Source organism: Eurytemora carolleeae, unplaced genomic scaffold (assembly GCF_000591075.1).
Source record: "Eurytemora carolleeae unplaced genomic scaffold, Eaff_2.0 scaffold213, whole genome shotgun sequence".
Taxonomy (NCBI): domain Eukaryota; kingdom Metazoa; phylum Arthropoda; class Copepoda; order Calanoida; family Temoridae; genus Eurytemora; species Eurytemora carolleeae.
The window spans coordinates 296,565-367,404 of record NW_019396118.1 but is presented as its reverse complement, the minus strand read 5'-3'; the positions used below and the strand labels follow the sequence as shown (position 1 = coordinate 367,404).

The 70,840-nt window shown below is 32.4% G+C and overlaps 6 protein-coding genes and 1 long non-coding RNA gene across 22 annotated transcripts in view; 5 read left to right on the top strand and 2 right to left on the bottom strand.

Moving 5' to 3' along the window:
• The first annotated feature begins 2,699 nt into the window (after nt 1–2,699).
• Nucleotides 2,700–9,030, top strand: LOC111695460 (uncharacterized). 2 transcript variants are annotated; one of them, XM_023464791.1, is made up of 6 exons: nt 2,700–2,816; nt 3,400–3,471; nt 5,493–5,524; nt 5,592–5,770; nt 7,205–7,311; nt 7,830–9,030. In XM_023464791.1, the coding sequence occupies exons 1-6, from the start codon at nt 2,783–2,785 to the stop codon at nt 8,969–8,971; spliced, it is 1,566 nt and encodes a 521-aa protein (XP_023320559.1). In that variant the 5' UTR covers nt 2,700–2,782; the 3' UTR covers nt 8,972–9,030. The 2 variants fall into 2 exon arrangements, with proteins under 2 accessions (XP_023320559.1, XP_023320560.1); XM_023464792.1 differs by lacking the exons at nt 7,205–7,311; nt 7,830–9,030 and having other exon boundaries at nt 5,592–5,975.
• Nucleotides 9,031–9,202: 172 nt separating this feature from the next.
• Nucleotides 9,203–10,891, top strand: LOC111695462 (uncharacterized). The gene is made up of 4 exons (XM_023464794.1): nt 9,203–9,581; nt 9,839–9,912; nt 9,961–10,608; nt 10,780–10,891. Exons 1-4 carry the CDS (start codon nt 9,396–9,398, stop codon nt 10,889–10,891), a joined length of 1,020 nt encoding a protein of 339 aa, XP_023320562.1. The 5' UTR covers nt 9,203–9,395.
• Nucleotides 10,892–20,836: 9,945 nt separating this feature from the next.
• On the top strand, nt 20,837–30,461 carry LOC111695465 (group 3 secretory phospholipase A2). Of its 5 annotated transcripts, XM_023464807.1 has the most exons (10): nt 20,865–20,938; nt 21,434–21,530; nt 21,917–22,258; nt 23,566–23,661; nt 24,140–24,203; nt 25,130–25,210; nt 26,518–26,595; nt 27,004–27,039; nt 28,976–29,081; nt 29,772–30,461. In XM_023464807.1, exons 3-10 carry the CDS (start codon nt 22,198–22,200, stop codon nt 29,856–29,858), a joined length of 609 nt encoding a protein of 202 aa, XP_023320575.1. In that variant the 5' UTR covers nt 20,865–20,938; nt 21,434–21,530; nt 21,917–22,197; the 3' UTR covers nt 29,859–30,461. The 5 variants fall into 5 exon arrangements, with proteins under 5 accessions (XP_023320578.1, XP_023320577.1, XP_023320574.1 ...); XM_023464806.1 differs by lacking the exon at nt 21,434–21,530 and having other exon boundaries at nt 20,838–20,938; XM_023464808.1 differs by lacking the exon at nt 21,434–21,530 and having other exon boundaries at nt 20,856–20,942.
• Nucleotides 30,462–32,604: 2,143 nt separating this feature from the next.
• Nucleotides 32,605–35,065, bottom strand: LOC111695466 (dormancy-associated protein 2). 2 transcript variants are annotated; one of them, XM_023464812.1, is made up of 3 exons: nt 34,960–35,065; nt 33,600–33,868; nt 32,605–32,800 (listed from the first exon to the last, which is right to left on the bottom strand). In XM_023464812.1, exons 1-3 carry the CDS (start codon nt 34,998–35,000, stop codon nt 32,721–32,723), a joined length of 390 nt encoding a protein of 129 aa, XP_023320580.1. In that variant the 5' UTR covers nt 35,001–35,065; the 3' UTR covers nt 32,605–32,720. The 2 variants fall into 2 exon arrangements, with proteins under 2 accessions (XP_023320580.1, XP_023320579.1); XM_023464811.1 differs by having other exon boundaries at nt 32,605–32,798; nt 33,612–33,868.
• Nucleotides 35,066–48,447: 13,382 nt separating this feature from the next.
• LOC111695463 (peptidylglycine alpha-hydroxylating monooxygenase) lies at nt 48,448–62,550 on the bottom strand. 6 transcript variants are annotated; one of them, XM_023464795.1, is made up of 16 exons: nt 62,457–62,550; nt 60,519–60,564; nt 59,386–59,433; nt 59,294–59,331; nt 58,903–58,939; nt 58,222–58,306; nt 57,476–57,563; nt 56,782–56,904; nt 55,693–55,757; nt 55,194–55,280; nt 54,150–54,216; nt 53,356–53,406; nt 51,166–51,202; nt 50,486–50,525; nt 49,584–49,661; nt 48,448–48,991 (listed from the first exon to the last, which is right to left on the bottom strand). In XM_023464795.1, exons 1-16 carry the CDS (start codon nt 62,512–62,514, stop codon nt 48,884–48,886), a joined length of 1,056 nt encoding a protein of 351 aa, XP_023320563.1. In that variant the 5' UTR covers nt 62,515–62,550; the 3' UTR covers nt 48,448–48,883. The 6 variants fall into 6 exon arrangements, with proteins under 6 accessions (XP_023320563.1, XP_023320567.1, XP_023320565.1 ...); XM_023464799.1 differs by having other exon boundaries at nt 60,533–60,564; nt 62,457–62,513; XM_023464797.1 differs by lacking the exon at nt 62,457–62,550 and adding an exon at nt 61,387–61,422.
• On the top strand, nt 59,445–64,374 carry LOC111695469 (uncharacterized). Its single transcript, XR_002763878.1, has 2 exons — nt 59,445–59,579; nt 64,270–64,374. It is a non-coding gene; the product is annotated as an uncharacterized LOC111695469 (long non-coding RNA).
• Nucleotides 64,375–65,658: 1,284 nt separating this feature from the next.
• LOC111695464 (dehydrogenase/reductase SDR family member on chromosome X) overlaps nt 65,659–70,840 on the top strand; it is an 8,406-nt gene continuing 3,224 nt past the window's right edge. For 2 of the 5 annotated variants that reach the window (XR_002763876.1, XM_023464802.1), the window contains exons 1-6: nt 65,659–65,759; nt 66,299–66,347; nt 66,895–66,982; nt 68,419–68,517; nt 69,758–69,816; nt 70,541–70,589. Coding sequence is in view for 4 of the 5 variants with exons in the window: in XM_023464802.1 (XP_023320570.1) it covers nt 66,324–66,347; nt 66,895–66,982; nt 68,419–68,517; nt 69,758–69,816; nt 70,541–70,589 (319 nt within the window). In the remaining variant the exon portion in view is untranslated. The remainder of the gene's footprint in view (nt 65,760–66,298; nt 66,348–66,894; nt 66,983–68,418; nt 68,518–69,757; nt 69,817–70,540; nt 70,590–70,840) is intronic. The other 3 variants (XM_023464805.1, XM_023464804.1, XM_023464803.1) reach the window with 2 other exon arrangements.

Sequence of the window (70,840 nt, the reverse complement as noted above, 5' to 3'; positions counted from 1 at the left end):
TTAGACAAAATAAGGCATTTAGGCAGTATGCCTGAGGGCATACTGCCTAGCTCAAATACTTTTTGAGTTATCACAAAAAACAATGGGGGAGGGGTGGTCAAATTGACCTTTCCCTCCTCCCCGAATATGGGGAAAACACAGAATTCAAAAACTTTTAAATCTGAAATTTCTATCAAAAATCTAACAAATTAAAATCAAACTTTATAAAGTGTCCAAGCGAGAGATAATGTTCAGTTGGCGGTTACTTTACTGCATTTCGGTCTTAAACAAATTGAAAAATATCTAGATATATTAAATAGCTTCGTTTAAATTCTAAATGACAAATTTTTACAAAGTTTTTGCATGTGCAAGGTATAGAAGTTAATTTATATTATGTTTTTTAATTCTTCGAAAAGAAGACGACATTTGAGATGAAATTAGTTTTTTTTTTACAAATTTTCTAGTATTGCTACATTTAGAAACTAATTTAACAGTATATATGTTTACATTCAGTAAATGTTTATCAACGCATCCATAATTTGAGGGAAAAGTGTCTCAGGGCATTTTCTCACACGCAGACACTTTTTAATGTCTCACCGGTTTTAAAAAGATATTTGTCGGAGTTAATAGCTGTTTTGATATTAAATCTAGCCTTTTTTGAGTTTCAGAAACACACAAGAATGGAATTTATTTATTTCAAAAAATTATCATTGCAATTAATAATAGAATCAATTATTTCTTAATCATTATTATCTTAAATGTCTTATTCTTTATAAAGGAATTGAGCCATTGCCACAAACTCAATTTTTCTGATCTCTTTATCTTTGCAACCTGATGATGTAATCCTTTCAGATTTTAAACTTTGTTTGTTTGATCTAACAGAATTTATAGTTTGAAATGTCAATGGTCTACCACAGTGGGTTGCAAAGACATTGGGATTAGAAAATCAGTGTTTGTGGCAAAAAATAAATTCCTTTGTAGATCGATTAGTTAAAATTTTTTTAAATGCTGCATAAGTTTTTTTAAATTATATTTTTAAGTACGCCTACAGTCCCATAAATCTTAAAAAAAATAATTCTAGCCAACACATATGTAAATAAAATAATTGGGTAATTTATTCAAAAAAAATTCAAAAAATTCAATAAAAAGGGGGTGGGGTAGATTTTTACATTATACTGAAATTCGTTTTTTTATTCTGAAAATATGTTTATGATTTCAACATTTTTAAATCTATTTTTTCTACAAATTTGAAACATAACTTTTTTTGCTTGACATTTGAAAATTAACGGAAGGGTCTTTAACAAAAAGAAAAACTAACAATTTTGAAATTGTTAACTAATAATTAACAGGTTATAAGAAAAAGGGAATGTTTTTTTACAATAACGGCTTCTTTAGTGGTTTGTTTTTGAATGTTTCTTGCTATTTTTATATGGAATAATTGGCTAACACTGTTCACTTTCTAAATTATCTTTATTTAATAAATGGAAACTTTGAATAAGAACGGAAAAAACATTAACGAACAAACCAGAAAAGTTTTTTTTGGCCAATTTTAATGAACCTTTAACAAACGGCTTGTAAAAGTCAGAACGTGCCAGAACCCTACTTAAATTAGTGAATTAATATAACTATGCATGAATTTATTGATTTATTGAGGCTTAAAGTTGTTATAAAATTTATACAAAGTTAAACTATACAGAGGGATGTATATATTTTCAAAATTATTCCTCTTTCCTCAAAACAATTAACAAACTTTACGAGTATGTAGAAGAGGAGGGAATAAATAATTTGTCAGGAAATTTTTCCCCCTGAAAAATAATGAATGAAGACCTGCCCATTTAAACAAACATTTATTAACACAAAAAATTACAGTTCCATAACTTTTTTACAAATTGAATGTATTAATATGAAAATGACAAAAAAGAACAAATACAAGAGCCCGGGGCTACATGAGCTAAACAAGGAAATCAACTCTAATTTTCATATCAGATTTGCCACAGAAAGTGATGTTAAAGGGACTGTAAGTATATTTTAAAGTGATCCAATGTTAAAAGATGTCAATGTCTGATTAACAAGAGTACAATAGTGAATTAGGCATTACCATCTTCGCATTTAAAGACACTAGAAATTATGCTTATGGTTAAAATAAATAAAATAAATAGAGTTAAGTTTTCGTTGGTTTATATAAAAAAATCTAATTAAACAATGCTGTTTTTCACCATAAAAAGCAACTTTAAAATGAAAGTTAAACTAATCAATGTCTTTTTTAGTGTGATTTGGTTTGTCTTAAAGGAATTGAGTCTTTGTAACAAAATCAAATATTTAACCCCCAATATGTTTAGAACCCGATGTTGTAAACCTTTGATATTTCAAACTCTGATTATTTGATTTAACAGAATTTATAGTTTGAAATATCTAAGGTCTACAACATTTGGTTCCAAAGATATAGTGATTAGAAAATCAGAGTTTGTGACAAAGACTCAATTCCTTTGCATACAGAAACTACAAATATTTTATAATTTTGTCATTTGTTTGTTATTTTTAAAATGTTAGTTTTAGGTATAACTAATAAATTTACTTTAATTAAAGACATTTTCTTACAATAATTTCTTATGAATCTGAATTAAAAATTACCTTTAGAATAAAATATTCATCGATTAGATTAATAAAAATGAAATTCATAAGATTTTCCACTTTAAAAACTAGTTGTTTTGATTAGATTGTCAGGATTTTGTTTACCATTGTCTGTATTGGAATAACCTGTAGGCAAGGTTATAATACAGCAATCAAATATGCTGGAACACCCATGACAACTCAAGATGAGGAGATATCTCTGCAAGGTTAAAAGAATTTAAGCAGTCTTTTTCATCAAATAGTAATACTTATCAATTATAATTTTATTTATTCAATTACTTAAATAAAACTTAGGGGGTTTTCATCTAATGTAATTTTATTTTGACCTTTTCTTATAACTGTTTTGAGTAAGTTTTATTATTATTTTATTTTTTTGGGCATGTTTGATAATAATACACAACTTTTGTGCATAATTTGACGTCAGCAATTTTCCAATTACTTCTAAACTAAAGGTAAAAAACATCTTGTTGCAATTAAAAAATGAAACAATACAGGGTCTTTTTGTTTGCTAAGAAAGAACAATGAACAGTGTAGCCTAGTAAGCAAAAATGATTTGAAGCTTTGATTTTATCTTGAAATAGTTATAGGATAAAAGTCTCTTAAAATAACACAGTGAGGAAGCAGATTAACTTTTATTTCACATTGGCTTAAAGTGACTAAAGTACTTTCCAAAATGTAGTTTAAATATATCTTTAGATTGAAAACTTCTTAACGGGAAGTGTGTCAAATTATCTTTATAAATAAACTCTTAACACAAACATAATACTATAATTTGTTTTATTCATTTAGTGGCTGTACCAGATCTACAGTTCTCTATCTGCAAAAGGTTGAACTTGGTTAACCTTTTGGAAAATTTACCAGGAAATCAAATTGAATTATTGAACTTTAAAGAATTGTCAATGTATTATCAAGTGGTATTTAAAATAACATATTATAGAGGACGTGAGTCCAACTCTAATGAAAACGCATAAATAACTTCCAGTGTATATATTTCTTATAACTTATTACTAGAGGGTTCAGAATAATAGCTTATATCAAGATCACATGTGTAGATGTTTTATCAGTACTATGCCCCGTATCTGTTCTATCTCATTCTGTTGAATCTTGTGGAACTTGATTAACGCGGCCAGGCATCGTCTTCCACATTACCCCCCCCCCGCGGAGAGGCCGGAGGATGAGGCCGGAGGTTGAAGGCGGAGAATGAAGGCGGAGGCTAGCGATAAAAACTCTTTTAACGTTGAGGCCTTTGGTGTAAAATCTTTGGTTTTAGGTTAAAAGTTACTCTTTTCCTCCTTGGCGGAGCAACGGCGGAGGCTTCTGCAACAGCTCTACGTCTAGGGGGATCAGGAGGAGCTGGAGGAGGTTGGCGTGGGGGTCGTCCTCTACGTCTAGGGGGATCTGGAGGGACTGGAGGTGGGAACGGCGGGAACCAAACTGTAGAGGAATCAATCTGGAACCCCAAGCTTTAGTTGGTCGTCCATCAGCCATTAGGAGGCGGGGGCCTGTCAGTGTAGCTGAGGAACGATGAGGAAACACAGATCTTCACGCTCCAGTGTCAACTAAATAATCATGGTTTGACAGGGCATCTTGAAGGTACACAAGATAACCGCCGACGGGAAGGCTGTTTAATCTTTCCTCCTCCCGTCGGCTCTGGCGTTTCCCTGGAAACTGCCCTGACAGTTGTTGGCTGCAGGACCAAAACATTTATGGAAATAACACTCTGAGTTGGATGGACCTGGGGTTTGACTACGGCGGTTCGGTGATGGGCTTCTGTGGTCCTGAGTTCTACCACGTGATGGGGGGGAAGATGATGAGGTCGACGCTGCGGCTAGGAGGTGGTCGGTAGGAATAGCCTTCCTGGCGTCCCACAAACTATCAGCGTATAACGCCATTTCACTAGGGTTTTTGAATTCCCTGGAGATTAGATGGTCCCTCATCTTGACGGGTAACCTCTCCAGAAATAAACCCTAGAACAGGCAACCTGGTTTCTCGTCCTCTGGGAGAAGGGCCAACATGGCGTCCATGAGAGCAGTAGGGCGTCGGTCTCCCAGCCCAGGGTGATGAATTAGTTTGGAAACCTTCTGCCAGCGTGATAGAGTATATGAGGAGACAAGCTTGGCCTTTAAATCCTCGTAAGGGGTTTCTGAGGAGGCAGCAGAACCCATGATCAGGCCGCGTACCGAGACCATAATCTTCTGGGGAAGTTTCTGTACGATGTGGTCGAATTTAGTTTTTGACTCTGTGATTTGGGCGTTTCTGAAGGCCGCTTCTGCATGAAGGAACCACAGGTCGGGGTCCTCTGTGCAGAAATCCGGGAGCTTGACGGTTGGAGTTTCTTTTCGGTCGGTCATGATGCTCGGATGTATCACTTAATGTTCAAAGTTCAAGAAACTGGATAGCGTTTAACTGTATGTTCAAAGTCGGGGGTCACCAATATAGAGGACATGAGTCAGACTCTAATGAAAACGCATAAATAACTTCCAGTGTATATATTTCTTATAACTTATTACTAGAGGGTTCAGAATAATAAATTATATCGAGATCACAATATATAAATATAAAAATGGAGTTTTTTGAATATTGTCTGGAGAGCCCGTAAACTAACTGAATACTGTTAATTTTCAAATTGTTAATTAGCCGTTGTTCCAAAAAAATAATGTATAAAAAAAGAAACAAATAAAATTGTTAAAATAACTAAAATATCTGTTGTTAACACTGCAAATAGAAATTAAAAAATTTAAACAGTTTTAACCAACGTTAATGAACAGCTAGTAAACGTCAGAACGGGCCCAGCCCTACACTTGTACAAATTTTTTAAATAAGTTTTAAAAAAGTTTTCCAAACACAATAATTTGCCTAATAATTGTTGACTTTATTTACAGGTGGTTGTCTGAACAGTTCCAAGACATTTAAGGTAACTTCAAACCTATAATTCTACAACTAAAACTAAAATGAATTATCAACCTTAGAATATATTAAAGGAGGCAACTTACAGTGAACTGTTTGAGGACCAAATGGAGTCATATCTAGATGAGTTCCTAATACAGACAAAAGAAAGATTTCGGATACCTGATCTCATACATAGATTTGACACAGTACTTTTCAATAGAACAGAGTGGACATCTCAAGTCTTGGATTCATCCTCAGAGCTGTACTTTAGGTTAACTGGAGTGTTCATGACAAATGAAAAGGGTTATAGGCTGAATCTGAATCAAACTTGAATTCAAGTGCTACTAATACTCATTCTACCTATGGCGTGTAAAGGGTACAAAATCACTAAGTTGCATTGTACCACCAAATTGTAAATATTTAATTTAAAGAGGTGGTGATTCTCTAGACACTTCCTAGACTGTATTTGTACTCAATCCGCAAGTTTGGTACAGAAATATATTCAAGAGGTTCAAAGAAACAATTAACATTTTTCAAATTAATATATTTTTGTATAAAACAAGATTTTCACATTAAACAAAAATATAATAATTGCAATCATTAAGAATTTACCCTTGTAATCATTTATATTATAATAAGAAGAAGAACTTTTAAGCTAAAGGAAGTAAATTGACATGACAAATTATAAACTTTTTCAAATGATATCTCATCAATATTTCATGTATGTTTTATATCGAATATAATCTCTTTACTGGGACGACTTTAATACCAGTTTTACATATATTTGCCCGATTCTCCCATCTAAAATGAGATAATATATTAGCGCAGGAAATATTTTTGTAATTACAAAACTTCTCTTATTTCTTTATTTTTTTTTAAATAAACAAAAGAAATATGTTTTAAATGTAATAATAAGCATTTAGGTTTTTGAAAACTCTGGAATGGTTATTTCAAAAAAACTTTTAAGTGCTTATTTGACAACCCTTGCATGCTACTTGTACTTCTAATCCAAATGAAAGTTTTTTTTTAATGTACAACTACAGTCAAGGAAATTGATTTTCTTTTAAATGTACACAGTATATCAATTTATCTCCTCCTTTCAAGCTGATTTCAAAAATATTTTGAAATTTATTTAGGTCATTTTAAATGTAATAAATATAAAAATATTTTTTATCCTAATCGTAAAATTATTATAGAATATTCATTCCAATTTTCTGAATTTTTAAAAACAAAGAAGACATTTTTATTTAATTGATTGATCCCCTTAACTCATCCCTTGAGGAAAACTGACTAAGAATGCCAAACATTAATCATACTATTATGAAATGAGGTATGAGTTTTATTGCACTTGTTAGACATTGTGTCCTTATAAACGCTTAAAGTTACCTATTCTTTCATTTATATTGAACACTCCCTTTATGACTTTTCCAGTTACCTCTAATTTTTTCTGGCCCAAAATGGTTTGTAATTTATCAATATCAGATTTTTGGAACAAAAATTTGAAAAATTTCGCATAATTTGAACAAATTTCACAAACATTTTTGTTATGGTAAAAACTTTTTTTTTGTTCCTAATTTGGTTGGCTGAAGGAAAAATTACTAAAAGAAATTGAACAAAAATTTGGAAACCCTATGTTATAAGAATCAAGCGGAAAGTTTGAACACTTTAATTTCATTCAAAGTTTGAATAAAATATTGTGTTTTAGAATGAAACTGTACCCATATGTTGACAATTACACCCTACTCTGTCATACATGGCGCAATGATATCTCAAAGTTCTCAAGGCTAAGGATAAACCCTAGCACAGATGAAGGTTCACCTTTCAAAATTTATTTGTTGACTAGATAGGTTTTTCTTATCTTTTCTTGGTGTGTTACTGAATTACAAAGTTAAATAATTACAAAATTTAATTTTCAAAATAGTTTTGCTAAAATTTAAAAAAAGATTTAAAATATGAAACAATATACAATATTCATATTAATTATTATATACAACATGCCTTTGAATTTAAATTAACACATCTTTAATTAGACTTAGTTTAATGTAACACCAAGTCATCATTATTTTATCATTTTTAACTCAATTATAGATGCATTTTTTACAGATTGATACTTTCATAAATCCAAATTTTTTTCTTGTCTTTTCTATAGCAGTCTAAAAAATAGCCCAATGTAGACTCCTCATAAACCCTATTCACTTTATAAGGATTCACTGCAAAATATATGCGTAGGTTAAATACATTTCATGTATTTCATCCAAGGAAGAGACATGAAACAATGTATAAATTTACAAATACAAAATTATCTGAAGTAATCATATTTATACGTTTAGAAGAAGTTTATGTGTATGTTCACAAGAGAGGACATTTTCTGTTAACTGATCTAAGAAATGAACTGATAGAACTTAAAAACATAAACCACATTGTTAAAATAGATTTAGAAGTTATTGTAAAAAAAATGATTTCTATGCCTACCACAGAATGTACAGAAGACACTCAAACTTTTGAACATCAACTTATGGATCATTATCATATTTCCTTTAGAAGAGAACTAAGTAATAGCTTATTTTGCAATGACTCTACACTGTCTACAGGGCTTTTTAAAGCAATGAATGAATTTCAAACCAGTTCAAAAAACTGTTTTCCTCCTTGCTCCCAAGTGAAAGTAAAAATGGTACTTAATCCTGTGAACTGGCTAAATGTATTGACAAATCCAATAACATTCAACAATCTATTTATCCCAGGTTATGTCATTCAAATTCCATCATCCGTTCTTTCTTCAGAAACAGATAAAAGTTATACTTTGATTTCTTTTATTGCTGAATTTGGAGGATGGGTTGGACTTTTTCTTGGTGTCTCAATACTTGAAGGCTTTGAATTTGCAGTGAGCCAGATTAGTAGTTCTATGACTAATAGATTTACAAAAGAAGTTTTATCAAAAAGTGGTTTCATTATAAAAATGGCATGTTCACTCGGCGTCCTTATTATAGTTATTCTATGTGGATTCAAACTCCTGAGAACTAAAAAATCAATGGATATAAATATGGTGGAGAATTATAATAATGTAAGCATATCCCTATGTTCTTTTGAGAATATCTATCAAACAGGCTCCAATGATACCAATCATTATTATGTTGGTAACTCTTCATCATTTTGGAATAATATTACAAAGCTCAGTAACACATTTAAAAGTATAAAGTTAGTATTGGAAAATGGGAATTCTGTCACTATCTATGATTCTTCATGGAATCAAGGTTCTAAATATATTCTATATTCCATCAACACACTGCAGTTTGATACATTTATTGAGACTTGTCATACACTGGATCTGAAAAACTGGAATAGAATCAAGAAAATGGAAGTAGAAGCAAAGAAAGAATTAACAATATATGTTCATATAACAGGCCAGCTTCTTAGATCAGGAAGACAGGGATTTAGTTTTATGAACAAAGATACCTTCACTTTATATCCGTAAGATACCATTTTGTTATGTCAGACATTAAAATTAAATCAAGATCATTAAAAAACTATGAATATTTTTGCCTTTATCTACTAAAAGATATTTTTAATTTGTTATTTGTTTAACCTTTTTGTATATGTAGTCGTATGGTTAGCTAAAAAAAAAAAAATCATGGAAGTTTTTCTTCCAATTGAAAAAAGTTTTTAATGTTTAATACTACTACTTAACTATTTTTAGGAAAAGATCTGGTTATGTTATCTATTCATCTCACTTGTTTCATCTTAATATTTTAAATCAAAGAAGGATTTTTGAAGACGGATATGATGAATATTACTCCTATGATGACTGTATTCTAGACAAAGTTGCAAATAATTCCCAAATAAAGAATATTTTGAAAACTGAGGAATCCAAGACAATTTCCAATGGGATTGATGAATCAATGTTTAAAAGTGTTTTTATTCAGATGGAAAATATTATAAAACTTGGTGAATGCAATAAACCAAATATAAAGCTTCAGACAACCTTTACCCTTACCAGCCTGACTGATTCAAATTTTGCTTGGATTGGTTATAGTAGACCTTTTCAATTTGATCTGGAATTTCCCCAATCAATAGTGGTAAAGGAGGTAAACAATACTTACAAATGCATTCAAAGTTAGGACTGTCAAGTGTTAAAGGCTACGTAATCACCAAGTTTTCTTACAGCAATTTTTGTCAAAAAATTAAATTTTTCAATATGCTGAACTTTTCTTTGCAGAGCCACCTCAAAGCTGTAATAAATCATTTACCTTATTTTTTGTTTAAGGAAAATGATATGGCGGGTATTTTCTTGGGTTTAAACAATATAAATTATATCATAATAACAGTATGAAATCTCTATTAGGTTTTTTCATCATATGATATGATTTCTCTTATTGGAGAAGTAGGAGGATGGACAGGGCTACTGCTAGGATACAGGTCTATTAATTTTTTTTTTCTTTTCTGAAAACTAAATCTTGTGTTCAGTGTGTTAGGTTTTGGATATGTTATCAGAGGAAAACTTGGCCAAAAAATTAGACTTAAGATATTCCTTTGTATTGTTATTGGACTATCTGCTGCTATACTCTACCAACTAACACTCTCAACACAGAAGCTGCAGAGTAGCCTGACAGGAACTAAAATAGAATACATGAAAACAGATCCTAATCTTAATATTTCAATATCAATCTGTAACACACAGATTCACTGGCCTATGGAAAATATTTCAGAACTTCAAAATTTCGACTCAATATTTCAAAGAAGTAAAGAAGATGCTGAATGGATTGAATATAAAGATGCCTTGTCAAAAATATTTATATGGGAAGAAGAACGATTCTTGGTTTACTTATGTAAAACAATGCCTTTCACTGGAGAAGAGTTGAAAATTGTTCATAGTCTTTATTCAGAAGAAGCTATATTTCTCCATGATCCTGGCTTTATTACGGGGGAAACTTCTTTGAAGCTTACAGGAGAAAAGCTACAGAAGAGCTCAACTCTTCTTTTAAATGCTAAACAGATTCAAAATATTGAAGAAGATAATGTCTGTTTGAACTTAATAGATTATGATTCATGCAGAGATGATTATATATCGCAAGAATTTAACAATACACACGGATGCATCTTGTTTAACATAAAGTAAGCAAACAATATGAAATTTATATTTGTGCCTTTGTCCATTTGTCCAGTTTAGTTATTTTACATTTAGAACTTAAGGAATTATAAGTAATAAAATCAATAAATTTTTGCGCTAAATGAGAATTTAGCCAATTCGTTTCCTGAACTGTACTGAGAATTTTGTAAATTAAGGAATCCAGGAAACAAATTTGAAAAATGTATTCTACCATCATCAGATCAGCTAACAGGAATATTGACAGTAATTCAAATAAAAAGAATTTTTAAAAAATCAAATGCCATGTAATTACTTAAAATTCATTCAATATAAGATAACAGAAAAACTTTGCAAAAATGGTTAATATATTTCAAACTTGTATTAACTGTCTTTAAAAGTGTCTGTAACTTTAAATGAAATGACAGAGCTATCCGCAAACTTTAAACTTGGTTTAAGTAAATGTTTGCAACCATGCAGGAAAAGTATACTGGATGTTGAACTGTTCTACAGAAATAAAACGGTTTGTTTATTATTTAGAAAAATAGTTGCTGTTTCATTGATTGTTTTCTTCTAGGAATCTGAAAAGAAGAATCTAATAATCAGGAAGCCCAGGAATATCCAGGTTCTTAAAAGTGAGTACATCTACACATTCTGGGAGTTTGCTGCAGAGTTCGGAGGCTGGGTTGGAATACTCTTTGGATTCTGCTTTCTGGATGTTTTTAATGCTCTCTTAAAAAGTGTTATTCATATTGTGGGAAAATATTACTAACATGCACAAGTTTTAGCCTTTCACCTTTAAATCTCTAAAATTAGGAACGACTAACATTTATATGACAATTCTGTATGTTTTTGTAAAATAAAAATGGTTTTATGAACAACACCTAGGTTTAATGGAAAATTTTCGCACTTTGAGACAAAATTTGAAATCCTTTTTGCAAATGTTCTCCAGGTTTTGTTAACATAATGCATTACTTTTAACGTAATATATAGATTAATCCAAAAGTTTTAAAAAAACCTTTAAATATATCATATTGGTTACCAAAACATTTTTCTTCAAATTATAATGAATTCACAGTAAAATAAAATTTTTCAAGATTTTAATTAATTAAAATCTTTAAAAATCTGTTAAAAATTAATCATGCTGTAATTAGAGATTGGCCCGTTCTGCTTTTGATCATTTTGTTTGTTCATGGTTTCTGATCGACTGCATTTTGTTGTTTTCTTTTTTGTTAAAAAATTTCAAAAGAAATTGATTTCATTGATAAATATCGTTATTTTTCCATCTATTTAGTTAGTTTTCTCACTGAACAATCTTTCAGTAAAATTGTTTTTTTCACTGAAATCATTTTTTTTGCTCTTTTTTTAAAAAATTACTGTTTTTAACTTTTCTTAACAATCCAATTCGTTTGTTGAATGATACCATAGTTCACAAATTTAGTTTGATTTTGAAATATTTTATAATTGTTCACAAAAACGATGCTGATTAATGGAGCACGATTGCAGGGAGAGTGGTTTGGTGGAGGTAGCAGGGATGTANTACAAGGTATGGGGAATAAGAAAATAGCCTCCCTGCAAAATTTTGTTTTAAAAATGAGTCATTTCATAGACGTTTTGATGATGTTTTACATTTAAATCATTTTATCATTATGCTTGATGCTTTGAAAAACTAAATTCATAGACATTTTGGGTAGCATTGTTAAATCCTTAAATGCAGAAACAAAAGAATAAAATGAATAGTAAAACAGACATGTCCTCCTCAAATTTAATCTGATAAAATTTTAAAGAGTGTCCTTGGGAATCATTTAAACAACCAAGCTTATATTTGCTTGATTCACTTCTAAAAAAGATATTTATTAGCCATCTGAAGATGTTTTGGTTTACAATGAAATATATATTCTGGCAAACAAGACAGATGTTTAAAATCTAGAGTGATATGTTAGAGTTGGAGAGAGTACAATCATGAATAGGGCTGGGCAAAGTTCTGTTAACAAAATGGAGGTTTTTGAAAATCAAAAGAAGAGTCTATTAACCAATGGCAAAAACCCTTATTTTTTAGATCAGTAACAAAATGGATTAGGGGTTTATGAAAAAAATTATCAAGTTGGTTAAAAACGGAAACAAAAAAGCTATAAACAGTTAATTTCGATTTTTTCTGTGATTAAAATTGCAGAAAACTTCAAAATCAAATTTTAAAATGTTATGTGCTTTTTTTTTGCTGTACTGTGGTTCATTATTAAAGAAGGGAAACAGATCGGTTTCTTAAAATACAAACAAATAAATTTATGATTTTTAGTTTTAATTTAAAATTAAAAATTATAAATAAGTTTTTATTAATGCAATTTATAATCTAAAATCATAATTTAAAATAAAGAATTATAAATTATTGAAATTTTTTTTTCAAAAAGTACTATTTTCTTTAATTTGAGAAAAATTAAACCTTTACACATAATATTGTTAACCCTAAACAATGGATACTCCATTGTAAAGTCATCTTTGACCAAGAATTCTACGACAGCCAAACCAAAAATGTTCACACCCCCCCCCCCATCTCTAACAAAAATATGAACAAACTTCATGTGTAGTAATAAAATTTCAAAAAGTTAAACAAAAGAATAATATTCATAAAAAAATAGTGATTTACATTGATAATCAATTGTCATTTTATTTTAGAAGTTTAAATGTTATTTTATTCTTGATAACCAGACGCCTCAATTCACCCCACCATCCTCAACTAGTAAGGATGTTTGATAATATAATAAAAACATTGTTGTTAACCATACTTATTTATAGAATTGAAATATACCTACTGCATGTATTATCTTCTTTGGATTTGTGGTGAATTTGAGAAGACCTCTGGAACTATTGCCCATTATTGCCAACTATTGTCATCCATTGCCAACTATTGCCAACTCTTGTCTTCTATTGCCTATTATTGCCAACTATTGCCAACTATTGCCTCCTATTGCCAGTTATAGACGCTATTGCCAACTATTGCCTCCTATTGCCAGTTATAGACGCTATTGCCAACTATTGCCAACATTCTATTGCCAACTTGAGACCTTAAATTGTCCAGGACCATAGTTTGGAAAATATATACCCCTCCTTGAACTCAACAAATATTCATTACAAAAACTTGATATTATGCCAATTTTCTCCCCTTTTTTCCTTCTTTCTTTCATTTTCGTTTTCTTTTTTTCATTTTTTCATTTGTCTCAGTGCCCCCCTTTTGGAGGTAAAAAGGGGGGCACGTTTCCCTGTCCCTACCTCCATATTTGAGGGACTGAATTACAAGGAATTGAGTCTTTGCAACACACTTTGAATTTTTCTGATCTTAATATCTTTGCAAGTTTGAAATATTAACTCTGTTAGGTTCTCCGGGTATCTTTACATCGAATACAATATTGAATGTGCTAAACAATATTTTTTGATTATTAACACTGCACCAAGTGCCACAGCCCAGGATCTGGACTCGGTCATGACTGCAGACTGCAGAGGGTGTGAAAGGTCAACTATGGAATATGGGTTTTTCTGCTTAATTTTTTAGACATCCCATCCCTATGCATTATGGTGTTTATAAAAAAAAAGTTAACTATAATTGCTGTTATATTGCATGTCTTGTTTTTATACGGGTTGAGGATTTTTAAGAAGAATAGATAACTGATCTCTTAAAAATTCTGAAAACATATCCACCCAAAAGTACGATTTTGAATGTCGACTATGCGCTCAAACTCAGGATTTACAGATCTTTAACAAGTTTAATATGTCTCAAATGAATCCTAAAGAATTAAAACCTGTGTATGGCTTGTATAGTAATACAGTCGTCGTCGTATACATCAATACAATTTAATTTTGAATTTTTAACTGGATACATATTACAATGGAAACAAGGCGATGCTGTAAAATTAACAGTGTCTCTGTGTTTACTTGTAAACTTTGGAAATTCTTGTTATTAATCAAAACTTAAATAGAAAAGTCGTCATCATAGTATTGATAAAAAGGCCGACAACTGAATGAAAATATTTTTGTTTAAGTTTATGCGTATAGCATCATTACTTCATACACTTAATGTAGATTTTCATTTACAGACTAACTTGGAAAGCCAACTTTCTCTGCAAAAGTCAACCCAATCAACAATTATCAATCAACCCAATCAACTTAGAACTTTTAAACCAAGATTAGAAACAACATCAAACGCACTTCAGAACTGTTAATAACGAAGTCAATATTCTACAGTGTAAATAAAAAAATACTATAGCTGACGCGGACGGAAAGTGGTTCAATTTTTTCTGTTCATTTATACATATTCTACAGTAATAACAAGAACCAAGAAGACGACATTTAAACAAACTTAAATGAATTTGATGTAACCAAAGATAATATATATATAGATACGCTGGCAGGTAGAAACCTCCTTCCTAAATTGCTTGTAGCAGACAACTAATTTTTGTCCCTCTGAGATAATGTGCAAGGAGAGACATCTATAGCAAATTGATTACTTTCTATATTCATTTCTCCCCCTGCTGCCATCTGTAGAAAATACGCATTTGTGTTATATAAACATACAGTACGCGTATTGCATCCTGTATAGTTCAAGTGTTGCTATCTGGACCTGTTTGACCAATAAAATTAAATTTCTAGGTAACACAAACATACAGTACGCGTTTTGATTATGTTATGCAGTAAGAGAGAAAAAGATCTAAATGTTTTAGACAAGTTGAACTTTGAAGACACCTTTTTCTAAAAATGTAGATGGCTTTCAGGCTCAAATTTTTATTTTCAACAGTCCAATGAACATAAAATACAGAAAATTTGCAGTGTAGTAAATTTTTATATTTTAATTCTGAATTAAGTTTTTAAAAGCCTTTGCCTCGGCAAATTTATATATGCAAAAATATTTGCAGAATTTCTTCGCAAAAGTTGTGCAATCGGCTTTCTTTTGTTAAAGGCTTTCCAAAGAGTTGTAAGAAGTCGAAATCCAATGACCGGAGGTAGGTCTAAATATAGATTTAGTCGGGTAAAGGTAAGAAAAGGCATTCAGGCAATATGCCAAAAGACTCAGGCAGTAGGTATAAAATCCCCACTTTGCGCCAAAAGTGATGGGCATGTGTTAGTTAGAAAACTCAAAAAGTTTGAAGAGCCTCAGACCAATACTTTTATAGTCTCCAAAAATGTCAGGGGGAGGGGGGTAACCAGAGACCCCCCCCCCCCAGCCGGAATGGGGCTAACTTTATTGCACAATAACAAAGAAAAGATTAACAGTTCCTTCCTGCATTTGTCTGCAGAATTTTCCTATGCTTTTGGAAAGTTTAAAAAAACAGAGGTTTAAAGGGGCTGTTTTCTTATTTGGGTAATTTCATGGCACATTTGAATTATTTTAAAAAATTAAACTAAGGCTATCAAAGGGGATAATGGACTGGGGCTGGCTCATTTCTTTTTTATATACCAATCCAATTGAAGTTTTGAGCGCACCAAACCTGGATGATCATTTTAGGAAAGTAATGGAGTTTTTTTTGAGATTTTGGGGTGAAGGGGGTGATGAGCCAGTTGTGAGCCATGAAGAGCCAGGAGCAACCGACCATAGTAATGTTGAATGGGATGTATTGTTCGACCGGATCCTGTCCGCTATTAGGACTTTGTCCTAGATTCGCATTCGATGTACTTTTTAGTCATAATTTTTATTTAAATTGCGTTAATTTTCGTATGCCATTCAGTACGACTTGCACATTTAAACCATGTCTAGTCAAATTCCTACCTCAGTTTTATTTGCATTGATTAATTTGTTTCATTAAGTACAATATGCAGTATACATTGTTGATACTATAGTACGCATTTAGTGTTATCACGCATAAACACATTGATAAATTAGCAACAATCCAGAGGATAAAATGCCATGCGTACGACAGAGATGGTGCTGATTGCACCTTTTCTCAAGACCTCAAATTTCTACCCGCCAGCGTATCTATATCAACGATAATATATATATAGATATGCAGACAGGTATAAATTTAGAGGTCTTGAGATAATGTGCACACAGCATCATCTTTGTCGTACGCATGGCATTTTATCCTCTGGATTGTTGCTAATTTATCACTTTGTTTATGCGTGATAACACTAAATGCGTACTATAGTATCAACAATGTATACTGCATATTGTACTTAATGAAACAAATTAATCAATGCAAATAAAACTGAGGTAGGAATTTGACTAGACATGGTTTAAATGTGCAAGTCGTACTGAATGGCATACGTAAATTAACGCAATTTAAATAAAAATTATGACTATAAAAGTACATCGAGTCTAGGACAAATTACAACTGATCTGATCATAACATAAACAAAACGCGTACTGTATGTTTGTGTTACCTAGAAATTTAATTTTATTGGTCAAACAGGTCCAGATAGCAACACTTGAACTATACAGGATGCAATACGCGTACTGTATGTTTATATAACACAAATGCGTATTTCCTACAGATAGCAGAAAGGGGAGAAAGGCATATAGAAAGTAATCAATTTGCTATAGATGTCTCTTTGTGCACATTTTTTCAGAGGTTCAAAAATTAGTTGTCTGCTACAGGCAATTTAGGAAGGAGGTTTCTACCTGCCTGCATATCTATATATATATTATCGTTGATCTATATATATATATTATCTTTGGATGTAACAAAGTGAATAGTTTTACTAGACACTTATTTAATCATTAATTCAGTGAAAAAGGTCTGTTTACACTGCAAATTTGCTCATTAAACTTTTCGAAGTTATCATTTGGTTCTAAAAGTCGTCTTCCTATTTCAGAGTTTTCACTGTAATATCGTGATAGTAGGATGCAAACAATCAATTCTTTGGGTTTTTCTTCAGTCGCAAATAAATCATCTTAGAAAACCATTAAAAAAGAAAATACTTTGAAATGAATTTTAAAGGTAAAAATCTATAAAATTTCAGCTAAAATTGGAACCTGCAGTTGTGAATATACATCTGAGTCCTCGGTTTCGGGTTTAACCTAAATAATTCTCTGTAGTGTATATTAAGTTTTAAAGGGCGCCGTTTTATGAAACACCAATTTTATGTTGACAGATTCTCTATTTAAAGTTGCTTTTAGTTCAAAATTTAATACGTGTTTGTTTACTTTAATACATAAATATTGGGTGTGAAAATATGAAAAATAAAAAGTATCAAGCAAATAAGAAATTTTTTAAAAATGAAGTCTCTAAAACTTTTTAAATTTCCACCCCTTGAGCTGTAATACGCATGTTACTCTTACATAAACAATTATCACGAAACCTGCTAGCTAGAACATTTGCGAAGAATGTGAATAAAATGCTTATGCAATTTTACATAAAGAGTGCGCAGTCCAGAACATTCCTAGCTTTACGTGTATCAATCAAGGTTTACGCATATCAATCAAGGTTTACGCGTATCAATCAAGGTTTACGCGTATCAATCAAGGTTTACGCGTATCAATCAAGGTTTACGCGTATCAATCAAGGTTTACGCGTATCAATCAAGGTTTACGCTTATCAATCAAGGTTTAAGCGTATCAATTAAGATTTACGCGTATCAATCAAGACCAATTTTTCCAAAAATTAATCTTGGGAACCCTTGGTAAAATAAACTTTCTTTAACTTCTCTTTAAAGTAATTGTAAATAATTATTATTAAATAATTAATTAATTAATTAATTAATTAAATAATCATTTTTGATTTTAGTTAAACATTTCTAATGCTAACTTCTAACAAAAATATTGATAGGATAAAATCATTGCAAAAGAAAGCTATTCGTCTATAGTTGGGGTTACCTAGAATAAGTCACACAGTGGAAGCTTTTTGGGCTTTGAACATGCTCCCCTTCGGAAAGTTAGGAATTTTTAATGTTATAAAATTTTTATTTCAATTTAAAGAAGACCAATTACCACCAACATTTAAAAAAGATTTCACATTATCAAAAAATATCAAAAACGCAAATCTTATAAACAGAAATGATTTTTCTATTCCTAGAGTAAAATCTATTAAAATTGGACTGCTCCCCCTCACAATTTCCCTAAAATAAGGTATGAAAAAAACGACACTTTTCAAATCTTTCAAATATCAATCTTATTTCGAATTTTAAACAGAATTTAATTAAAAAATTTTATTAGCAGAACAAATGTATAAATTCTAACACATGCTATGTTTGCAAACGAATCGAAGAAAGCAAAGACGATTTTACAAAGAAAAGTCTAAAAAGATTAAAAAGAATTAAAGATATAATCAAGCATAAAGGATTTCATAAATCGGCGCGAATTAAAAAGATGCTTCAAAATACCCATTTTGCGTAAAACCTATAAATTTTTCACAACCCATTAGGACTATTTTATTTCTCTAAACATTACAAATAAATCTATCATTTTTATTTTTAAAAGTTGTTTGTTCATCGTCGAAAAATACTAACAATCCACCACTGGTTTTTATTAAATATAATGTAAACAATAAATGTGTAACTTTCCTTTTCCTTTCATTTTTTATATTTTTTTTTAGGATTGGGGGGAAATAGACCCCCAACTTCTATTTTGGAGGTTTTCAAATATTTTCTCCTAAACACTTAATTTTGTATGTTTTTGTTATTTTTCAAAAGTAAAAGATTACTTACTTACTTACTAAATTTTCGTTATTAAAGTCGACCCACTCAACTTAGAATCTAAAAACCAAGCTAAGAACATTTCCGTGGGTCTACAGAGTTCCCCAATAAAAATTTGAAGCAAATCGGTCCAGGTGTTCCTGAGTTATGATCTGACAAACAAACAAACAGATGTTACAACGTTTTATATATAGATATATAATATATATATATATAAGAAAAGAGTCTTATTCACAATTTTAGTGAATTTATTGTATTCATGCTAACCCGGTAACCTAACTAATCAGGGTACCAGTATTTCCATTTATATGCTAAAGTACAACAATCTCACTGCGTTTTTAACCAGACATGTAAATATCTGCATAAAAAACTCGTTTAAAACTACGTATAATATATGTTATCTAATCTGTTATTCATACTTTGTGACAAGTGAAACGTGTAAAATTTGCATCAAAAACTCGTGAGTAACCTTGAAAATATTTTCTGTTCATTCCGACAATTTTTCTTAAAATAAGGATATTTAGAACTTTTCTACATAATCTTTACTTTTCCCTAATTACATGAAACAATTTATAGAATTCTTTTAATAATTATTAAATGGATAAAATGACTAAGAGTGAAAAAGCCTTGAATGTTAAATTTGTCGTTGTTAGTTTAATAATATTCAAAATTTAAGTATGTTTTTCAAAATTTAATCCGGCGCTCAATTGGAACTGGTTTTGGCGGATTTGAGACGCGGCTCAAATTCATTAAATTCTGAATCTGGTATTATTTCTAAAAACCTTCTATTCAATGTCCTATGACTAGATAAATAAAACATAAACAAGAGAACAAAACTTTTGTGTGGGATATAGTTAATCTTGAACTTTGATCTCGTTATCTTTTTTGGACACTTTTAAATTTAAGGATCTCGAATGATCTCCTAATTTTCGTTATCCCTGCAGGGCAGGAAATTAATTGAATTAATCCTGCATCATAATACGGAGATCAATGCTAGATCCCGAGATTTAAAAGACTTTCTGACTTAAAGGGACTGTAAGCGTAATTTCTAGTAACCTTCCATGCAAAGAGGACAGTGGCCGCTTTACATCAGTACCCTTGACTGTTCATTGAGGATAAATGTGTTAAATAGCTGTTATTCTGAAACCTGGTGTACGCTGTGTACAGTTGAAACTCAGCACATCTGTTCCATTGAGTGTTCATTGAGTATAAATGTGTTAAATAGCTGTTGTTCTAAAACCTGGTGTACGCTGTTGGAACTCAGCTCAGCTGTTCCATTACTAGCGTTCCATGAAAATATCGTTTTTTTTATGTTAAAAGTGGTTTTTCAGGATTTAAAAGTAAATGTTTATTTTTCGCCAATTATAGAAAGTAACTATTGAGGGATGACATTTCTTACAAACACAGTGTTAAACAATTAGAAGTATTCCAGCACGAACGATGAAAGCATGAAAAAAAAAATAATTTAAACTGACATGACGGCCCATCTCTATAACGTTCTAGATCTTACGATACATCTGCCTATTTCCTCCTAATAGACCGGGCCCCCAAGTGTTTTACTACGTACTTTATCCTCAACATGAAAGCTTTGATGCGTTGAAAATGATACTACTGTTGATACTACGGATTCTTAGGGTGTATCATATAACACGTGTCGCCATATAAAGCATATGCTTTCAATACAACTTCAGTTTAAAACATCGCACCATCAGGAGAACATATTTACAATTTACTAAAGAACAAGTAGGTTTGCAATCTAGAAATAATTTAATAAAAATCCTGATCAAGTCTAAAGGGCCTGTTATAAGCGCTATTTCATGTGACCCATGAAAAGATGGCAATGCCTGATTTACAACGGTACCCTTAAACGCTTTTTCTGATATAGAATTATTTAGATATGCATGTTTTTGTTTATTGAAACTGTTTATTGTTGTGCTTTCTCTGAAAATGTGACTTCAGTAAAAAATGTAAAAATTCACAGAAATAAACACTTTCCAAGACACAAAAACGACGACATTTTTGATCTGATTAATGTTATAAGGGTACAGTTGTGAATCAGACACTGTTATCCTGTACTGGAGGGTCACTTGAAATTACGCTTACAGTCCCTTTAGCAATTTCTCGTACATTTACAAGCGATAAATCACTAGTTTTACAGGACACCCGCCATGTTGTTAAAAATCTCAATACTTAAAATTTCCTGATTTTCTTGTTATCATTATAAAGTACATTTCCCAGATTTCGGAAGATCGGAAGTCCATAAAGTCGTTTCATTAAAATTCTGATATCGATAAAATCCTGGGGTCATGTGAGTGACCACCAAAAAATTGACCAGGTCAGTTTTACCTTCCTTATTTTTCGGTTCAGAATAAAAAGTTTACATATTTTTTGTATTTTCTAACTATTAAGTTTGAGACAACACAAATAAACAAACGCAATTCATGTATTCTAGACCCGTCATGTTGGCCTAAAACTATTTAAAAAGATGAGCAATGTTGATGAAATATTTACAAATATTGAATTCGCAATGGTTATACAGTTAACTAGAAGTAACTTGGTTTAATATAATAATAATATTATCTATTTAGGATTTATTGAGGGTAAAACTATTTAAAAAGATGAGCAATGTTGATGAAATATTTACATGTATTGAATTCGCAATGGTTATACAGTTAACTAGAAGTAACTTGGTTTAATATAATAATAATATTATCTATTTAGGATTTATTGAGGGTAAAAGAATCAGCTTGAATTTTGAGAAAATTTATAAAAACGTAAAACAATCAGTGAAAAGTCTGACATATTAGAAGCTAACTTGTACTGGGACTTGAGGACTAGAGAACTAGAGGACTACAGGGTTAGAAGACTACAGGACTAGAGGACTAGAGGACTACAGGACTAGAGGACTACAGGACTAGAGGACCACAGTACTACAGGACTGCAGGACTAGAGGACAAGATTGAGGACTACAGGACAAAAGAACTAGAGGACTAGATCAATAAATGGCGGGCTGGTTACACATTGTTCTCACATCTCTTTGGATAGTTCATCTAAATGCTAAAGGTAGATTTAAGAAAATTAACCTAAGGCCGAATTTAAAGAATTTAAGCCGCGGCTCAAATTTTGTTGGTTCCCATAAATTAGCATTAAATTTTTCAAGATTTGCCGGCGCTCAATTGAAACCGGTTTTGGGGGATATCAGACGCGGCCGGCTTAAATTCATTAAATTCGGGCACTAATGATTTTATCATTAAAACCATCTTCAATATTTTCATCTTGTTTTGATTTCCTCATGTGAGTCTTGACATTCAACTTAACAATGGGGCTCAAGAAAATCAAGACTTTTTGTGTATTCCCATGCCCGGGGATTTTTTAAATTCAAGATTCCCTTTCTATTTCGCGGAGTTTTAAAATAATCGCACATTTTTATCAAACTTGAATTGAATTAGATTTATATATTCAACTTTCTTGTTTGATCATTTGGGAAATTATATTTTTTCTTGTGATATTTTTATTTTTTGTTTGTTTTCGGTTCAAACAAACAAAAAACTAAAAGAGCCCGGCCAAAAAAAAACATATTGTCCCGCATTATAAGACATGACAAATAGATAAACTGCATGTCACACGAAAATAAGGAGCTATGATTTTGGATACCTAAAAAATTATTGTAAATAATATTATTAATAGCTTTATTATGATAATTTAGCAGGTTTTAAGTAAATGATCAAAATGCAATATAAACAAAAAGAAAATATTTTTATCTCTGCTACCTCAGCAATCAGCATTAATATTCCAATTAATTTAATTTATTATCTTAAATTTGATTTTTATTAAGTAACGACTAATTTTAATCTCAATCATTTTTTATTGATAACAATATATGTGACGGAAGTGGAAAGGGCGTTAGATAAAGTCTTACCCACAAAGGAAGAGACTTAACAGAGACGACTGTACGGAATTTTATTCTCTGTTTCCTTAAATAAGTTCAAGGCAGAAGACTTAATTTAACCGATTAAGAGATATATTTTAATAGTTTTAGGTCGTCTTTACAGTCTCATCTTTGTGGGGAACGTTTAGATTTTTATTAAACGTTTCTTAAGATATATTTGAGCAATTATCAGAAGGTGCAGTTCCTATTTGTATGTTAAAGTACTTCGCTAATATCAATATTTTTATATGTCAGCTATACCTATTTAGACGGCTCGACCTTATTGGCGAACTTTTTTGAGGAAACTCATGGGTACCTCTAGGGGTGAGGGGGGGGGGAAGAAATGTTTTCTTTCAAAAAGTAGATTTTTTGTAAATTCCTCTGGCAACACCGGGTACTTTAGCTAGTGTCTTTTAAATCAATGAACTGTTTATTTACCCAGGACTGTACAGTGATCCTATTCAAACCAGCGAGCAAACCATTCTCTGGCAGACACCGGAGAAGTCCGATGTAACCCCGTTAGAAACAAACCCAGAAGGTAATTTATCATTTTTACCGTCTTTAAACTATTATTACTGACCTATGATTCCCCCAACAGAGGGAGGTCCGGATACTTCTTAATGCTTGCTCTGGATATTTTGCAGACAAAATTGGTCTTAGGAACCCTTGTTTAAAATTTACTTAACAATTCCCTGTAAAGTGGTTGTGAATAATTATTATCGCCTTTTAACTAACATTACTGACCCATGATTCCCCCAACAGAGAGAGGTTAAGTTACTCAACGCCCCTTGGGACAATAAAATAAAAAACACCCCCTCTGCTAAGTTCCTGTGCACACATTCGCGCATTTTATCTCAAAAGACGATTAAAATGGTTAAAACTACTAAAATCATAAATTTTAACTTTATCAAGTGTTTCCTTTGACAAAATTTTGGTCTTTGGAACCCTTGCTAAAGTAAAATTCCCGAAACTTCCCAATGGAGTAGTTGTAAATAATTTGAATATGTTTTTTTTAGTTCGGTATATGAAGCCTTTGCCCAAAGGAACAAACGAAAACAAATCATTTTTAGACACTGTTCGGTAAGTAAAATTTAAACTGTTCGGTAAGTAAAATTTAAACTGTTCGGTAAGTAAAATTTAAACTGTTCGCTAAGTAAAATTTAAACTGTTCAGTAAGTAAAATTTAAACTGTTCAGGAAGTAAAATTTAAACTGTTCGGTAAGTAAAATTTAACTATTCGGAAAGTAAAATTTTAACTGTTCGGTAAATAAATTTAAACTGTTCGGTAAGTAAAATTTAAACTGTTCAGTAAGTAAAATTTAAACTGCTCGGTAAGAAAAATTTAAACTGTTCTGTAAGTAACATAAACTGTTCGGTAGGTAAAATTTACACTGTTCGGTAAGTAAAATTTAAATTGTTCGGCAAGTAAAATTTAAACTGTTCGGTAAGTAAAATTTAAACTTAAATGGTGAAATTTTGATGATTATTAATAGCATAATTTCAGTTGAATACCTTAAGACAAAAATAATGTTGCAATTACAAATGTTACCCGTAGGTCGATCAAATTACTATCTTTGATAATTTAAGGAATGTGAAATGCACATAATTCAATTTTATTATAATCTATTTTAATCTTTAAATTGATATGATAAATTTTTTTTATTTTTGAGGCAGCTTCACTCACTTTTAATGAACAGAATTATCCACAAAGGATGAGACTTTAGAGACGACTGTACTGTACTGTACTGTACTGTACTGTACTGTACTGTACTGTACTGTACTGTACTGTACTGTACTGTACGGAATTTTGTCTGTCTGTTTCCTTATGATTTTTATTCCCAGTCACTGTAAACTTGTTTATTTTATTACATATTCACTATAGAAGCCATAAAAAGCTTATTTTCTTTAGGGGGAAGAATACATTTAACTTGAAATTGTCAAATTTAAAGAGTTTCAGATCGTCTTTACAGTCTCATCCTGTGTGGGTAACCCTGTATATTAAACAGGATGCCTGGAACCCAGTGGTGCGGTAAAGGTTGGAGAACAGATTCATTTTCTAAACTTGGTGGATACAGTGCTGCAGATAGGTAAGTCAGAATCAGAAAACTCTGGAATAGGAAGACGATATAAAAGCAGTAATTAATCGTATTTGATATTGTTTATTGTTAAAAAGAAAATAGTTGTATTAGTATCTTATGTATGCATTTATCACTTGAAATTGGTCTGTTTATACTGCCCAATTGCTGTGTCTTAAGTTCATTTGACTATTTCAAAACAGACTTGATTCTAAAAGTCGTCTTCCTATTCCAAAGCTCTACCTATTTCTAAATACTCTTTATAAATGGGAAGAAAAAAACTATGGTATAATAAGATTAATCCTGAAACCGATTTGATATGAATTTGAGCTACGTCGCTGAACCACCAACTTCACCCGGTTCAAATTTGAACCACCTATTCAAAGTTATTGAAAATGGTGATTCAAATTTAAAATTAAAAGTTTAAATTCATTAATTCTGTTCGCGAACAAATATAAATAAATATACTGTGAGATCCAGGAAACTCTTTAATAGGAAATAATTGATAACTTTATATTCAGGGTTACTCGCAAAGACTGATAGTACTAAAGAGACGACCCAAAATCGTAAAAATATGACATTTGAAGCTTGATTTTTGGTTTCTATTTTAAATTGAATATTTTTATGGGTTACTTAATTATTTAGCGTAGAAATAAGTCAGTTTTGGTCTGCAAGGATCCCTGAATGCAAACAAACGTATGAAACAAATTCCATTCAATCGTCTTTGAAGTATTATCCTTGTGATAACCATGTACAAAGTAAGAGCATTAGACAGTAGACACAGCAATTGAGAAGTGGAAAACAGGCTCAATTGACTTTATAAGAGATTTAATAGTTTCTTGTAGAACATGAAATATAAATATTACTATAACTATGTAAGTCAATTATTGCTTTCATGTTTTTTGATTCTCGCTGTACAAGAATTTTTTAAAAAATTAAAAAATCGAAATTTGAATTACTCATTTTACAAATTTGGTGTCAAGGGGACTGTAAGCGTAATTTCAAGTGACCACAGACCATCCATGCAAAGATGGCGATGTACCTGATTTTCAAAGGAAACATTGAAACCATACTATTATCAAAGATGTCGTTTTTCTGACTGAAAAAAGTGTTTATTTCTGTGTGTTTCTCCTATGTTGCGAAAAAGCAAGACATATTCAAATGAAAAGTTTAAAGAAACAAAAACATTGATATCTTATACTATTGATAATATAAAGATTTCAAGTGTATACCGGTGTAAATCGGGCATTCTCTCTTTGCATGGAGGTTCACTTGATATTACGCTTACAATCCCTTTAATAACTTGGTTTAAACTCTAGGTGCTGCCGGCAACATGACCTTGGTTGTCAGATTAGTATTCAAGCCGGTCAAACTAAATATGGACTTACTAACTATAGGTTGGTATACTTTATTGGACATTTGATTAATATTCAGAATTTGTTTACGAAACTTGTGTGTCTTAATGGAATAGAGTTTTTGACACAAACTCTGATTTCTCATCACATATCTTTGCAAACCAATGTCGTACAACTTAGATATTTTATACTATGAATTCTGATACACCAAATAATATAAGCATAAAATTTCTAATAAAACGAGCGTAAAGTTTTTAAAAGTTCAAAACGAATGGTTTGTTTTTAAAAACGTTTGACAACCCCACACACATGCGACAGAAAAGTTTAATCGTATTCTGGATCCAACTTATTCTTAGCAATAATTTCTGTTAAAACTATCTTTAGTCAGATTAAATTGTTCATGGAATGAAAATAACAACAACAAATAATTGATTTTGGTTTATTTTTTAGGTTTCATACGGTGATGCATTGTACCTGCGATGATAGGTAGGCTACCATATAAATAATACAGTGGTAGGCGATTATATAAATACAATGAAGACGAATTTTTATTTAAATTTTGATTGTTTTTTTCGAATTGCAAGTTTACAAGTAATCAAAGAGAAGCTTTTTTAACTGACAGCTTCTCTTGACTTCTATGTTTATTTGTATCTACTATCTATGCTGTTTAACAGCTTGATATAAATCAAAATTGAAATTGAAAGTCGTCTTTATTATATTGATATAATCGCTTACCTTCCTAATAATAAATTTTCTTGTCTGAAAGACTGACATTCTTTACAAGTAAATGTTAGATCTTGTTTTTATATTTATTTAAATAATTAAATGCTAAAAATAGCTTAACTTCTAGGAAATTGTAATCTAATATATCTAGTATCTTAGAAATACAGTCTGAAACATTTTTCTCAGAAATCCTATTAATGCATCTTCCATCGTGTTCGGTTAATTTTGGAAGAAAAATTGAGAAATCCTACGAGCAGTCAGAGAAATAAAAAATCACTTAAATATATTTTAAGTTAACATAAGCGCAACATAGTTTTATTATGAATATAAAAATATACAAAACAAGAATAAACAAGAAACTAAATTATAAATACATTATATCAACAACTTGGGCATCAATTTTAACATTAAAATGAATATTATTTTAAAACTGAATTTTCAAACGAAATGATTAGATATGAAAACAATTGTTTACTTCAGAACATGAATATAAAAAATGATAAAAAGTATCCACATCATGTAAATAATATGTGCTTAAAACATACACATCGTACAATGTTATACATGGTAAAGATAATAATCATGTTAATATTAAAAATATTTCATGGAACTGTGAATGTTACAGGGTTTCACACAAAGGTTGAGATTTCAGAGATGACTATACGGAATTAATACTGTTTGTTTTTTAGATTAATGGTGTCCATTGTTTGTAAACTTAATTCATTCTTTGCTAAATTTTTAAATATTTAAAGAGTTTCAAGTATTCTTTATAGTCTCATCCTGTGTGGGTAACCCTTTATTATAAATTCGAATATTTATGTTCGAATTCTTGTTCAGGTTTAGATCCTGTTTGAAGATGAACCATATTCTTGTTCAGGTTTAGATCCTGTTTGAAGATGGCCCATATTCTTGTTCAGGTTTAGATTCTGTTTTAAGATGTCCCATATTATTGTTCAGGTTTAGATTCTGTTTGAAGATGACCCATATTCTTGTTCAGGTTTAGATCCTGTTTGAAGATGGCCCATATTCTTGTTCAGGTTTAGATTCTGTTTTAAGATGTCCCATATTATTGTTCAGGTTTAGATTCTGTTTGAAGATGACCCATATTCTTGTTCAGGTTTAGATTCTGTTTATAGATGACCCATATTCTTGTTCAGGTTTAGATCCTGTTTGAAGATGACCCATATTCTTTTTCAGGTTTAGATCCTGTTTGAAGATGAACCATATTCTTGTTAAGGTTTAGATCCTGTTTGAAGATGGCCCATATTCTTGTTCAGGTTTGAAGATGAACCATATTCTTGTTCAGGCTTAGATTCTGTTTGAAGATGATCCATATTTTTGTTCAGGTTTAGATTCTGTTTATAGATGACCCATATTCTTGTTCAATTCTGTTTGAAGATGAACCATATTCTTGTTCAGGTTTAGATCCTGTTTGAAGATGATCCATATTTTTGTTCAGGTTTAGATTCTGTTTATAGATGACCCATATTCTTGTTCAGGCTTAGATTCTGTTTGAAGATGATCCATATTCTTGTTCAGGTTTAGATTCTGTTTATAGATGACCAATATTCTTGTTCAGGTTTAGATTCTGTTTTAAGATGGCCCATATTCTTGTTCAGGTTTAGATCCTGTTTGAAGATTACCCATATTCTTGTTCAGGTTTAGATCCTGTTTGAAGATGACCCATATTCTTGTTCAGGTTTAGATCCTGTTTGAAGATGACCCACACAAACTCGGGAAACATTGTAGGAAATTTGTTCTTTAATATTGGAACAATACCTTGCTTTACATTTACACATTCAGAGGTAAATATTCGTATACAATGGTCGGCTGTTATATCAATACAACGAGGACGACTTTTCAATTCAAGTTTTGATTTTATTACAAACTATTTTCAAAATACAAGTTTACTAAAGTAAACACAGAGAAGCTGTTATAGACAGTTTTTCTATGTTTCCATGCTTATGTGTATCTATACCATTAAAAGGTTAGTATAAATCAAAAATTGAAATCAAATGTCGTCATCCTTGTCTTTTTATATTTACGACGCCAACTGTTGTTGCCAAGACCAAACTAAAGTAATAATGACAACTTTTATTGGTGGATTTCCAAAATTATTCAGAAAATGAAATTTTTTTATTTCGACCATGAATCTTTCTTGAAGGGGAGTAAGCTTCTTTAAAAAAAGACTTAAGTCTTTGTCGCAAACTCAATTTTCTAATTTTCTTTGCGACCAATTTTTGTAGACCTTAGATATTTTAAACTATGATTTTTTTCCGATAAAATGTTCTAAGTTCGAAATATCAAAGCTTTACACCATCAGGTTAAAAAATATCATTATTAGAAGTCTGAGTTTGTTGTAACGACTTAATTAATTCCATTGGGCCTGATTTGTAAAGCCATAAGATACAAACAAAAAGAGAAACAGAGCCAATATATTATAATCGTAAAAAATTAATCATAAATATTCACTTAAAAAAACTATTTGGATGTAGGTTTGCACGGCTCGAAATTGGTGGGGAAGCTGCCTTGAAACAAAAACAGTACAGAAAGCAAACTGGAGACGAGCTATTCCATACTAATTGTATGCACACAAGTTCACTGCAACCTAGACAGAAAGAAAATTGTATGTAAAAATACTCTAACGGCTTTGTGACCTTGTAGCTTCTCTAGTTTGGATTTTATGCACAAGTATTAAAAAGCAAATTTATCCGGTTAAATGTTAAAAATTCTAAACATTCTTGTTTTTCTTGAAAGCTCTTCAATATCACGAACGTATATAAGATTTTAATCTAATATGAAATTTACTTTAGCTTAACGTAAGTTACCTCGGCTACTGCTACTCTGTACCAACATTTACTTGTATTACTTCGCTATAATATAATTTAACCTTAATAAAGATAGAAAAAAATTATTAGAAAAAAAATTGATTAAAACTTGCTTTGACCTCCAGCTCAGAAAACATTATCTTCAATATTGCATTCAGTAAAATATTCAGAAGGTTGTAATTTAAAACAGCCAAAATCCTCATTTCTTTGCAACATGTCGGATACCTGTGATGTTTCAAAATATATTAGATTTAAACGTATCGGTAAAGTTACTAGGTTATCAGAGTGCTTTGTGCACATCAATTTCAACTTTTGATTATTTTCTCTTCGATAAAATAAAAATAACTTTTTTGCGGATTTTCAATATTTTTAGTCGATTTTCACAATTTTACGAAAAATAATTTTTTGGAGACAACTTTTTGTAATTCTGACCATCCATAAACCTTTCCTGGGGTCATGTGAGGTCATACCAAAATTTAGGCCAAAACAGACAACTAGACAAGCAAAGTATATATTTAGATGTAATGTAAGCACTAATAAGCACTATCAGACTGTAAAGAAATAGAAATCAGAAAATTAAATTGAGACAAATAATCAGGTTTTTTCCCTAGTTGGATCGGAGCCAAAAAAACGTCATAAAAATCCAAATATTTATTAAAAATCTAGCTATATAGCTAAATATTATGCAAAAAAATAAAAATATGATCTGGGACCAGATGTAATGAATTTGAGCTCCGACGCTGAACTACCCACTGCCGCGCGTTTCCAATATATTTAAACCACAGATTTTTAATAAAAGATTCAGGAAGGATTTGAATCAGTGATTCAAAGTTGAACCGGCGGTGGACGTTCGGCGGCAATGCAAATTCATTTTATTCGGTCCCTGTATGTTTCTAAACTTTAAGTAGACAACAATGTTGTAGGAATTATTCTAGCTTATATATATTATGCCCTCCTTTCTATAATTTACTATAAATACAAGATTGATTGGGTTTGTAAGATCATATTTCTGATTAAATTTTACACTTCATGCTTTCAACGTAAAACTTAACTATAAAGAATATTTATTAGCTAAAATATAGACAGAGCAAATAGATTGTTAAGTACAGTAGATGGCAACGTAGTATTTGTACACTCTCAGTACAGCTGTACTCTTACATCACAAGTGTCAACTCAGTATTGTGTCTGACAAAATTATTAATAGTGATAATTTTAGAATAAAGAGCTTATCTTACTGTTAATTAAAGGTCCAATTTTATGTCTTATTTATTTTCTGTTTTTACACTTTTTTATTTAATCTTGAAAACCATGTCAAATAATGTGAGAAAATTACGTTTTCTTTGTTATATTTGACACTTGTGACGTCGTGTATAATCTGTTGCCACCTATTGTACTTGATAATCTATTTCAGACAAAATTACGTTTTCTTTGTTATATTTGATACTTGTGACGTCGTGTATAATCTGTTGCCACCTATAGTACTTGATAATCTATTTGAGACAGATAGGCTTTTCAGCTTCTGCTTCTCCTGTTGTTGACAAACTGAGCTCAAGATGTTTCCCGTCAATTTCCTACCCTTTCTCCTTTTGCCTACCCCATCTCCCCCCCCCCTCCCTACACCGTAAAAACAAATTTGAAATGAACCTAATCTTTTAAATCAATGAAATCATTATGAAAATGTGATAAAAAATTAAACATGGTTCAATTAACTTTATAAAAATGTACATATATTGTAATTGTAAGTGTAACAATAATTCATTTTTAAAAATAATTTTGACATTCCACTAAGACTATAACAATCATAGTTAGTGAATTTTTTTAGAATTTTATTTAAGAGATACTTAATGAATAAAATGCAACTTTCCTCCCAAACAAATAAAAGTTATTTCTTTCACATATTTTGGTAACAAAGTATGGCTTAACTATAAATACGGGAGAAATTAGTTCCAAAACTTGAATACCTTTATTTAACAAATAAACTGGGGAGGCTATAATTTAGAAATATTTACCCGTCAATTTAGTCTTCATGAGATAATTTTTACATTCAGTGATTTATTTTGTAAGTTATAAAAGTGAGCTTTGTTCTGTAAAAAACGGATTATACTCAAAAACGGTAAAGTGGGTTTTGTCTCGAAAACGGGAAAATGTTTCAAAATCAGGATATGTTCGAAAATTGAAAACCTGACATTGTCTTGAAAACGGTCAAAAATTTTAATATAAAAAAACTTCATTAAATATAATTCTGACTTCAGAAAATAATTTTAAATTGGGAATTGCTGTCCTCGACATGCTTTAAAAAATGTTGGTTATAGTTTTTTCTATAAACTTTTACGCTCTATATGGGCTGGGATCCTAAAAACCCAGTCTTTTAATTTGTGCCCATTTCTAACACTCAATGTTTGAAATGGGCAAAGTGCTAGTTTTGGAACTAATGTCCCCTATAAAATAAGGAACTTTACTCTAAATTAAAACATTTTAAACTTTATTGGTTAGTCTGAAATTGAAAAAGAAAATATTTAATTTTATTGTAAATATTATTCTACTTTTTATATTTTCTGTTCTATATTGGACTTTGTCGTAGGACCCACTCCACGAATCCAGTTTTCTCCACATCTTTTATAAACTTTCTTGCTTCTGGGTTAATTGTTGTAGTCTCATGTGGAACTGTTCTAACATCACCAACATCTGAATAATCTGATACCAAACACACAAACAATTTCAAGAGGTTGAAATAGGGGTAGCAGGGGCAAAATATTGCCTAACGAGAATAAAAATGTGCAATTGCGTTGCACAAAACAGTAGAACATTGCTTTATCTTGCATGCACATATTTTTATACTATAGCTAGGCTGTTTTGTCGCAATATTAGATTTCAAATGTTGCTCTTAAAGTGATAATTTTTCATCTTTCTCAATTTTTTCTCGGATTTTTTCGTTTAAATCTTCAAAAATTTTCAAAAATAATAAATGTTGTCATAAATTTTTCCCGTCAGTTTTCAACTTCGACCAACATTAAAAACCTTTTTTGCTTGCTTGACACAAAACATTTGGAGCCCGACCGCGGTTCAACTCTCTTCTCTTTAGCATTTATTTAAAATTAATATATAAACCAGTAACCACACTCAGCAACAGTCACAAAAAGGGGATTAGCTTATTCCATGCAAAATTGACAATGCCCGGTTTACAACGGTATCCTTGAAAGCTTTAAACTATTATTTTGCACTTGCGGTTTCTCTGCCAAAGGGTTTTGCACATTCTTGTATAAAAGATGTATATAGAAAATCACAGAAATAAAAGCTTTTTGAGACTGATAAACTACGGTAATTATGATCAGATTAGGGCATCGAAGGAACCGGTTTGACTCAGACATTGCCATATTTGCATGGAGGGTCGCTTGAAATTAAATACGCGTACAGTCCCTTTAAGAGAGTCTGTTCCTGTGCTAGTTACCAGTCACTACACTGATTATTATTTCCACCCCTGTTCTATTTGTGTCTTGTCAAGTTTGCCTGTGCCATCAGAGTTTCCACTTTCATCATAATAAGCACTTCCGTAGTAGTTGACATCACTTCCGTCATTATAATCACTTCCATGTGTGTCACCACTTTCATCTGTGCTCCCACTTCCTGCAGTGCTCCCACTTCCATCATAATAACCACTTCCGTCGTAGTATCCACTTCCGTCTGCAGATGAATATTCATATTTAGCCGACCCATAACTATTCTCTTCCGGAAGTGCTTTCGGTTCCGGTTCACCAGATATTAAACTTGATAAAAAATACACAAAAGTTAAAAATTTTAAATCAAAATATTTTCATTTTACAATAAATGTGTAAAAGCGGGTCAGCTCGGTTAACCTGACACATAAAGTAAAGGGACTGTAAGCGGGTCAGCTAGGTTAACCTGTCACATAAAGTAAAGGGACTGTAAGCGGGTCAGCTCGGTTAACCTGACACATAAAAGAAAAAAGGACTGTAAGCGGGTCAGCTCGGTTAACCTGTCACATAAAGTAAAGGGACTGTAAGCGGGTCAGCTAGATTAACCTGACACATAAAGTAAAGGGACTGTAAGCGGGTCAGCTCGGTTAACCTGTCACATAAAGTAAAGGGACTGTGCGCGGGTCAGCTCAGTTAACCTGTCACATAAAGTAAAGGGACTGTAAGCGGGTCAGCTCGGTTAACCTGTCACATAAAGTAAAGGGACTGTGCGCGGGTCAGCTCAGTTAACCTGTCACATAAAGTAAAGGAACTGTAAGCGGGTCAGCTCGGTTAACCTGTCACATAAAGTAAAGGAACTGTAAGCGGGTCAGCTCGGTTAACCTGTCACATAAAGAAAAGGGACTGTAAGCAGGTCAGCTCGGTTAACCTGACACATAAAGTAAAGTGACTGTAAGCGGGTCAGCTAGGTTAACCTGACACATAAAAGAAAAGGGACTGTAAGGGAAGTTTCAAGTGAACCATCATGCAACAATGGCAATGCCAGATTTCCAACGGTATCCATGAAACCTTTATCTGATCAATAATGTAGAAGATATTGTCGTTTTTTTAGGTTTAAAATTGTTTCATTCTGATCATTCCTATATGTTTTCCTGTAGTAGAAATGCACATGCTACTTTTGTTAAGAACCAACAGTTAAAATAATCAGTGTACAATTCATCCTTGATCAAACAAAGCTGTAAGGGTACGGTTGTTAATCGGGCACTGAAACGTTGGAAAATGTGAGTTTAACAATTCTTAGAATATTTTTGACAGATTTGTTCATGCTTTTCATATATTTGCATCTTGGTTCATGACACCATGCTATAATATTTTAGAAAACAAACTTCCATTTTATTTCGGTGACCACTGTATTCCTATACCTGACTCCGAGCATTATGCCAATAACTATTATTCTCCACATATTCTCTGATTTTACCAAACTGAGTTCTGTTTGTATTCTATAAAAGATGTTTTGTTTCTAATAAAAACAGAAGATTTGTTTGAAAGAACAGACAATAATTCTGCTTTGAAGTTTGAATAAAATCAGGATGATACGTAGAAGGAGGGGGGGGGGGCGGGGTGTCTTAGTGCCCCCTGCACTAGGATGATACGTAGTATTTAATTCAGGAGGGGGTAGGGGGCGGGGGTCGCAGTGTCCCCTGTTCTTGGATGATACAATTTATTTTATAATTATGAAAACTAATTATTTTCAATCGTGAATTCTCTAGTAGTATTGTATCGAGGGGTGGGGGCGGAGGCGTGCAGTACCCCCCTGTACTAGGATGATTCAAATTATCCTTGAGGGGGGGGGCAGTGCCCACCAGTACTAGGATGATGAATGATACAAAGGATTTTATACTTGAGGGGGGGCAGTGCCCCCTTGTACTAGGATGAAAAGTAGTATTTTATCCATGAAAGGGGGGACAAAGTGCCCCCTGCACTAGGTTGATACAAAGTATTTTATCCGGGGGGGGGACAGGGGGTGCAGTGCCCCCCTGTACTAGGATGATACAAGGTATTTTATCCCTGAGGGGGGGGCAGTGCCCCCTTGCACTAGGATAACACAAAGTATTTTATATTTGAGGGGGGCAGTGCCCCCTTGTACTAGAAATTAGGATGATACAAAGTATTTTATCCTTGAGGAGGGGCAGTGGCCCCTTCATCGTGATAATAAGTATTATTTAATACTTGAGGGGGGGGGGGTGCAGTGCCCCCTGTACTAGGATGATACAAAGTATTTTATATTATGAAAACTAATTATTTTCAATTGTGGTTTCTCTACATAAGTGGCTTGCGCCTATTAAAGAAAAACAAATGAATTAAACAGTTAAAACCTAGATGCACTAGATTATCTTTCATGTTATTGATTAGATAAAGTGAAAATCTGGCTTTACCATCGCCGCATAAAAGGACACATTAAATTACTCTTACAATTCAAACTGTTACAATCAAACTACTAACACCTGAAGAATTGTATGCGTGAGAATGTTTGATAAATAATATTAATCCAGTAGAATGGGTTAGCTTTCATATCAGCTCTATCATTCCCAAAACCTTCCCACGGAATTGACTTATCCCCCTCTGTTTACATCTCAATCTAATTCTCACCTTTCAAAGCTCCCCGGTATAAGGTGTAGTACAAAATATACAGGTTGAGAAATTCAGACAGCTTCGCGCCCACTAGCAGAGAATTATAGTTTAATATTATTAAAAGGGGAAGGAACAATGAAGTTTTAATTGATTATTGTCTTATACAAAAAAATAAAACATCAAAACAATTTTTAATTTTAGAATTCTGCTTCTAAAATTAGACTTACGAATAATTGTCGCAAAAATTGAAAAATCAGAGACGACCTTCAAGTCGTCTTGCTACTGTCATGTTTCGTGGGACACCCGATACGTACTTGTACAACTTTTTCACCTAATTAGTGGATTAAAAAGAAGATAAAGGGATTTATAAGAAGATGCAGGGTTAGAAGAAGATACAAGGATTAAAAAGAATTTTAAAAAAAATACAAGGATTAAAAGAAGATACAGGGATTAAAAAGAAGATAAAAGAATTTAAAAAAAGATAAAGGGATTTTAAAGAAGTTAAAGGGGTTCATAAGAAGATGCAGGGCTAAAAGAAAATACAGGGATTAAAAAGAATTTTAGAAAGGATACAAGGATTAAAAGAAGATAAAGGGATTAAAAAGAAGATAAAGGAATTTAAAAGAAGATACAGGGTCAAAAGAAGATAAGGGATTATAAGAAGATAGTGAAATTAAAAAGAAGATAAAGGGATTAAAAAGAAGATACAGGGTCAAAAGAAGATAAAGGGATTAAAAAGAAGATGAAGGGAATGAAAAGAAGATTAAGTTATGATAAAGAAAATAAAGGGATTAAAAAGAAGATACAAATTTTAAAAAGAATATATAGAGATTGAAAAAGAAAATAAAGGGATTAAAAAGAAGAAAAAGGGATTAAAAAGAAGATAAAGGGATTAAAAAGAAGAAAAAGGGATTAAAAAGAAGATAAAGGGATTAAAAAGAAGATACAAATTTTAAAAAGAATATATAGAGATTGAAAAAGAAAATAAAGGGATTAAAAAGAAGAAAAAGGGATTAAAAAGAAGATAAAGGGATTAAAAAGAAGAAAAAGGGATTAAAAAGAAGATAAAGGGATTAAAAAGAAGATACAGGGAGCTAAAAGTTAAAGACTTAATCCAGTTTAAGATAATGATAAGAAACAATTCTTTGTTTCTCTATTATAAACAAGAGCAAAAAAAAATCCAAATTTTATTTCATCCAGAATAAAAAATGATTTTTTGAAGCATAGTTTCTAATCTAATATAAGTATGAAAGAAACTGGTTTACAATCTGTGTCTGTTGTAAACCTATAGTTAAAGTTTAACCAAAGTGTGTATGAATGAAGGTTAAAACTAAAACCAAAATTTTCCATTTTAACCTATACAGATAATACAGTTTAACCATTTCAATATTATGACATCCGTTCATTGTTTTATGGCCATATCCCCCTCCCCCCCCCACTCAACTTAAAAAATATTCTAGACTATTAAGGGAAAGGTCTTTATGCGAAATTTGAGTATAAAAGATATTATTTTGGTTCATATTAGAAAGGAATTTAAGTTTTTTTCAACAATCTCAAATTTCACAATCCGTTTATCTTTGCAACTTAATAATGTAAACCTTAGATATTTTAAACTTTGATTATTTATTTCTTACAGAATTTATGATTTGAAATAGATTAAAGGTAACATAAGATTGCAAAGATATGGATTAGAAAATCCGAGTTTAAAGCAAAAACTCAGTTTCTTTATTTTTATTATTCTCAAAAGCACGTGTGAAAGAGGAGTTACCATTGAAAGCAAGCAAAATCAAATTTTTAGTAAAATTCACTTTTCTGACGTGATATTGTGTTTATTTTGGATCCCCCTCAATAAATCATTGTTACACAAGAAAATTTATGTATACATTTATTTGATAATATTCCATAATTATATTTCAGTTAACGACATTTTCACCCCCTGATCCCTCTTCCTGGCACCTCTTCCCGATCCCCGGGCTAAGTCCATTTCATAAATTCTTGTGTGGCCCGCTGGAAAATGTTAAGAAAGCCAGAGTCCGAATTTAATGAATTTGAGCCGTGTCTTAAATCCGCCAAAAACCGGTTTTAATTAAGCGCCGGCTTAAATCTTTAAGCAATGAATACGATTTTAAGTGGAACCAACCATATTTGAGCCGCGGCTCAAAATCTTTAAACTCGGGCTCAGAATATTTAGTACATATCCACGTGGATTTAACGATTCTGTCAATATTTCAGAAAGCTGTGACTTTCGATCACAATTTTAATTTTGAATGAAAAAGTAAAAAATAAACAAATCTGTAAGTTTAAAGATTGTTGAAATATAGATGAAAATACGTTTGATTACGAATAAAAGAAACCGAGTGCTTCACTCTCTGGTTAGTTTGGGGTGCTGTTAATTGAAAATGAGTGTCCGTGGAAAATCTTAATGTTAGATTCACAGTTGTACCATCTAATCAATAATGTGGAAGATATTGTCGTATTTCTATGTTTAAAATTGTTTTATTCTAATCATTCTTATTATCATGGTAATGGTTTCCTGCAGTAGAAATGCGCAACTCACTTTTGTAGAGAATCCACGATAGAAAATCATCTTTATTTAAGTTTATACTTGATCAGACAAAGCTTCTACGTAAGGGTACTTTTTTAATCTAAAATTTACGCTTTCTGAGGCCGAATTTAAAGAATTTGAGCCGCGGTTTTAATTTAAGCCGGCGCTAAAATATGGGTTGTTCCACTTAAAATTGTATTCAATGTTTCAAGATTTAAGCCGGCGCTCAATTGAAACCAGTTTTTGGCGGATTTAAGACACGGCTCAAATTCATTAAATTCGGACACCGTTTAGCAAACTCTTTTGTTATTCTGTACAAAGCACAGATAGAGCAATTTAACGTTTAATATAAGATGGGTGCGAAGCTCTCAAAAAGCCTTGTGGAGATAAAATTCATCCTACTTTCTGCTGGTTTATGACGGTATATAGTAGATTCGATATATTTCAAACTTCACTCGAAAGCTGAAACAGTAGCTGTTAACAGCCAAAATATTTCTTAAAAAGTTCGAAAGACATTATTAATTCTTTATTAATTACTTTGAAAGATCAAACAGTAGTTGTATTGCCATCGTTGGAACTCTTGTAACCCGTAAAGTTATTCAAAATGTCGTATTTGTATTGCTATGGTTGTAACCCGTAAAGTTATTCAAAATGTCGTATTTGTATTGCTATGGTTAGAACCCGTAAAGTTATTCAAAATGTCGTATTTGTATTGCTATGGTTAGAACCCGTAAAGTTTTTCAAAATATCGTATTTTCTCACAAACTTTCAAATTTTTAAAACTAATAACCAAAAAACTCAAGTGGCTTGAGTGAGCAAGCTAATTTGTAAAATAATACTTTTGTAATTTTCTTAAAAAATGGTACCGGCAACATTTATATAAATAATCAAGAGCAATCCCTCTCCGAAGCTTTCGGCATTCCTCCCCTCTTTCCCCCCCTCCCCCCTCCATCCTAAAGTTTTCCCCGGGTCAAATTTGAAATTTCCCCTTTACCCTTTCCCAGCTATATATGGAGCAACTCTTATGCATGGTTTTGCCTTGTATGTATGGGCGATATAGATATATAGATTGCAAATATAAAGATCTACACCCTGTATATTGCAAATATAAAGATCTACACCCTGTATATTGCAAATATAAAGATCTACACCCTTTATATTGCAAATATAAAAAGAGATCTGCACCCTGTCATATAACAAATATGAAGATCTACACCCTGTATATTGCAAATATAAAGATCTGCACCCTGTCATATAACAAATATAAAGATCTACACCCTTTATATTGCAAATATAAAGATCTACACCCTGTATATTGCAAATATAAAGATCTGCACCCTGTCATATAACAAATATAAAGATCTACACCCTTTATATTGCAAATATAAAGATCTACACCCTGTATATTGGAAATTTAAAGATCTACACCCTTTATATTGCAAATATAAATATCTACACCCTGTATATTCCAAATTTAAAGATCTACATCCTGTATATTACAGATATAAAAATCTACAGCCTGTATATTACAAATATAAATATCTACACCCTGTATATTCCAAATTTAAAGATCTACATCCTGTGTATATTGCAAATATAAAGATCTACACCTGTATATTACAAATATAAATATCTACACCCTGTATATTGCAAATTTAAAGATCTACAGACTACATCCTGTATATTACAGATATAAAAATCTACAACCTGTATATTACAAATATAAAGATCAACACCCTGTATATTACAAATATAAAGATCTACACCCTGTATATTACAAATATAAAGATCTACGTATCACATTTATATATTTTATTCTTTGTTCTCGGCATGCTGCCAATATTCACAATTTCACATATGTGAGGTTTTCACACATATATATCAAAATATATATTGAATTTGATAATGGGGGGGGGGTTCAGCCACGGCGAGGGGGGGAGAGCTTTTGGGGACTTCAGAGCATCTCACGTTCTTGGATATTTATTAAGATTAAAGGGACTGTATCCGTAGTCCCTTTCCTTTAAAACAGAGTTGCATGCCCGACTCTATAAACCTTCATCAATCATATGTTATTACTGGAGAGAAACCAACATTAAAAATAGTAAATTTATAAATAGTTAAACATGGATTAAAATGGTATAAAATTGTAAATTTTGTGCATAAACTTGTCAACAAATATTTACTATGCAGTATTTAAACCTAGAAAGTTCCCTCTTCACTATCCTTGTTTGAAATATTTCTCTTTTTTACATTTTTTGACATGTTTACTTTTTATATAACGTGTTGGTTTTTATTTAAAAATGTGTAGTGCTCTGAAATATTTACACAACTTTTTAGTTTTTGAATTTAATATTGCCGAAATCTTCCAGAATATATGTAATCCCTAACTTTCTAAAAACTCCTGATATTTTGGAAAATTAACTCATATTTGAAAAATGTGAAAATAAATTTTTTATGAAAGATGCCACCTTTTTGCTGACATGGGTTAACAAGGATTTATGATTAAATATTTAATTTTGTTGTTTAAAAAATAGGTTAATTTGAAAAAAAGATCGAGTAAAGTAAATTTTATTATGGGTTCAGGGGTATTTTCTCACTGAACGGAGAGAGAGGGGGGGGGGGGACGGAAGGGAAGAGGGTTGTAACCCATCGGTTGCTCCGACTCCGCTCTAAGTCTGTGCGATTCAAATCTCAGAAATCAGAATACGCGGATGTAAATTGAAATTGAATTCAGTTGGTTAGTAGCACTCCCGGAGAACAGACGTATATTCAATTAAATATTTCAGCATGGATGAAAATTATAGGCGGTCTAGATTATTTTCTTTGGACAGTCTAAAGGGGTATAATGAAAATTATCTAAATGAACTTAGCTCAAGATATCAAGAAAGAACCAGACAGTTAGCAGATGCAAGCACTCAAACCGACTTTAGAATTACTTATCCTCAAGTTTACAAACAAGCCTTGGAGGACTTCAAATCAGATCTTTCTGTCGGGTGCGTGAATAATCCTAGAGACTCCACTGAAAATGCGCTAACCGAAAACTGTAAAATTCCTCAGAATAAAGTGAAAAATCTGCGAAATAAGTTTGAAAATCCCGCACAGTTTATTGACAATCGAGTTAGCATGTGGATTGACGATGATAGTGATACTCGTAGAATTTCGAACTGCACCATGTACGAAGAAATCGAAGATGTAATTTCACTTTTTGATAATCCCGCCCCCAACCCTCCGCTCCCTCCCCGCCACATGGATCCTTGTACCGCAGTAAGGAGGAAAAATCTTTGTGAGCACCTAGGACTTGAAAACCTTAATCAATCTTCAGAACATATTATCTCGGCTCAAAAAATAGCACTGGAAAATTTACAATCAAGTTCAAAATTCGGAAGCAGAAAGGACTTGAACTTATATTTAGGGCTAAGTGAGTCACCGGTGAAACTTAGAAAAAAGAACAAATCAAATCAAAACCGACATTCATTCATGAAAATGTTCAAGGGATGGAGGGAAGCCTCCGAGTCCAGCGAGGTTGGTGACCTCAACGATGTTTTAATTGACGAGGATAGAGGTCGTAAAAGACTCGATGACTATTACGATGACGGTATTTATGATAAATCTCGAAGCTCGTCTTTTTCCTCGACCATGTCTTCAGGAAGTTCGTCTGTGTTTTCTTCTGTGTCTTCTCTGTCGATGAAATCGACAAACTCTGTTTCAAAGCTGTTTAGAACCTCGAAAGCGGAGCCTAGGAAACGGCATTCTGTTCAGTCTATGTTCGAATCCAGACACGAAAATGGAGAGGCTAGTGAGGCTTTTTGTCGATATCTCGACAAGGGTCTTCCGATTATTCCGTTTTCGAAACCATCTTCGGAAATAAATCCCTCTTCAGCCCGGCAAGGGGTGGAAAAAGCCGACCATTCTCTCGATGCAGTCATTCACCTGGCAAAATTAGAGCTGTTGCGAAACCAACTAAAATCAAATGTTTCGAAACCGGACGATTCGATATATATGGAAATGTCTCCGAATCTCGAAACCGAAACTTATATTGATATGAGTGCCCTAAAATGTCAATTAGGCGATTATGAATTGATTTGAAAATTCAAAATTGTGCTTGAATCTATTTCCTTTTATCCTGAAAATTTCTATGTAGAGATATTTATTTAACTAATAAAATTTTCAAATACATATTGTTTATTTACATTCGAGTTAACAAGTCTATTTATTAATTTTGTAAAGAGAGACCCAGAAACACGGAAGAACAGGAAGACGACATGCAATCTATATATTGTTTATTTGATGTTGTTAGACAGAAAATTATATCACCAAAAAAAAATATCAAATCCGCAACTTATTGCTATATTGGACAAAAAGAAGATGCGCACAGAGCAATAATTAAAAATTAAAATAGAAGATGAGCGCAAAGCGCCCTAAATCCCATATATAAAGTTATATGTTAACTTTAGCTGGCAAAACATCTGGACCAAATTGGTATCTTAGGGAACGCATGGGAGATAGTACCGGTGTGACGTGTAAAACAACCCGGGCGTGAGATAATGTCCGGACCACTGCATTTCGGCCTTTTTAAAAATAGTTTGGACATTTTCCCCACATTATTTAATTATGAAAGCATTTGTAAACACTTGCCGTGCGTAAAATTTGTAGTTAAATAAGTTTTTAAATGTAGCAATGCTAGAAAAATGTAAAAAAACAATATTCTGTTTCGAATGTCGTCTTCCTCTCAAAGAATTGAAAAAACATAGATATTTCAACTTAAATCACTGGCACATATAAATTTGTTGTAATGTAATTCGCAATATTTAAAAGAATCTATAAAAACATTTTGATGAATAGAATTTGTTGTTTCAGGCCGGGCGGATTCTCACGTCACACCAGGCACCCTGGGGTTGCATAGGATATATAATTAGAATTTTTTTCTCCCAAATTGGAAGTTTTTTCAAAGTCTTTTTGAAAATTTCGCAGTCAACGCTGGGCACTTCAGATAGTTGGTCTATAATAATAACTTTAATACAAGGCAAGGAGGCTTTTTTATATGATTCCTATTGAAGAGAATTAAGGAAAGGAAAGGAAATTTCTTTGTAGTTTTTAAAAGTTTAAAGGTGATATAAGTTTGAAATGGCTTTTTTAATTGATTGAATAAAGTTTTTAAACACAACTTCAGATTGGGACAATTTGAAACTGATTGTGAACAATTCACAAGTAAGTCACTACGTTTAAAAGGAAAAAAAGTAATGGATAAAATCTTTTTTAATATTTTAATTCAATCTTTTACTTTAATTTATTTTTTTTCCGTATAATGGGGGATGGAATAAAAAACAGAAATGGGGAGGGATTTAGTATAACTAAGAATATTGCTTTAAGATGAGTGAGAAACCAGTAAGAAACCAGAACACTGTAGAATAAGAAGACGACATTAAAGCAATAATTAAATAAATATGTAAAAAGGGTCTATTTACACTATATACAAGTGCAGTGTACTGTGTATCGTGTTCATTTAACTATTTAAAGTCATAACTTGTCTTCAAGTCGTCTTCCTATTCCAGAGTTGTGTGGTTCTCATTGTAACTTCAACTCTTTTTAATTAAAGACCAAGTAATTTTTACCATTTGAGTAATAAAAAATATATGAAGACAAATCTCCAATTTCAATCTCTACAGGGGACAGTGGTAGCTGAAAATATAAAACTGCAGCCAATATAAAATTGTTAATTGAGAATAAAAAAGGGAAAGTCGTCTCTGAAATCTCATTCTTTTTAAAAATGTATTTTTGAGAATTTGTAAAATGATAATAACTCAACTAATTGTCTTCCATGTGGTCTAAAATGTTTATTATTAGATAAAGGTAATCTTGACACTGAGCAGGGGGGAGGAGGGGGAGGGGAGTGTTCTGGGTCACTTAGCTTTACATATGGGAAATAGTGAGAACACTATATTTGTTCTATAGTGGGTAGGTATGGTGAGAGGGGGGGGGGTGTATGTGTCAGTTGTCCATGAGTATGAAGAAAAACTATGGCTCAAAGGAATGGTCAACGTAACTCGAAAAGACCTTTGTACTAAAGTTTGTCTATATTTCACAACAATTCCATTTAAATGGGTCGACTGTAAAGTTTAACTGTAAAGTGTAACTGTAAAGCGTAACTGTAAAGTGTAACTGTGAAGTTTAACTGTAAGGTGTAACTGTAAAGCGTAACTGTAAAGCGTAACTGTAAAGCGTAACTGTAAAGCGTATCTGTAAAGCGTAACTGTAAAGTGGAACTGTAAAGCGTAACTGTAAAGTGTAACTGTCAGGTGTAACTGTAAAGCGTAACTGTAAAGCGTAACTGTAAAGTGTAACTGTAAAGTGGAACTGTAAAGCGTTGTAAAGTGTAACTGTAAAGTGGAACTGTAAAGTGGAACTGTAAAGCGTAACTGTAAAGCGTAACTGTAAAGTGTAACTGTAAAGTGAAACTGTAAAGCGTAACTGTAAAGTGGAACTGTAAAGTGGAACTGTAAAGTGGAACTGTAAATTGTAACTGTAAAGTGGAACTGTAAAGCGTAACTGTAAAGTGTAACTGTAAAGTGGAATTGTAAAGCGTAACTGTAAAGTGTAACTGTAAAGTGTAACTGTAAAATGTAACTGTACAGCGTAACTGTAAAGTGGAACTGTAAAGTGAAACTGTAAAGCGTAACTGTAAAGTGTAACTGTAAAGCGTAACTGTAAAGTGGAAGTGTAAAGTGGAACTGTAAAGTGGAACTGTAAAGTGGAACTGTAAAGCGTAACTGTAAAGTGGAACTGTAAAGTGGAACTGTAAAGCGGAACTGTAAAGTGGAACTGTAAAGTGGAACTGTAAAGCGTAACTGTAAAGTGTAACTGTAAAGTGTAACTGTAAAGTATAACTGTACAGCGTAACTGTAAAGTGTAACTGTAAAGTGGAACTATAAAGCGTAACTGTAAAGTGGAACTGTAAAGTGTAACTGTAAAGTGTAACCGTAAAGTGTAACTGTAAAGTGTAACTGTAAAGTGTAACTTTAAAGTGTAACTGTAAAGTGTAACTGTAAAGCGTAACTGTAAAGCGTAACTGTAAAGTGTAACTGTAAAGCGTAACTGTAAAGCGTAACTGTAAAGTGGAACTGTAAAGCGTAACTGTAAAGCGTAACTGTAAAGTGTAACTGTAAAGCGTAACTGTAAAGCGTAACTGTAAAGTGGAACTGTAAAGCTGTAAAAGGGCTATTGAATCCATGAACACTTAATTACAAACCATATCTGTAGCTTTTAAGGAGGGGGGGGGGGTGCAAAGGGGAGGGGTTATTGTTACTAGGTGGTGTTTGAAAGAAATTTGATGACTATAAGATAAATTTGCATTGAGATATTCTATTAAAATATCATATTTATGTTTATAAATAGAGTAACAACACAAAGATTAATTATATTTTACGACAGGTTGTTTTGGAAATTTAAAATAAAGAAAATACAAAATTTCAATCTTGGAGACAATATTTTGGCAAATCTGAGGCCGAATTTGAAGAAATTGAGCAGTGGTTTAAATATAAGCCGCTACTCAAATTTTGGTGGTTCCATTTAAATTTGTATTAACTTTTTCAAGATTTAGGCCGGCGCTCAGTTGAAACCGGTTTTTGGGGGATTTGAGACGCGGCTTAAATTCATTAAATTCGGACACTGGATTATTAGAATTTAGGCCAAGCTCTGTTGCCATAGATAAATAGTTTATTTATTTATCTAATTCTGATGCTATGACTCACGCTACTTTAAGAGTTTAGTCCTTGTGTTAGCAAGTTGTGAGCTGTTGATGCCAAGTTGATTGAACCATTAAAATTTAACTTTTCGGTTTTTCTCTTTTATACATAAACCCTATTGCATTTAAAATGAAACAGTTTAAAAATGAAACTCAGTAAGTTTAAAGATGGTTGAATTGGTCATAAATACGAGTAAATTTATGTAAAAGAAACCGAACGAATCTCGTTCTGGTTAGTCCAGAGCTGAAAACTTTTGAATGAGATATCCTTAATCCCAATTACCCAATCTTTGTATCCAATGGACACACTTTGGTTTTCTTCTTAAACCGTTCTTTCTTGGATATAGTAGAGAAAAATCAAAAACCGGTTTTTTAGAGAGTTTCTGTATATAAATCTTAAATGGCGCGCAAAATTTCAAATTTATCGGCTTCGTATACGCAACTCTGATTGGTTGAATTTTATACACTTTTTAGGATACAAACAAGATTAGGTTAGCCTCAATATTAAGAAAAAGAAAGGATCAAGCATTAATCTCGATATCCAAAGTTTTCAGCTCAGGGTGAATGGGCAAGCGATGTCAAGTTGATTCTTCATTCAATTGATAACGTAGAGTTTAGTATGGAAAGTAAAATAATAACTTATAACATAAAGTAAAAATTTGCTGACATACTGATTCACGGATTTATTTGGTAAATCTTAGAAGAAAAAAAACGGAGTGGGTAAAAAACACACAAAACAAAACGACCAATTACAAAACGCCGAATGGAACAAAACGCCCAATGCACTAAACGTCCAATATTACAAAAATTCCACATGTTATGTGAAAAAAACAGTAATAATCGATTTTTTTTCAAGATAATTCGCATATTTTCTGTTGAAGTTCCTCAAAGTCAGTTTTCTGGAGTCTCGTGCTGCGGCTAGAAGTTCAAATACATTTCATTTTCATTTCAAAGAGAACTTGGCGCCGTTATAGCGCCTTCAGTGTTCAAGTTACATCTTCAAAAGTTGTGAGAATAAATATCTTCACTTCGATTTGGTAATTCTAAAAATATTTTTTCTTGTCTACAGCAATTGCTGAACACTGGAGAAACTGTCTTAACCTAACCTAACTCTGAAAAAATGCACACAACTTTTAACTCCCAAAATATTGAATTTTTTTTCTTCAACATTGGGCGTTTTGATGCATTGGCGTTTTTTTTGCATAGGGCGTTTTGTTCGGGGCCGTTCTGTTATTGGGTATTTTGTACCCACTCAAAAAAACTGAGATGATATTCAAGAATTGCTAATTCGGATAAAATCGTATCAGCTTCATGGGAAACACCCTACATCCGGACTCTCAGGGGCGGGCTGAGGAAAGTTTTGATGGCCCGGGGTGGAGGGTTAAGCTGGAGAAGGAGGGGGGGGGGGGAGGGGTCAAAAGGGCGTGGCATGGGTCAGAAATACACTAAGAGCAAGAATAGGGGGGAGGGCTTAACGTGAATGGGCTGTTTGGGAGATTAGGGGGGGGGGGTTCACAACTCTGTTTAGTTAAATATATATAGAAAACGGAAATGAAAACTTGAAATAATGAAAATTATTGAAGTCATGATATAAACCAGATTTCTTTCATCTTTATAACGGTATTTTTTAGCTTCAAAGGAACTGTATTTATGATTTAACGGGACTTATTATTGAAAAGAGGAGCATGCCCGATTTCCAACGACACTCTTAAAACCTTTAAAAATGATGAATAATATATTTTTATTCGTCTCTCTACAAGTTACTGTTTTAATTGTGGTCTCTGTGTAGAGTTCACTTGAAATTACATTTACTTTCAACTTTCAACCCTTTTTTCTTCCAAATTCAAATATTGGAAGTGTGGACAAATGTGTGCCATTTTCTAGATTGTTTGTCTGTGGTAAACCGAGACTTTAGACAAGCTTTTATTATTTTTATTTTTTGCGCTTTCTATCTTTTTCATGTGAAATAAAATAAACATACATTTTCTTGTCGTTAAAATCCATTTTTATATATTTTTAACATAATACATAATACATAATGAAACTGTGAATATATAACTAGTCATGGAGCACTGGGCGTTGCCCAGGCTTATATTATTATTCATAGTTACTTTCACCGTTTACCCGCACTTGGTATTAAATCACACTTATAGCTGAAGAGCCCCTCCGTGAAAATTACAAAATTTCCAAATATATTTTATTCCATGTAACCACCCTTATTCAGCCAAGTTGGTCCCGCCGTTTGGCCAGTTATAGCTAACTTATAAATATATTTTTATTACTGAGGATCATCGTGAATCGTGAAAAATTTTGTTAATATAATTCAGTTTTGAATAAAAGTTTAAAAACTGAAATATATATATTCATGAACGAATAGCTTTCTTAAATAGATAAATACATGTCTATACAATATACATATATGATTTATCTAATTATCAACATCTAAAGAAGAGGCCTCAAGGTCAGGTATATTATTGAAACCAAATGACCGCCAGGTTACCGCTGGGGGACCGTCTGCGTGGCATGCAACTTCTCCCTATAAAAATGAAAAATTTTAAATCTAAATTATAAAATACTAGGCTAGGGAGCTTCACGCCGATCTTCTATTTAAACTCTTAGTTGTCGCTCAATCTTTTGGGAATTTATCTTTAATGACAATTTTTTTTTTTTCAGATTTGAAATTTTGTTTTCGTTCATTTAAAGATTTTTCGAAAATCAAATATTTATGGAGACAACTTTTTGTAATTCTGAGCCTCCATAAACCTTCCCTGGGATCATGTATGATTTCGGCTCGATCAGTTCAGCCGTTTTGACGTTTTGACTTTATCTAAAATCTTTAAAATAAAAGGCACACAGACCACATTTTGGAATTTCCAGGAATAAGGAATTTTGTGATGTTAGTTTTAAGAATCATACTTGAAAAAGTAAATTGAAGAAGAAATTGCAGAAACATATTTTAAAATCAAAGTTAATTTCTTAAATGCCTCAACAATTTAAAATGTATGTACTGACATCCTTGATCATTCAAAGGTTTACAGGGTTGTGAATATTACATTTCCATCTTTAGATGGAAACACACTTGAAATTACGCTTACAGCTAGTCCCTTTAAGATAGTTAAAAGTCTAACCTGAAGAAGGTTTGAGTGATTTCCATAAACCCAATACATTATGTACACGTCACACATCTCATCATAGCTAGCTAACCCCTAAGCATACAGTACATTGTACATTATGTACACGTTACACGTCTCATCATAGCTAGCTAACCCCTAAACATACAGTACATTGTACATTATTTACACGTCACACATCTCATCATAGCTAGCTAACCCCAAACATACAGTAATTCAAGTTTACAGTACATTGTACATTATGTACACGTCACACATCTCATCATAGCTAACTAACCCCAAACATACAGTACATGAAAGTGTACAGTACATTGTACATTATGTACACGTCACACATCTCATTATAGATAGCTAACCCCTAATAATACATTATGTACATTATGTACACGTTACACATCTCATCATAGCTAGCTAACCCCTAAACATACAGTACATTGTACATTATGTACACGTCACACATTTCATCATAGATAGCTAACCCCTAATAATACAGTACATTGTACAAGTACAGTACACATCGCAAATATTATCATAGCTATAGCTAACCCCTAATAATACAGTACATTGTACATGTACACATCGCAAATATTATCATAGCTATAGCTAACCCCTAAACATGCAGTAAATTAAAGTGTACAGTAGACTGTATATTACGTAAACAGCACACATCTCATCATGCCTAGCAAACCTAAACATACAGTAAGTTGTGTACAGTACACACTACACATCATAAATCTTACAAAGGACTCTTTTTCCTGTGACTTTCTTACATAGATTCTTTTAGAAGTAGTTAAATCCTATAATGTACACTGTACAGTGCACAGAATAAACATGAAAAAAATTCGATTAATTTTTTTTTCTTTTTTTTCTCTTAAATAATTCCAAATACCAAAACAGACCTGTTTCACATCTTTTCTTTTTAAATTTAGCATTGTACATCTGCAGGAATTGTATGTTGATTAATTGTGATTGCAATATTCAGTGTTTCAATAAAATGAAGACGACTTTTCTATTCAAGTTTTGATTTCTATTCAAGCTTCAAGTAGACTAAGAGAACCTGCAACATGAGAATTTCTAAAATAGATTCTAGTACAATAGATAGCAACGTAGAATTTGTACACTCTTAGTAAAATAAACAATAATAGTAATAATTTTAGAATCAAGTGCTTTATTTACAGTAAAATTAGTGTACTTTTATGTGTTCTTTAGTTTCTGTTTGTACACTTTTTTATTTAATCTTGGAAAACATGTCAACTAATGTGAGACAATTTCATTTTCCTTGTTGTATTTGACACTTGTGACGTTGTGTATAATTGGTTAATTTCTCTGTTGCCACCTATTGTACTTGACAATCTATTTGGAATTTCTCTTTGTTTCTATATTTAAATTTACCCATGCTTTTTGAAACCTTGGTAAAAATCAAAAATTGAAATCATTGTATTGGTTTATACGACGACAACTGTAAATGTCAAATTAAAAATTTTAAATTACTTTTTCTTCAAATCTTTTAAAGATTTTCTTTTTCTTAAAGTTTTTACTTTTTATGTTTTGTAATTTTAATGATCTAACAATATCACGCCTTATAGCAATGTTATCATCAGGCTGTAGCTGCAAATCTAAACATTGTGTTAACATTATTCAGCATTATTCAACATATTCAATTATTGAAGAATGTTCAAGGTTTCCATGCTGAGACAGCTGTAATCGATATGTCTTCAATATTTGAGTAAGCATAGATTATTGTTAAGCCTCGAACTGTTGCGGTATTTCCCTAATTAAGAGGACTGTGTACGTAACTTTGGGTGAACCTTCAATTGTAGATTTGTATGTTCAATTTACAACGGTGCCCGTTATACTTTTTTGTCAAACATGAATGTGATATCCTGTCTTTGTTGCTGAAAATTCAAACACTGAAATTGTTACAAAAAGTCTATAGTTCTTTAAAGCTAATCTTGATATGTATAATAAATATATCTTTATCGTCCTAATCACCTTTGTAACCTGTTGTCTATTTATCACATTTTATCTTTATTTGAGTTGCGGTCAGTCTGTAATATACTACCTCTATCATTAGACTGAAATATATCTGTTGACACAAATAAAAGAACAAAAGGGATATTCGGTAACTTTATTGAATAATTGCATGAAATGAGAAATAAAAGCAAAGTTTAAAAATATTGGCCCTTAATTGGGAGTATCTAAACGGTTGAAAATGAAATAACATTGATTAATAGTGTTGAAAGGAATGGAACAGTTGGAGCTTCATGATGGTCAGCTCACAGGTGTCAGCATCTTGGCAGCAAAGGGTTCACATCTAGGCGACAGTCCTGGAGGGTTTGCAGTCTGTAACATGTGTAGGGAGGAACTTGAATTGCCTCTCAACCCCGGGACATGCGACTGCCTTGGAGGTCGGCTTAGACATTAGCAGCATTTGTTGATAGAGTAGACATCGGCGGCGGTATGAAGGAGTTAGTAGTTCCTAGGATCGGAGGTGTTCACATCTCGACGTTCTAAAGCTAACTGACTCTGTTCCCCACAAGTAGAGGCGGTAAGGGGGGGGGGAACATGAGGAGACACATTTGGATCGGATATAGTATTATAGTATTGAGAATCTTCCGCGGTCAACTTCGCTACACAGTAGTAATCGTCTTCGTGTTTTATTTAATTTGTTAACATTGGCCCCTGGGAGGGGTTGGATTAAAAGAGGATTTTTAATCTAACAGAAATAACAAATTCAACCAATTTAGATGTAACCCCCAAATTTCAGTTATTTTTAAATGTTGACACAAATAAAAGAACAACAGGGATATTCGGTAACTTTATTGAATAATAGCATGAAATGAGAAATAAAAGCAAAGTTTAAAAATATTGGCCCTTATTGGGAGTATCTAAACGGTTGAAAATGAAATAACATTGATTAATAGTGTTGAAAGGAATGGAACAGTTGGAGCTTCATGATGGTCAGCTCACAGGTGTCAGCATCTTGGCAGCAAAGGGTTCACATCTAGGCGACAGTCCTGGAGGATTTGCAGTCTGTAACATGTGTAGGGAGGAACTTGAATTGCCTCTCAACCCCGGGACATGCGGCTGCCTTGGAGGTCGGCTTAGACATTAGCAGCATTTGTTGATAGAGTAGACATCGGCGGCGGTATGAAGGAGTTAGTAGTTCCTAGGATCGGAGGTGTTCACATCTCGACGTTCTAAAGCTAACTGACTCTGTTCCCCACAAGTAAAGGCGGTAAGGGGGGGGGGGAACATGAGGAGACACATTTGGATAAATATATCCTTCCTAAAGACTCCTTGCGTTATTTGGAGACCGACGCTACGTCCTCCATAATCAGTTATAAATGCAGACTTCGAGTATAATGAATGGTTGTGGAGATAATTATTATCCATGTAGAGGATAGATTCAGAGCGATTAAACTTGAGATTAGTCTGTTATTTAATAGTTTTGGAGTTCGGCATCGTTGAAACCCTTAATAACGAATACATAGGAAGAATTTATCAAATGTGGTCTTGACAATTTTTCAATGAGTTTTATACTACTATATTACGCAAATTTCAGCATTTGCGAAAATAAATAAATAGCCATGAATATGCGGAAACAGTTTTAAAGAGTTCCCTATACTCATTTAATTAAAAAAAAAACTAAATATCTGCAACATTCCATTATCAGAAAGTGAAGAATACGACATTTGATAAATTCTTTCGATGTATTCACTGTATATACGGGGGGGGGGGGGTGCTGAAGAACCCCTATTATATTTACCTTTGTCTTCTACAGGGTAAAATGATTGAGGCTTGAGAGGAGATTTCTTCCCTAAAACAAACAGTTCATTTTCCTGGATCTAGCCTGTAAACATGATGAGAGGTTGCTGAACTGTAACCAACAGTCGGTTCAAATTTTGACTAAACGATTCATTCCTCATAATCTTTTACTTTGGATCGTTGAATCAAGATTTGAACTGGTCTTTCAGCGACCTAGCTCAAATTTATCAAATTCGGTCTCTGCTTGATGAAGCTTATATATAAATATTTCTTTGAATCTTCCAACTTTATTTTACCAAAAACACATTTCCAAAGTTTTTCTATTTTTCTATTTTTTCTTCAAAAACTTGAATTAATTCAATAAACACTTACAAACGTATGATTTAAGAGCAAAAGGTTTTTATCACTGTTTTGGTTGATATTTTGCCGCTTGTTCTTGGATCATTGGATCTGCACATTTGTGCCATGATCCTATGGGAGCTCAAATGTTGCCAATCTAGATATCAAAGGTAAGCGTAATTTCCCTCCATGCAAAGATGGCAATGTGACAACGGGGCCCTTGAAAGCTTTGTCTAGTCAAGTATGAATTAGATATGTTTATGATAAGTAGTGAACACATTTTTAAATTAGAAAAAGACAACATCTTGAATACTTTTTAGCTTCTGCACATAACTGTTCAGATAACTGTTTCAAAGATACCGTTGTGAATCGGACATGGTCATCTTTGCATGGAGGATCACTGTAAATACTGAATTGAAAAATCTTGTAGCCGGCCCCAAATAATAATAATTCTACCAATCAATGTCCAATCATCTTTGCCCCTGACTAACCCACCACGTCGTACTCTCCAAACTGAAACCACCTAAAAAAACATGAAAAAGAACCTGGAAATATTTTATCTTCTTTGATGAAAACTGTTTTTCCACCGGGCAAAACCGGACTTCCCCTCATAATTATTTCTATTTAAAAAGGCAGTTTAACTTCCTTGCAGAATAATTTTTTTTCACTATAAGAAAGTTCAGCGTATGTTTACAATGTTTGCATGATGTACTGTCAAATGACCATACTTCCGTAGAACTGCACATTTCCTTCCTTTAAAAGAAGGCTAAAGTCAGATTATAATGCAAGGAAAGTTAATTGCAGTTGCGTATACTCTGCGTACATATTGAAACCACTTCTCTCTGGGAGTAATATGTAAACAAGAATAGATGTATAAGTATTCGAGGAGGTTAAAAGCATTAATTTTTGATAATTTTGATAATTCATATAATAGTTTCCAGAGACAGTAAACTGCAGTACAAAAGATGTGTACACCTCTGAAATAACTTTCCTTGCATTAGTACCTTGGCTAAGACCATACTTGAAGGAAGCATTCTATACCCTGTGAACTGTATGTAAACATGATAAGTTATAGATGGTTGAGTCATAGTTACACAAATAGTTTAAAAAGCTTTTCAGAGAGTTTTTTCAATAAAAGTCAACCCAACTATACTAGACTGAGAAGTGAGAACATTCCTTATCTACCGAGTCCGCAAATTAAAATTTGAGGCAAACTAGGCTTTAAGGGCACTTTGCGCCCAACTTCTATTTAAATTGTGAACATTTTCTCTTCATGTATACATTGTCAAACAAAACAAACAAAAAAGTTTCCGGGATTTAAAAAAAAAATCGTGGATTTTCAAATTTTAATGCAAATCGAATTTGGTTGGATTGGAGCAAATTTTTGAAATTTAGATCATCCATGAACCCTATGTAAAAACTTTTCAACGAATTTTATTGGCGGTTACCGGGGAAGGTATGGGAGAGGATAGAGGGGAGGGGGGAAAGTGGGGAGTTTACCTGTCCTAAAGCATGTGTATGAACCAAATAAGAAAAGGGATGCAGTATCTTATTCTCTCCAATCCTACACCCTCCGTCCTGATATGTCTACACAAAAATAACAAAAATGAAAATAAAAATCTTTAAAAAATAAATTCAACCCAAAACGCTTCAAAATCAAGACTAAAAATCGCCTTTCATCAACATTACCAATCCATGTTTACCCCAACAGCGGATTGCTAAGAATAAGTTGCTTAACTGTCCTTTTGAACCATCAAGCAAAGACATCCCGCTTTGCAAAGTTGTTTTGAAAAAATGGCGCATTTTCATCTCAAAATACGATACAAATTCTAGGAATTAAAAAATTTTCTTCCCCACGAATACTTTAGACCAATTTCGCCTACAAAACATCTAAAGTGTCAGCAAAATTGGTCTTGGAAACCCTTAACTTCCCTGTCAAGTAGTTGGAAATAATTAAAAATGGCAGTTGCTAGTTAAATAACCAAATAGAAAAATTTACCTTTGAAAAAGATGGAACATTTGTGTTCACATGTACCGACATCATACCAGCAGTTCTTAGAGGTTCTAAAATTTAGAAATTTGAGTAACATGAAAACTGTCTAATTCTGTACGCATTTTGGTTCTTATGAACAAAACATATTTATGCTTGAATGCAATACCAAATATAAGAATTATTATACTCGTGAAATAAGAATATATATATATATAGATTACCATGTGTATCTGTGTAGATTATAAGTACCCCTTAAATATCTAGAATATTTATAGATTAATCTGTATCTGTGTAGAGTTTATCTACCCCTGAAATATCTAGAATATTTATAGATTAATCTGTATCTGTGTAAAGTTTATCTACCCCTAAAATATCTAGCATATTTATAGATTAATCTTTATCTGTGTAGAGTTTATCTACCCCTGAAATATCTAGAATATTTATAGATTAATCTGTATCTGTGTAAAGTTTATCTACCCCTAAAATATCTAGCATATTTATAGATTAATCTGTATCTGTGTAGAGTTTATCTACCCCTGAAATATCTAGAATATTTATAGATTAATCTGTATCTGTAGAGTATATAGTCCACATGTTCACCCAAAAACCAGCTAGCCCTAGCCATGAGTTAGGCAATTACAAGAAAGAATCTTTTAAATGAACTGTATTTTTTTTCGCGAAACTATTGTGTTTATTTAGCATCATTTCCGTTTTTTTTCGCATTGATTATGTTTGCGCGTACTTTTTCGCAAAATTTGTGCACTTCCTATTTTGCAAAACAAATTTTCCTTTTTCGCTGGAAACCCTAATATCGACCCATATAATATCTAGAATTTATAAAGATTAACCTGTATCTGTGTAGAGTATATTATTCCTCAAATATCTAGAATATATAGATTGTAGATTAACCTGTATCTGTGTAGAGTATATCTACCCCTGAAATATCTAGAATATATAGATTGTAGATTAACCTGTATCTGTGTAGAGTATATCTACCCCTGAAATATCTAGAATATATAGATTATAGATCAACCTGTATCTGTGTAGAGAATATCTACCCCTGAAATATCTAGAATATATAGATTAAAGATTAACCTGTATCTGTGTAGAGTATATCTACCCCTGAAATATCTCCATGTTCAGGAAGATGTTGAACATTAATATAATGAACTTGAAGAACTAAATGCTGAACTGGGGAATCACCTCCAATTGCGAACCCTGAATAAAACACATAAAAAATAAATAAATAAAAAGGGGGGGGGGCAGATTCTCTTTTTTCATGTTTATGTGTATCCACTATCCAGTATCCATGCTGTTTAAAGCTTGATATAAATCAAAATTGAAATCGAAAGTCGTCTTCACTGTAATACATTCAACTAAGACTGCATACAATAATTTGCTCTATAACAACATCAAATAATCAGTATACTGAAGATTGCTTTTTAAAGTTCACTGTATGACAATAATCGCTGTAAATCTACAGTCTACCTGTAAAGTATTGATTGTCTTACGTAGGGTTGGGCGTTGTTCTCCAGGAACCATCGTTCTTTCAAGGTAAAGAACGAAACGGAACGATCGATTTCAATAAAGTTGGAACACATGTCTTTTCTGGGGAATCATCGTTCTTACACGGGAACGAACAAAATGGAACAAACGATTAAAAAAAAGTAGGAACACGCACAGCTCAAGGGCTGCGTGTCGTTCTTGGGGAATGGTCGTTCTTACACGAAACGAACGGAACAGAACGAACGATTCAAAAAAAAGAGAACTCGCCTAGGTATAGTCTTACCAACATCCTTTGGTAGTATGTAGGTTTCCCCATTTCTTGACCAAAGGAACAGGGTCATGCTTTTCATGTCTCCGGCAGAACATGTGGTCTAAACATTAAAATTATACATAGATTACATTTCCAATAAGCAGCAAAATGATTGTCGTCTCCGATTTTCTATTTTGATTAAAAATACTGTGAAGAATTTTGTAACATATAGGATTGAGGTCTCTTCGCACCCACTTTACTTTTAGTAATCTTCGCGCCCGTCTTCTATTTTAACTTCTAAAATTATGGCTTTATTTGTGAGTATCTTCTCTTTGTACAGTATTAAACATTAACAAAAAAGGTTCGCGGATTTCATAGAAAAAGAAACTCATGGATAGCACATTCCATAGACAGAGCAGATTAGCTCGAGATACACAGGTTTCTTGATTACCTTATCCTGAAAATTACCTTATCTCATAACAAATATTCTCTGTCTATAAAATGTTTTGTGTATGAAATGTCCTGTCTATGGAATGTCCTATCTTTTAAATGTCTTATCTATAAAATGTCTTTCTATGAAATGTCCTGTCTATGAAATGTCCAATCTATGAAATGCCTTTCAATGAAATGTCCTGTCTAATAAAATTCTATTTATTGTTAATGGATTTTTGAAGAAGGTATAAGAAGACAAAAAACGAATTCAATTGTATCGTTTATGAAAATCATATTCATACCCTTTCTGAACAATAATAAATACTTTCTTTAAGAATGGTTCTTACATTGAGTGCGGGGAAGCCGGGTTCCAAAACAGGGTTTCCATTACTGCCACAGTTCCATACATTAGCAGGAGTAACTGGGGGATATCTACAATATACATTTTGATACATTTGCAGGAGTAACTAGGGTATATCTACAATGTACAGTTCCATACATTTGCAGGAGTAACTGGGGTATATCTACAATGTACAGTTCCATACATTTGCAGGAGTTACTGGGGTATATCTACAATGTACAGTTCCATACATTTGCAGGAGTAACTGGGGAATATCTACAATGTACAGTTCCATACATTTGCAGGAGTAACTGGGGGATATCTACAATGTACAGTTCCATACATTATAGCAGGAGTAACTGGGGGATATCTACAATATACAGTCCCATACATTTGCAGGAGTAACTGGGGGGATATCTACAATATACAGTTCCATACATTTGCAGGAGTTACTGGGGGATATCTACAATATATAGTTCAACACATTATAGCAGGAGTAACTGGGGGATATCTGCAATATACAGTTCCATACATTATAATAGGAGTAACTGGGGTATATCTACAATATATGGGTGTGCATTACTGCATTTATGATAATTTTCTAAATATGTAGTCGTCTTTATTTTGTCAATATAAACGCCTACCACGTGTAGCAGGAATTAGGGTTCGTTATACATTACATACTGACCTACTGCATCCTACTACAGCCATATGATGCATGGTTCCTGAACAATTCTAACATATTATTTTTTTATTTATCTTTTAATATTTTTTCAATAATTAAAATAATGAGAATTTAAGCAGTAAAAACAGTTCAATATGCCGTGTGCGTTTAAAGGGACTGTAGACGTAATTTCAAGTAATTTTTAATGCATAGAGATGGTGTGTTTGATTAATGTTGGTGCAGAATATTGGTCCTTTAAACCTTTATCTGATATCGAGGTTGAGAAGATACAGGTCTCTATAGTGAACATGCAACTCTATAAATGGAGGCACACTTGAAATTACGTAAAATATTATTAAGCATGAAATTAAAGAAATTGAAGATGGGGGGTGGGGTATTCCATGTGAAGTTATACCTGGTATAACCACCGGCTTAAAGCCTCTCACCCAATATCTATAATACAAATATTTAATTACACAAATATATTGATATTAAAAAAAAACTAACCTTCCCTTTGTTCCAATTTCCACAGCAGAGCAAAGATAAACCTCATTCCTGTAATTTCAGAAAAAAATCAGATCAATTATTAAAAATTGCAAAATATCAGTATTTTTTGGCTTGGAAAGGGTGAAAGGAAATCAGATAAAATTTTCAGAAATTGAAAAATGTCAATATCTTTCGGCTTGTTGAGAGATAAAAGGGTAATAATAATAATTTTCAAAAATTGTAATTTGTTTAGATCATTATCACAGCACAACTAGGCCTATTTTAGTATTTAAAAATGTTATAGGGGCATATTTCATCAATGATTTCTCTCACAATTATTAAAAAACAATTATGTATTTGTTCTGCAAAATGCTGGGAGTGTTGTGAATATGTTCTATATATTTAAGTTTTGACTTTCCAATATAAAATTTTATATCTTAAATTAAGGAATTCAATTTTTTCAATCCGATGCATGGTGTGCACAAAGTTTTAGATTTCTGTGACAGTTGCATCCATTTTTAAGACTGCATCGGCGTTGAAATCACTTTTGATTTCATAGCGCACACTTATGTGTACTTGTTCATTACACTATACATATATTTTTTAGAAGTCCACAGATATTCTTTTAGATTAGAACATGGCAAAATTCACATGAATTTCTTGCGTGAGAGCTTGCGACCTTATGATTACTGTGTGATATACAGGGTGTCCCACATCATATTAGATCGTTTCTAACACAAAATTGCAATTTTCGGGACTAATCAGAAAATTTAAAAAGAATAAATGCTTTTTAAAAATAGTAAATGGGTAATATAAAAAATTTGCATGCAGAAAATGCGAGTTATTCTGAGCAGTACATGCGTATTTTGGTGTTAAAGCTTGGAGATAATCTAATGATATGGGACGCTCTGTATTAGCGCTCATTTATATGTTATAGCTTTGGCTGGCTGAACGGCCATAAACCGAAATGGCTGAATTTTTGAAAGAAACTCCATGGGTACACTGAGAAACCTTAAAAAAATATTCTATTTAAAATTCGAATTTTTATAAAATCATAATTTTTTTCAAAAATCGAAATTTTCTTGCACTTGCACTTGCCGTGCACTTGAGCTATTAATATAGATTCCTAATTAAAATTTCAAATCCTTGAAAACCTGGTTGGACGAACCTCCGGCATTCTCAGAGGAAACACTCCACCTCCTAAAATGCATGGGACATTAGTTTCAAAACTAACACTTGGCCCATTTCTAACACTGAGTTTTGGAAATGGGCACAAATTGATGATGGATTGGGTTTTTAGGATCTCAGTTCGAAACTAAAAGTCGATAATCAAAACTATAACCAATATTTTATTAACCATGACGAGGACAACAAATCCCAATTTAAAACTTTTTTCCTGGATCAAAATTAAAAAAGAAGTTCTATTATATTGAAACCCTTGACAGGTTTCAAGACAATTTCAGGTTTTACATTTTCGAAAATATCCTGAATTTGAATCACTAGAAATTCAAGGCGCTTCACGCCCTTCTTTCTAGCCTTAGAGGGCGCTTCGCGCCCATCTTCTAAATTAGTTGTGAACATGTTCTCTTTGTGTACATCGTAAAACAAAACAAAAATAATTCGCGGATTTTTACAAAAAATTTCGCGGATTTTCAAAATTTTTAAAAATTTAATGACGATCGAATTTTGATAGAGACAAATATTTGAAATTTTGATTTTTCATAAACCTTCCCAGGGGTCCCTAGATGTCCCACAAAAAATTTGGGCCCGATCGGTTCAGCCGTTTTGACGTTTATTGGATACAAACAAACAGACAAACACCAAAACAGACAAGCCAAATTTATATATAGATTGTCTCTTTTTCGAGACAAACCCCACTTCCCCGTTTTGAGTATAATCCTCAATTCAGAACAAAACTTGCTTTTATATATACTTACAAAATAAATCACTGAAAGTAAAAATTATCTGATGATGAAGACTAGATTAACTGCTAAATTATTTCTAAAAGCTTAATTTTCCTACTTTATTTGTTAAATATGAGAATAAAGTTGATTTAATTTCCCGCATTCTAAATAAACAATTTCCCGGATTTCTAGTTAAGTCTATGTATTGAAATAACAAAATAATATTAAATTTTAATTTCTCGATTATTTTTAAATTATAAAAGAAAAATACTTTTGTTTCCTTTTTTGTTTTTATTTTACCTTATCAAAAAATCTGGTTTTGTTACGTAAGTGCGTAAATGCTTGAATATAGTTTTGTTTAACTCGGCTTGGATTTAAAGATATACGTTTGAAAAGATAACCTTTAAGATTTGGGCCATTTCTAACACTAAGTGTTAGTAATGTGCCAAGTGTTGGTTTTGGAACTAATTTCCCCTGAAATGATTAGATTCGTGTAGTAAATATAGTAAAGTGCATTAATTTGGTTCGTTTTCTTTGGCATATACAGGGTGTCCCTCGAAACATGACGTTGGTGAATAGTTCTACATGTATTTTCTTTCAGGGTCCATATTTTGCAAAGTGTCAGAAAAGGAAATGTTTTCAAAATAGTCATAAAATATACTGCTTAATGTTTTGCCAACCAAAGAATTACAAGTTTCCAGCTGCAGTGAACCAAAACTGTGTATAAAAAGTCTGTATAAATTCTGTTGAGTCGTCTCTGCAGTGTCATTTTTGTGAGTAACCCTGTATTTCAGGTCATTGGATGTTAAATATTATTGCTGTTAGAAAAAGCAATGGAAAGCACATTATAGAGCATTCGAAGTTGTGCAAAGAAATTTTTAAGCATTTTTTGCACAGATGCTATAAACTTTATTTGCATACTTTCAGTTATTCCTAATCACAGACAATTAGGTTTGGAAAATATTGCAAATATTTTACATGATACATTTGAATTTCCTGCGTGCCTTAAAAAATATATTAGCCATTTATTGGAAAAATTTTTGCTTTCTCTGAATAACTGGATTTTACAATTTTCTGTAATTTTGATCAATGAAATAAATCCCAAAGCTGAAATGCCCGGCGTTGTCCCTGGAATAATTTTGGAAAAATTAGAATTTAAAAAAAGTTATTAGATAAATAAACAATTACCAATAATTGTTCGTAAAAAACTGAGAAAAACAGGCAGCAAAAGTCGGTGGATCCGCATTTGAACTACTGCCGTTTGAACTATGGTACGGCGAACTATTGTTCGTTTGAACTATTGTTCATTTGAACTACTGACATGACGTCATATCCTGTAGTTTAAATCAACGCATTTCTTGCTCATTTGAACTATTTTTCTACCCCAATTCAGTTTTAAATTTTTTTTTATAATCTCCATAAAGTTATATTCATGACAATTAATTAGATAAACATTACACAGAATATTCTGGGCCGAGCGCTGCGGCTAGGACAGGCTATAAGGGGGCCGAGCGTTGCGGCCACAGGTTAGGTTAGTTAAGACACTTTCTGGGCCGCGCGCTGCGGCTAGGACAGGCTATAGGGGGCCGAGAGCAGTGGCCACATGGTCAATCATATCCATGTCCAACATATAAGATCCATGTACAAAATTAAAATTAGTATTTATTAATTATTATTTAGGGTTAGGTTAGTAAAGACACTTTCTGGGCCGACACTGTGGCTAGGACAGGTTAGGGGTCCGAGCGCTGCGGCCACATGGTCAATTATATCCATGTCTAACATAAGATCCATGTATAAAATTGATAGGAGGGGGGGGGGTGTCCAAAGATCGTTCTCTTAGTCTTACTTTTAAATGTAGTTTCCTCTTTCATAATTTCCTGGTGGGGGGTGTAAGAGGACTCATCCCCCCTCCCTGTATGCCCCGGAATAAGCTGCTTATTATTTTCTAAGTATTTTTATGTCTGTCCTAGAGAACGATTTTTGAACCCCCCCAGCATTCCCCCCCCTCCTATTAAGTTAGTGCATTGCCTAAATAATTCAACTCTTTTTAACAAAAAATTTTTTATTGTGTTTTATTTGAGGGTTAGGTTAGGTTAAGGCAGTTTCTTGGGTGGGCGCTGCGGCCCTATAGGTCGTTTATTGTGCATTATTTGAAGGTTAGGACAATTTCTTGACCGAGCGCTGTGGCCAGAGCAGACATTCAATTTCAACAATTTTCATTTGAACTATTTTTTTGTCCATTTAAACTATTTTTTTGTTCATTTGAACTATTTTTCTTGTCCATTTGAACTATTTTTATGTTCATTTGAACTATTTTTTTGTTCATTTGAACTATTTTTCTTGTCCATTTGAACTATTTTTATGTTCATTTGAACTATTTTTTTTGTTCATTTGAACTATTTTTTTGTCCATTAAACTATTTCTTTGTTCATTTGAACTATTTTTCTTGTCCATTTAAACTATTTTTATGTTCATCTGAACTATTTTTTTGTTCATTTGAACTATTTTTTTGTTCATTTGAACTATTTTTTTGTCCATTTGAACTATTTTTTTGTTCATTTAAACTATTTTTTGGTTCATTTGAACAATTTTTTGCCCATTTAAACTATTTTTTGGTTCATTTGAACTATTTTTTTGCTCATTTGAACTATTTTTTTTGTCCATTTGAACTATTTTTTTTTTCGTTTGAACTATTTTTATGTTCATTTGAACTATTTTTTGTTTATTTCATCAATAATATTTTAATAGTTCAAATGAAAATAGTTTAATGAACTAAAAAATAGTTCAAATGAGCAATATATTTACTCGTTTGAACTATTGTTCATTTCAACTACTCACGTGGTCCCACGTGCAGTAGTTAAAATGAACAATAGTTCAAACGGCAGTAGTTCAAATGAAATAGCACCGCAAAACTCTTGTCCGAAAATTGTTATATATATTTATATATATCTATTAAAATTAATCAAATGAGAAAAATTTCAAATAAACACATTATTTCCAGACTGCTACAGACTCAAGACAAACTGTTACTTGGATGAAATTTCGAGCCTGTTAGACGATAAAGGAAATGACTTTAAGATAGAGGTAGATTTTTCGAATAACGGAACATTACAAACAAATTCTGTGAACGACGTCTTTAAAAAAAGATGTAAGAAACAAATTGCAAAATTAAAGACATAGAACTTTTTTCTTTGTTTAAAGAGTTTTTTTATTTGGTTTTTTCAAGACAAAAGTCTGGTAAGAAAATTAATTTTAAATGTTAAGTAAAGACGACCAGATTTGAGAGTTGAGAAATTTATTGAATAAATTGCGGCATTCAGAAATGTGTCTGCGCACCTGCGACAATCAAACAAAAACTAAAAATGAATTCATTTCGTAAATTATTATTAATTAAAGATCGTTTATAGTTGTTTAAAGTAGCAATAATAGCGTTTTTTGTACAATTCTAATGATATTTTCTATACTCCTTAGAGTCGAATATTTGTCATAATGCTGAAAACATAACAATTTCTTATCATTTCGTCATCTTCCAGAGCCCTAATGAACCAGCATTGGAAATTTTCTAGACTTCGATTTTTGCGCCCCCCCCCCCATTACCACATCTATCATTAATGTGCATTCTTTATAAATGTGAGTTAAATGGTGATAATGTGCTAAGTATACTATTTCAGAAATAAAGAATGCGTTATGAAAACATTCCTAATTCGAGTTTATTTTTATCTTCTTGGAATCTTTAACCTTGCCTGCGAAATCTTAAGTAAGGATAATTTCCTAGAGAACGATTTATGGACTTCCCCCCCCCCCTCCTATCAATTTTGTACATGGATCTTAAATGTAAGACACGTGGCCGCAGCGCTCGGCCCTCTAGCATGTCCAAGCCGCAGCGCTCGGCCCAGAAAGTGTCTAAACCTAACCTAACCCTAAAATAATACAAAACAACTTAAAATTAAAGTTCATGTATAAAATTGATAAGAAGGGGGGGAAGGGCGTCGATTTTTTGACCCCCCCACCCCTTTCAATTTTGTACATGATCACTCATTCTTCAGCTAAATTATTATTATTTATTTTTTATTATTTTTGGGTTAGGTTAGGTAAAGACAACTTCTGGGCCGAGCGCTGCAGCTAGGACAGGCTATGGGGCCGAGCGCTGCGGCTATGACAGAGTAGAGCGCCGCGGTTAGGACAAGCTATGGTGCGCCGGGCGCTGCGGCCACATGACCAATTATTTCCACGTGTTACATATGATATCCATGTTCATAATTGATAGGATGGGGGGGGGNCAAGCTGTCGTCAGAGTTGGGTCTAAGATTGGGTCTTAAAGCTGCGTTTAAGGAATTAAGACTCGAGCCGAAGTTTTTAAATCGCGGGCTCTGGATTGTTTTTAATATACATATACTGTTGTAAACCCTAGGCTGAGAAGGAGTTTGCTAAATATGATAAAACTCGAGTTCAGATTCTTCACTTGGATATATCAAAGCTCAAGTCTGTTAGGTGAGATATTGATTTTACTGCCTTTAGACCAACTATACCGACCAATGATTTTTGCAACAGAAGGAGGTTGGAGGTTAACTCTGGGACAGTTAGGTAAGATCTCAAAAGACAACTTTTTCAGGAAAATAAAAATTTACCTAACCACAGGTTCCCTCGACCAATTGGTCGGTAAAGTATATTTCCTTAACTTTCCTGTAAAGTAGTTTAATTAAAGGCTTAAGGGATTATCGACGCCCGACGTCGTCGTTATTTCATGGTTTAAAATTTTATGTTTTTGATGATCCAAACCTCAAAGAGGAAATAATTTTCCACATTTCTGATATTAAGTTCTGGATTGACCCTATTCAGTTCTTATTTTTTCATAAAGATTCAAAACACACTTTCGTGATGTGCTTCAATTACAGATCTTAATTTAGAGAGAAAAAAAATTTTTAAGCAACCAAATTATGTTATCAATTCCATCGGTTGATTAAAAAGTTAAGATTACAATATATTAGATTATTATTTATTCAATTGTAAACCTCTTATTTATTAATCAGGAGATTTGCGGATGATATTAAATCCATGAATGGCTCTGTTCATGTGTTGGTAAGATAACTTTTTTTTCTTTGTTCAGAGCTGGTAATTCTTATTTTATGGATATCGAGATCAATGCTAAATCTCCTCTTTTTTGTTAATCTGGGGACTAGTTAAATCTTAAATTGATATCCAAGAAAGTGTCTAAAATTCAACCATTCAGTGTTTCATTTGCAGAAAACGAACAGCCAATCAGAAGAAGGAATTTTTTTTGGCAAGCAATCAATGAGTAAACTTTTCATTTGTCAGAACCCAGCAGAGATATTTAAAAAAAAGGATTTAGCAGAACATCATAAGTGTCCACAGAGGATATCGAGATTGAGCGAATGGGATTAAGGGTATCCAACACCAGAGTTTCCGCTCAAATCTGTATTTTATGTGGAATAACTTATGATGTTAAATAATATTTAAGCTGGGAAAGGGGAGTATGAAAACTTTATTTACTCTATGCAACTTAATGTCATCAATTTGTACAGGGTGAAATATTATGTGATTTTATTTGGTCGTTCGGTTGGATTTTTTTTTTATGATTTAAAGATAAATACTTCTGATTGTATTGAAGGTGAATAATGCCGGTATACTGGAGAAGGGAGGGCGACGGGAAACTATAGATGGTTACGAGGCTCATTTTGGAACAAACTATTTAGGTAGGAGCTCGCATAAGGGATTGTACACTTAATTTTAAGTTCAACTCTCCATGAAAAAAATGTCAACGCCCGATTGACACAGGTTCCCTTGAAACTTTTATCGGATCAATAGTGTAGAAGATTTTATTTCCTGAAGTGTTTACTTCTGGACTCTGGTATTTCATTTATGTTTTCCTACAGAAGAAATGTACAAGTTACTTTTATAAAGAATTAACAATTGAAAATAATCCGTTTTCAAAATTCTAAACAATAAAATTAAATTCATACTTGATCAGACAAAGCTTTTAATGGTACCGTTGTGAATAGGGAAATGTAATCTGTGCATGGAGATGCACTTGAAATCACACTTACAGTCCCTTTAATCCGCATGTTCCAGCTCCCCTAGACCGTTTTCAGAATGCGGATCCGGATTTAGGAATTTAGATGGTTAATTTTTTAATTAATAAAAATTTGAGCAAACTTTAAGTTTGCTTTTCGCAATTAACTTTCCTTTAAAATGTTCAAGGCCCATAACGATAAAAATGATAAATTAAGTTTTGAGATAGACGTTTCCAATCAGTAGAAGAAAATGTGGAAGGCATGCGACTTATTGTCAGTGGTATTAAATCAACTACCGAAATCTGCAAGTTAATTATAGAGAAAACTGCATTTAAAAATAAATAAAACACATATCTTCATCATTTCTGCTGAGATAATTTTTTAAAAAGTGCATCGAAACAATTTATATGCCACACTACAATTTCAGGTTACATTAAATTTGCGTTAAAGGGAGTGACCGGTAATGTATGGTAGTTGAAGTGCGAATGTATTATTATTGAGCATTTTTTAAGGATTAATTTGAGACTTATTTTGAGAAACGGTTTTATAAAAATTATTCCAAAAGGACGAAGAAAAATGTAACAAAATTTCTACGGTAAACTAATTTGATGTTTAGTAACATATTTCTCATTAGAATTTGTCAATAAATCAATGTTTAAATCAATTGTTTCCTTTTCAACATTATATTGATTTTCCTATTCTTAATGAATTTGTTCGCAGATTTCTTTAAAATCTTCTAATGTATTCTTTTCATAAAAAAAATCCAAGGAGAAAATGGTTTTGAACATTGAGACATTACAGAAAACAATTACTGAATTAGATTACTTATTTTCGATGACAAGATGTAATTTTTATCTTCTCAACCTATTCCTAAACAACTAATTAGTTTACTGTAGAATTTTTTGTTACATTTACCGATTCTCAAAATCATCCCTCCAAAACGGGCAATCTAAGAGAATTTTAAAGATTGCATTTGCGCTCTTGCTGAACAAATATGCACCGTAAAAACGTCTCTTAGGTCTCAAATAAATCATAAAACATTCTCAATAATACTGCAATCTCAGTACAACTACCATACATTACCAGTCGCTCCTTTCAATAGTTAATTTAATCTCAAGGTCATGTCCTGTTGACCTACCTGCTGTTAAACTTGAGGAAGGGGAAAAAAGGATGTCAGCAGACTAGAGTCATTAATGTTTCCTCATGTCAACATAGAGGTAAACACAAGAGTGTGTATTTTATTAAATTATTTTTTCCCCCTTTTTGAAATTTATTCTCCCCCCTCAGAAGTTGGGTATGTTGCGCTGAGCGGCAACATTTTAAGAGTTTTGTTGTCTGAATTGGCGGAAATAAATGAGTTAATGTGGAAAAGCTTAAAAAAGGATGTTTCATTTGCTTTTATGTCCAATTTTTCATTTTTCCCCTAGATCGGGTGGGAGGGCTGGGGCGGCGATTCTTAAAAATATACACCCTTGGGTAATCAACTCAATAGAAGAATCTGTTTCTTCAAAAAGTATAAATGAATTTTCTGCAGTATTTTATGTATTTTATAGTTCTTCGTCGAGCTAATTGATTTAGAAATAAGGAGTTCAAGGTAAAAAAAAAACAATGAAAAGGGCATTGCTGAAGATCTGGATCCGTTGGATCAGAAATATTTTTACTTCCCGGATCCACATCAACAAAAATATTTGGATCCACGGATCCGAATACAAGAGGCGAAATAGCAACCACAAACTGAAAAAATACTTTTTGCTCTAAAAATCCAAATCTGAACTGTTGAAAAAAAAAGAGAGCTAACTTGTTAAACATTCCCATTTATCTGAAGTCTAAATAGTTTATAAATTAGCGAAAAATAACGAAATTTATTTGATAATTCAAAGAAATGTTCTGCTCAGGCCCTGGTTCAAAATGAAATAAATGGACCTAAGCACTGAAAAAAGGGTTTTATCAATGATTTGCTAGTTAATACACCAGTGTTCCAAAAGAGCAAAAGTTTAGTATTGCGGAGCAAATTCAAATTGTTCTTGGTTCTCACGCATGAGGGTGATTGGAAACATGTTTCTGTCAAATCATATCACTCCGTCCTGGTGAGATATTGAGGTTTTTAAAGACACACCCTGTATAGCTGGAGACACCTTTTAAGTGCTTAGAAACTTTTTTCTATTAAATTATTCCATTAATTTCTTTTCCCAGACCTTTCTGCATGTATTACCATTTTCGTGATTGTTCTTTCAAGACCCGTGACTGACTCATCCTCAACTTCAGCGGCTCGGGCGGCCCACTTGTACTGCTGTACATTCAAGATTTGACTGAAACTTGTTTCCAAATAATCCTCATACATGAGAACTAGGAACAAGTTGAATTTGCTCCGCAATAACAAGTTAAAAAATTTTGTTCTCAAGGAACACTGTGTACAATACCTCTTTAATGTTTGTTTTTAATTCAATGTTTAAATAGTTGGATCCTGGCTAGATTTTGAAGACCTGAACATGAAAAATTCATATTCAATGGAACAGGTCAGCATTTTAGTTAAATGGATTGTTTAATGTCTTTATATTTTGGTAATATGTGAGGTACAAACTTTTCAAGAAAAAAAATTAGAATCATTTCTTTAAATTTTGTTTAGGCAATGTTTACTACTTAGAATGCATAGGATCCGGATCTATTGGATCCGCAACACTTTGGCTTTCTGGATTCAGATCCGGATCCCAGGGGCTAAATACCAACCAACACCTGCTTAAAAAATGGTTTATTTAGTTTCAGCCAGTGCTTAGGATCCATTTAATTAATGCGGGTCCTGGATCCGCACAGGAAAAAATGGATTCGATTTGTCTTTATGCTTAAAATCGATGAACAATGTAGAGAGAAGTAAATTTTTAATCATCTCTTTTTTTTAACAGATCAGATTTGGGTTTTAGAGCAAACGATTTTTTGTATACAGTTTTTGGTTGACATTTGCCTCTTGGATCCTGCATATTTTTGCGGATCCAGCGGATCAGGATCTTACATACTGGTTTCCGCATTAAATAAGCAAAAAAATTACAGAACATTTTTTTAGCATTTTTCATCTGTTTAAAAAGTCAGTAAATTTAGAGGAATTTTCATGACCTGGATCCGGATCCATCTTTTTACAAGGCGGATCCGGATCGGCGTCAAAAAGATATAAATCCTAAACACTAATTACCCTGAATTAATATTAAACTGTTCACCAAACAAAATATTATCAGAATTAATCTTCAGGCGTATGGGAACTCGAAGGCTGCCATGGTTATGTTTTCACAGATATTAGGCATAGCATCAAATTCAATATTTATCATTCTTAGTTGATAATCTTTTAGGGGCCGGGTCGTAGCGCAATGATTTGTAAAGCTTTAACCGTTTTATTGAAAAATAAATGGGTTTTAGGGGAAAATAAATTTTATTTTTGGGTAAAAAGTGTTCTTTGACAAAAAATTGCGATTTTTTGATAATTTTTGTCATGGTTTCTACGTAAATTTTTTTCTTAGCAAAAAATGTTCTGCTTTGTGTCATCTCTGGTAC

Excerpts from the sequence above, each read along its gene's own strand:
- LOC111695465 (XM_023464806.1), top strand. The coding sequence starts at position 22,198 with ATGGCGGGCTGGTTACACATTGTTCTCACATCTCTTTGGATAGTTCAT. Across the intron at positions 27,040-28,975 it reads CATTGTACCTGCGATGATAG|GTTTAGATCCTGTTTGAAGA; the intron begins GTAGGCTACCAT and ends ATTCTTGTTCAG. Across the intron at positions 29,082-29,771 it reads TTACATTTACACATTCAGAG|GTTTGCACGGCTCGAAATTG; the intron begins GTAAATATTCGT and ends ATTTGGATGTAG.
- LOC111695462 (XM_023464794.1), top strand. The coding sequence starts at position 9,396 with ATGTTTAAAAGTGTTTTTATTCAGATGGAAAATATTATAAAACTTGGT. Across the intron at positions 9,913-9,960 it reads GGGCTACTGCTAGGATACAG|TGTGTTAGGTTTTGGATATG; the intron begins GTCTATTAATTT and ends TCTTGTGTTCAG. Across the intron at positions 10,609-10,779 it reads TGCATCTTGTTTAACATAAA|GAATCCAGGAAACAAATTTG; the intron begins GTAAGCAAACAA and ends TTGTAAATTAAG.
- LOC111695460 (XM_023464791.1), top strand. The coding sequence starts at position 2,783 with ATGACAACTCAAGATGAGGAGATATCTCTGCAAG. Across the intron at positions 3,472-5,492 it reads CCTTTTGGAAAATTTACCAG|GTGGTTGTCTGAACAGTTCC; the intron begins GAAATCAAATTG and ends CTTTATTTACAG. Across the intron at positions 5,771-7,204 it reads TCCTCAGAGCTGTACTTTAG|AATGAAACTGTACCCATATG; the intron begins GTTAACTGGAGT and ends ATTGTGTTTTAG.
- LOC111695466 (XM_023464811.1), bottom strand. The coding sequence starts at position 35,000 with ATGTGGAGAATAATAGTTATTGGCATAATGCTCGGAGTCAG. Across the intron at positions 33,869-34,959 it reads GGCATAATGCTCGGAGTCAG|TTTAATATCTGGTGAACCGG; the intron begins GTATAGGAATAC and ends TTTTTTATCAAG. Across the intron at positions 32,799-33,611 it reads TGGAAACTCTGATGGCACAG|ATTATTCAGATGTTGGTGAT; the intron begins GCAAACTTGACA and ends GTTTGGTATCAG.
- LOC111695463 (XM_023464795.1), bottom strand. The coding sequence starts at position 62,514 with ATGCGGATCCACCGACTTTTGCTGCCTGTTTTTCTCAGTTTTTTACGA. Across the intron at positions 56,905-57,475 it reads CATACTACCAAAGGATGTTG|GGTTCGCAATTGGAGGTGAT; the intron begins GTAAGACTATAC and ends TGTTTTATTCAG. Across the intron at positions 54,217-55,193 it reads ATACACATGCTTTAGGACAG|GTGGTTTCAGTTTGGAGAGT; the intron begins GTAAACTCCCCA and ends ATGTTTTTTTAG.